Raw genomic sequence first — 72,089 nt, 5'->3', positions numbered from 1 at the left:
CTGATGTGCATATGTGTTCATACATACTTGCAGAAGCCATCTTGAAATGGCCAAAACTCAATTTTAAGTTGGACGCCAGCCAATAGGTTGATGGGCACTAAAATGCTTTTTTATTTTTTTAAAAGGAAATAGGATGGGGCAGAAAATAGGGCCGTCTGGAGGCATGGGTATTGACAATAAAAAGCATGATGTGGAAGGATGAGAGAAACAAACGAATGAGCTGGGAGGAGGGATAGGGGAAGGGCCATGGAGAGAGTGAAGAGGGGATATAAAGGGAAAATCAACACTCTGGGAGAGAGCAAGAAAACACAGGCACTTGCGTGGAACACTTAAAGTAAAAGAAAAATGTATGTCCCTTAATGCAAGCATCCTCAGCACTGGAACTATGCAAGTCAGCCAATTAGAACACTGTGGGCCAGATGTAAGACGCCCAAAATAGCACTTCGCAAATTGCGAGTCTTTTGCGACTCGTAATTTGCAAGGTTCTATTTTGGATGTACAACAGTGTGTAACACACTGTTAGCGATTCCCAACCCTCCTGGTCGCTCCTCCTGCCGCACGGTCCCCGTGTGCCAGGGCCTCCCTCTGCCTGCCGCCTTCCTGCCAGGTCCTCCCGCTGCCTACCTGCCTGGTCCCCCTGCTGCCTGCCTCCAGCCCCAGGCCAGCCTCGCACATTCCCGCGCGCTTGGCCCCCCTGCTGCCGGCTGCCTGACCCCGACCCTGCCATAGCACGGTCCCCGGGGGCCAGGCCACCCTACTGCCGGCCCGACCCCTGCCCCTGCCCCCTGCCCGCCGCCTGCTAGGGTCAGCCCTCAGGCCTCCCCCCTCGCCGCTCCGCCGCTTTCCCGCCATTTTTGCTTCCCGCCGATCCTACCCCCACCCCTCCTCCCCCCGCCGCTCACTTCCCCCCCTCCCCGCCGCTGCCCCCCTGCGGCCCGCCCCCTCTTCCCTCTGCTCGCCTCTGATTCGCCTCCCCGCTCCCGCCTCCCAGCTGCCCCTCCCTCACACTCGCACACATAAGGCAGGGACCACACAGCAGTGAGCTGTGACCCTCCTGGTCGCTCCTCCTGCCGCACGGTCCCCGTGTGCCAGGGCCTCCCTCTGCCTGCCGCCTTCCTGCCAGGTCCTCCCGCTGCCTACCTGCCTGGTCCCCCTGCTGCCTGCCTCCAGCCACAGGCCAGCCTCGCATGTTCCCGCGTGCTTGGCCCCCCTGCAGCCGGCTGCCTGACCCCCGACCCTGCCATAGCACGGTCCCCGGGGGCCAGGTCACCCTACTGCCGGTCCGACCCCTGCCCCTACCCCCTGCCCGCCGCCTGCTAGGGTCAGCCCTCAGGCCTCCCCCCACGCCGCTCCGCCGCTTTCCCGCCGTTTTTGCTTCCCGCCGATCCTACCCCCACCCCTCCTCCCCCCGCCGCTCACTTCCCCCCCTCCCCGCCGCTGCCCCCCTGCGGCCCACCCCCTCTTCTCGCCCCTGATTCGCCTCCCCGCTCCCGCCTCCCAGCTGCCCCTCCCTCGCTCCACCCCCCCCCCCACTACGCCATTTATGGCGGAGTCCATGCGTACGCGCAGCGTGCACGCGCAGCGGGCGTGCCCTAAGCCCGCCGAAGGCGCGCCAAAGGTAAGCCCGTCTGCGCCTGTCCGCGCCTGGACCGCGCCCAGTGCCAGGACTCCTGGTTCCCGCAGACCCCAGCCCGCCCACCGGATGTACGACGCCGCCACCCTCAACGCCCTCAACGCCGGCCGAGTCCCGGGCTGCTACCGAGCCACCCCGAGACGCACCCACGGACCCTTCTGCTGCAACTCCTGCAAGTTCACCTGCATCCGGACCTGCACTACTCCAGCACCAACCAAAGACCAAGACGAGCAACAGCAGCAGCCACCTGAAATGCATCCTACTCAACACCCGCTCCGTCCACAGGCACGCCATCGAGATCTGGAACCTACTCGACACCACAGCCCCAGACGTCGCCTTCTTCACGGAAACCTGGATGAACGCCTCCTCAGCGCCCGACATCGCCATCGCCATCCCAGACAGCTACAAGATCATCCGAAGGGACCGCATCAACCACACCGGAGGAGGCATCGCCATCGTCCACAGGAACACCATCCGCATCACGACCAACACCGACGACACCCTCGCAACCGCCGAGCACCTGTACTTTCAGGTCCACATCAACCCCAAGACCACCCTCAGAGGCACCCTCATCTACAGACCCCCGGGACAACGCACACAATTCAGCGAAGACATCGCCGACTTCATCAGCCCGCACGCCCTCTGCTCCGCTGACTACATCCTCCTAGGGGACTTCAACTTCCACCTGGAGAACAACAACGACCGCAACACCACCACCCTGCTGGACAACCTCGCAAACCTGGGACTCAAGCAGCTGGTGACCACCCCCACCCACTATGCCGGACACACACTCAACCCCGTTTTCTCATACAGCAAGGACATCGCCTTCAGCCACGCCACCGGACTCCACTGGACGGACCACAGCTGCGTCCACTTCAGCTTCGGAAGGACCACGATCCACCACCACCAGCAACAGGTTGCACGCAGGAGCTGGAACAAGATCACAGCCGACCAGCTCGCGACCTCCCTGAGCATGAACCCTCCCACCAGCACAACGAACCCTAGCCAGGCGGCTACCAACCTCACGAAGTGGATCAGCGACTGCGCAGACGAGCTCGCCCCCCTAAGGACCCCGCCTAGCAGACCCGGTAGCAAGAAAGCCCCATGGTTCACCGACGAACTCAAGAGCTCCAAGAAGAACTGCCGAGCCCTCGAGAGAACCTGGCGCAGAGACCCAACACCGGACAACATGACCGCCCTCAAGCTCGCCACCCGAAAACACCACCAACTCATCCACGCCACCAAGAAAACTGCATTCAAGGAACGACTGGACAACAACGCACACAACAGCAAGGAACTCTTCAACATCGTCAAAGAGCTCTCCAACCCCAACGCCGGAAACAACGACATCACCCCTTCGCAAGACCTCTGCAACTCCCTCGCCTCCTACTTCCACAACAAGATCGCGGACATACACAACAGCTTCAGCACTCAACCGACGAACGCCACGACCGAACCACCGCCCCCCACCACCACCCTCCGCGCCTGGACTCCGATCAGCACCGAAGACACCGTCCGCACGATGAACTCCATCCACTCCGGATCTCCGACCGACCCCTGCCCTCACCACGTCTTCAACAAGGCCGACGCTGTCATCGCACCCCACCTGCGGGACATCATCAACACCTCCTTCGACACCGCTACCTTCCCGGAGAGCTGGAAGCACGCCAAACTCAGCGCCCTACTCAAGAAGCCATCGGCCGACCCCACCGACCTCAAGAACTACCGCCCCATCTCGCTGCTCCCGTTTCCTGCAAAAGTCATCGAGAAGACCGTCAACAAGCAGCTGGCCGCCTTCCTCGAGACGAACGGATCCCTCGACCCCTCGCAGTCTGGCTTCTGGGCCAACCACAGCACCGAGACTGCCCTGATCGCAGCCACCGATGACATCCGAGCACTACTCGACAACGGAGAAACAGCGGCCCTCATCCTCCTCGACCTCTCCGCGGCCTTCGACACTGTCTGCCACCGTACCCTAGTACAACGTCTCAGAAACGTCGGAGTCCAGGAGAAGGCACTGGAGTGGATCATCTCCTTCCTCGCCGGAAGGACACAGAGAGTCCGCCTCCCTCCGTTCAGATCTGAAGCCACCGAAGTCATCTGCGGCGTTCCTCAAGGCTCCTCGCTCAGTCCAACCCTCTTCAACGCCTACATGAGCCCCCTCGCAGACATCGCACGCCAGCACAACCTCAACATCATCTCCTACGCCGATGACACCCAGCTGATCCTCTCCCTCACCAACGACCCCGCCACCGCCAGAGCCATCCTTCACGAAGGGATGAAAGAGGTAGCCGAATGGATGAAGAACAGCCAGCTGAAACTGAACTCGGACAAGACGGAAGTCCTCATCCTGGGATCCTCACCCACCGCTTGGGACAACTCCTGGTGGCCCCCCGCCCTAGGCAGCGCACCCAAACCAACAGACCACGCACGCAACCTGGGCTTCATCCTGGACTCCTCCCTCTCCATGACCAGACAAGTCAACGCCGTCTCCTCGTCGTGCTTCAACATCCTGCGCATGCTACGTAAGATCTTCCGGTGGATCCCCACCGAGACCAGGAAGACGGTCACCCAGGCCCTCGTCACCAGCCGTCTGGACTACGGCAACTCCCTCTACGCCGGAACCACCGCCAAACTCCAGAAGAGACTCCAGCGGATCCAGAACGCCTCAGCACGACTCATCCTGGACATCCCCCGTCGCAGCCACATCTCCGGACACCTGAGAGACCTGCACTGGCTCCCGGTCAACAAGAGAATCACCTTCCGTCTCCTCACCCACGCACACAAAGCCCTACACAACCAAGGCCCAGGATACCTCAACAGCCGCCTCAACTTCTACGCTCCCAAACGCCAGCTTCGATCGACCAGCCATGCCCTCGCCGCCGTCCCCCGCATCCGAAGAGCCACCACAGGGGGACGGTCCTTCTCCTACCTCGCCGCCAAGACATGGAACTCCCTCCCCACCCACCTCCACCTGACCCAGGAGCACCTCGCCTTCAGGAAGCAACTCAAGACCTGGCTGTTCGAGCAGTAGCGGACGCCCCTCCCCAGCGCCTTGAGACCCTCTGGGTGAGTAGTGCGCTATATAAATGCGATGATTGATTGATTGATTGATTGAATGGGGTCGCTAATTGAGAGGCTCATAAATATTAATGAGCCTCTCGCAATTTGCGACCCCATTGGGAATGGCAGGCCCTCCCAGGTACGGTGGCATGCTGGGCTCAGCAGACCACCATGTCTGGGACTGCTTTTAAATAGAGCAGTTTTTTTTAAAAGCAGCACATTTTCCATAAAGGAAAATGGGATGCATTAAAAACAAAAAAAGAAACATTTTTGTTTCATTTTTTAAGGCCAGGCAGTGGTCTCATCTGCGTTTGCAAAGGGGAAGGGGTACCCTGGGGAGAGAGTAAGAAAACACAGGCACACGCGTGTAATGCTTAAAGTAAAAGAAACATGTATGTCCCTTAATTTTTTTTTTTTGTGAAATATATTTTTATTGCAGGAATCAGCAAACTGTTACATATATGACCAGCATCAGAAATTCACTGAAATCAATTGTCTGTATCCCGCCCACCCCCCGCAGCGCGTTTTCATATATAATCGTTCAGCCCACAGTCCAAAAGTCGGGCGACAAAATCCAGTGGGGGCTCAGCAGGAGAGCAAAGCTGGTCCGGATGATCCACTGTCCGTCATCTGCTTTTCTAAACAAGCCCCAAAACCCAAAAGAAAATCCCACCCACAAAACTCTAAATTACAAAGAAATCCCTCCCTAACCCAACCCCCGCCATCAGTGTATGGTAGCAGCCGCAGTAGGATTCATGAGAGGACCCCAGATGGGCGTATCAGGAACAGAAAACGCAATCGCCTATCGGGACTCGGGGCGCGCTGCAATCTCGCTATCAGAGTCGCTGGGGGCGCAATAGTCCCTGAGGGCCTGCACTAGTGTCTCCCATTCTAGCGCTGCCTCCTGTGCTTTTTCGTTACGCTGTCTCCCAGCTAGTTGGTATCTCAGCGTGCTTTCTCCCGCCGCCCACTTCAAGAGTTCGCTGTGCCACCTGCCCCCAGTCGGACCAGCTCGTGCCTTCCAGTTCCTGGTCACCTCTCGTTTGGCCAAGAGAAGCCCTAAATCAATAAATTTACTGGAAATTTTGTTTTTGGGGGTATGTGGAAACCAATGCAAAAGTCCCACCGCCGCATCGACCGATAGGGGTCTCCCCGTCACCTCCGTCAGGGTCTTCCCCACTTCCACCCAGTAGGAGGACAAACCCGGACAGGCCCACAACATATGGAGAAGGTCCGCCTCCGGCGCCGGGCATCTGGGGCAGGTTGCCGAGCCCGTGGCGAAGTACTGTTGGATTTTCGCCGGGGTCAGGTATGCCCGATGGAGTATGTAATAGTGGACCAACTGAAAACGGGCGTGGCGCGTCCCCTTCCAAGCTCGCCGCACGAGTTGAGACCAGGTCGCTTCCGGGATCTCCCTGCCTATGTCTGCCTCCCAACGGGCCCTCAGGGTCGTAAGGGGGGTCAGCCCTTCATTGATCAATCTACTGTAGAGGCAGGTGACCGCCTTCACCGTGCCCGCCGACATCATGACGTATTGGCACACCGGAGACGTAGGAGGTTCCTCCTGTCCGCCTTTCCAGTGCGCCTGGATCGCTCGGACCAGGGCCGAGTGCAACAGGAAGTCCCCACGGGGAATCTCGAAGCGGTCAATGAGCTCCTGAAAGGGCAAGAGTACCCCAGCCTCATAAAGATCCCCCACCAACTGCAGCCCCGCGTCCTCCCAGTACGCCAATCGTGACCAATCACCTCCATGGGGCAAGGCCGTCAACATCCCTAATGGTATTTCAGGCGCATATGGTATTCGCAATTGGCCCCGGGCGTGAGCCCGGTTCCAACACAGGCGAATGGTCTTCTCCTCCAGCGTCAGGTCTTGCAAGGTCAAACGTTGGCGTAGAGCTATGAAGGATAGGACATGCTTGGCCATCCGTATACCTCTCCTGTCCTCCGGGCCTCGGAATTCCCTGGCAATCTCCTGGGTGAGGGTCTGGAGCTGCGCCGCCAGATAGTATTTCTCAAAATCCGGCACCGCGAGCCCACCCTCGGCTTTCGGCCTCATCAGGGTTTTAAGGGCCACTCTGCGGCGGCCCGAGCCCCAGAGGAATCCGACTATCATCGACCGTAGGAGCCTAAATGTGGCTGGCGGGACCCAAACTGGTAGCGCCCGGAAATAGTACAGCAGCCGGGGAAGAGCCACCATTTTGAGGAGAGCGACCCGCCCCGCCAACGAAAGCGGTAGCGTAGCCCAGAAATCCATATTACCCCGTAGCGCTCGACTGCATCTGGTAATGTTTCCGTCCAGGAGGTCAGATGGATCATGATAGACATACACTCCCAGGTACCTGAAGCAGTCAGGTTCCCACCTAAGCTCTCTATTGAGGACTGGACTAGGGGTGCCTCTGCGAACCGGGAAAAGGCACGTCTTAGCCCAATTCACTCGTAGACCCGAGACCTCCCCAAACGCCGTGAGCGCCGTCTCAGCTCCATGTAGGGCCTCGACTGGGTCCTCAAGGAAGAGCAACAGGTCGTCGGCATATAACGAAATGTGGTGCGGGCCCGAAGATGTCCAGAAGCCATTGTAATGCGCCCCCGATCGGAGTAGCAGTGCGAGAGGCTCCACCGCCAGCGCGAAGAGAAGTGGGGATAACGAGCAGCCCTGTCTCGTGCCTCTTTCTACCGGGTACTGCGAGGAAATTAACGGACCCGCCCGAACCCTGGCCGATACGGAGGTATATAAGACCGCGGTCCACCTGATGAAACCCTCGCCGAGGCCGAACCGCCGCAACACAGTGTGTAGGTAGTCCCATTCCAGGCTATCAAACGCCTTCTCTAAGTCCACCGATAGGACCACCGGGCACGGAGCACCCACAAGCGGTTCACCCAGCAAGCGGAACAACCTACGGATGTTCATTGTCGTGTTGCGCTTGGGGATGAACCCAGCCTGGTCCTCATGTATCAGGGAGCTCATGTGGCCCAGCAGTCTCGAGGCCAAGATGCTGCTCAGAATCTTATAATCGACCGTCAGCATCGACAAGGGTCGGTAGGACGCCGGATCTGTCGAGTCCCGCCCTGGCAACATGTATGTCCCTTAATGCAAGCATCTTCAGCATTGGAACTATGCAAGTCATCCAATTAGAAAACTGTGGGGCAGATGTACGATGCTCAAAATAGCGCCTCGAAAATTGCGAGTCTTTTGCAACTCGCAATTTGCAAGGCGCTATTTTGGATGTACAACAGTTTGTAGCGCACTGTTAGCAATTCCCAAAGAGGTCGCAAATTGAGAGGCTCATGAATATTAAGGAGCCTCTCGTAATTTGCGACCCCATTGGGAATGGCAGTCCCTCCTCTTGGAGGACCCCTTCCCTTTGCGACCCCAATGCCACCCTCTTGAAGAGGGTGGTAACTTGCGAGTGTTTTGCGACTGCAATTGCGGTCGCAAAACATTTGTACATGGGGTTGCGTTCGCTATTAGGAACAGAACGCCCCTTCTTAATAGCGACTCGCAATTCCAAAATAGCGAATCGCAAATATTGAAACTCGCTATTTTGGTATGGTACATACCCTTTTTGTTTTTTGCATGCGCAAACGGGTTCGCAAACCCGTTTGCGCATGCAAAAACCGTAGTACATCTGGCCCTGTGAGATCAAAATGCTATGGGCAGGACAAACAGACAAATAGGGGGGTAAGCCACTGAATCAAGAGGAGACAAGTGAGATAGACAAAAATAAACATCAAATCATGAGCAAGGGCTGACCGAAGACTCTCTCAATGTCTACTGGACACAATGGATCTGGCCAACAAACATCTTAAGTGTCTGTAGCTGAGATCTAAAACAAACTGGAATAAAAGGATCAGAGTCAGACAGTTCCACAAACAGGCACATAGAAGTGCCTCACCATTGGCATGGGGCATTAGCAGAACCATGTCCTTCTTCTAGGGAGTCCTCTTGCCGGTGCATCTATCATTATAGTAAGGAACATTGTCCCTGAGGTCACCCTCATCTTGCCATAATGTGTTTTGAGGCCAGCAATAATTCTTTGTCACTCAGGTCTTTTAATTTGACATTAACATCTTCCTAATTTTCGGCGGTGCTTCTTAGTGGCAGTGAACAGGAGTGGTTACTTACTCAAGCTTGCATTTGTTTTGCTCTCCTTTACCACAGATTCAACGTTCTCTCGATCCTTTGCAGGCTGCATTATGGCAGCAGCATATGCAACATGTTTTAGGCACATTCTGTCAGCCTGCTTCAGAGACAAAGACCGAATCATCACCGGGTACGAGGGGAGTCCACCTGTGCAATCTTCACTTTATTACATTTACCTTTAGTACAAATCAAAATGAATTATTCATCAGGCGTGAAAACAAACAATCACATTAACCATGCAAACAAATTACTTATGCCTCCAGGCAACAGTGAGTGTATTAATGCAGCAGAGCATATTCTGTTTGTTTCTGCAAAAAATACTAAATAAACAGCCACCTGTCTGACATGTAATATAAAATAGATAGTTTTGCCATTCTATTAAACATGAAAGTACAACAATATATTTTTGTGAGTGCTTATACTATATCTCCTTTTATGCACACAATTGTTTAAAAATTACCACAAATGATTCACATCAATGCAATTTCACTGGAAAATCTGCAAACAAAAGCTTTTTCTGCAACATTCTGCACTTTATTAAGCAAACGTACAAGGGGCCAGGGTCATGATTTGTAAAAACATAGAGAGCCAGGAAAAACATTTGAAGATCAGATGTCAAGAGAAGCTAACGTGTTCTTGAGATCCCAATTCTTACGAAGCAAGGAATTTGAATATGTGAAGGAATCTAAGAGGCAAATACCAATTTGGAGGTACAGAGCAAGCAACAGCCAAATAGACTTTAAACCTCATTATGACCGGCGGTGGAAATAGGCCGCTTTTCCCTATCCCCAGAGTTACTGATATTGGGTTTAGGGAAATTCTGACACATTATGAGTTTGACCCTGAGGGTACACTAAGAAAGGATTAATTCCCAGTCAAATTTGCATAATAAGTCTTCATTTTGGGCTGAACTTTCACGCATAGCTTTTGGAATTATGAGCAAAGACTTTATCGTTCCAATGGGGCCGGTAACTGCCATTATTGGCCATATCATAATTAAAAGGTCTCTCTTAATGATGGCTTTAAAGGAAGTTGCAATGCACTGGCAGCCAAGACTGGTCCCCTTTAATGAAAAAGTTTCCGGCCTGTGAAGCAGGCGTCCCTGCTGTTTCTCCTTCTGATGGTTCTCATGTGATTTATGATTTTTTACAACAATTTAAGTGGATCCTAATCTTTAGGGACACATAAAATGAAGATTTGTGATCCTTAGGGTCACTCCATGGATGTGCCCTTAGAGAAAAATCTCACATTGTTCTCCCTAGTCTTAATCCTAAAGGGGTAACACCCTTCACTGCACACAGTCTAAGGGGGCTGGTCGAAGCTCATTTATTTTTTATTTAGGTTTCGCCTGCACAGCGCTTGCCAAATCGATTGTATTTAATATATCTTATAAAGAGCTTACATCCACCTTCACTTTTTATTGGTGCGTGTGTTTATCACTTTACTTTTCCCCAATTCTATTGGATGTAGGTGTTCTATTTCCCGTTGTTCCGTGGGTGTTTCTCTCTTATCAGACTCGCGTGCCCCACATACTCGTTCTCATCCACCCACTTTGATGGGAACTTCTTTTACTTGTTAAGGCTACTGTTAGACCTGGCACCTTGGCATGTGTCTCCCTTCCATTTTTGCTGTTGCCTCCTGTGTTTTTGATGGTGTTAGATGCTTTGGGCACTGTTCCACTGCTGTCAGGTGCCACAGTGCAAGTTCTCCCTACTGTAAATTGATGTTTGAATAGGTGATTCCATAATTGACTGATTTGGTTTACTTGTCAGACCCCAGTATAGTGCACTGAGTGTGCCCAGGGTTTGTAAATCCAAATGCTGCTGGTGGGCTTGCAGCACTGGTTGTGCCACCCACAGAAGCAGCCTTGTAAATCGTGTCTAAGGTCTGTCATTGCAGAGCCTGTGTTCAGTCTGGTACTGTTGTGCTGACTGGGCAAGTTCACCCACTTGCCAGTCCCTAAACCTTCCCTTTTCTTCATGTCAGACACCCCTATGGTAGGCCCAAGGGCAGGGTGCTTTGTAAGTATACGGTAGGACAAGCCCTGATGTGTTTGACATGTCCTAATAGTGAATTACAGCCATTTAGTGTTTTTCACTATTGCAAGGCTACCTGTTCTCCATAGGCCAGAATGGGCAGTTAGATTATTACATTTTATAATCCTAACTGACTCGGGGAACACTGTAGAAATTCGAGTTTAGTATGCTTGAACCCAGAATGATAAAATACATCTTTTAGTGAAGTTGGTTTTAACAATCTGTGTTTGAAAATACCACTTTTAGAAAGTAGGTATTTTCTTGTCTAGCTATCCAAAGCCCGCCTCTGCTAAGTTGTGTAATCCTTGTCTGGAATTTGAGTGATAGGGCTGGGGGATTCCAGGAGATCGGATGAGTCAGCCCAGTGGTGAATAAAGAGATCTGCATCTAGATGGGAGGGAGGAGTTGCACCTGGGACCTGAATAGGGCTGTGCCTGCCTTCCACAATGCTGGCTCCACCTCCTGTGGTGCGGCTGATGTCTCTGCCCTGCACTGTGAAAGAAGAGAGGGAATGATGTCAACAAAGTGCTCCAGGGCTGTGCTTTCCCTCCACAATGCTGGCTCCATCTCCTGTGGGGTGTCTGATGTTTCTGCCCTGCACTGTGAAAGGAAAGAAAGAGTCTTGTAAACGGAGTGCTCCAGAACTGGTTTGGACTAGGCAAAGGCCCCTCTGCCCTCAGAGGACAAAGTATTTGGGGTATAAATATTGGGACCCTAATCCCTAGAAATCAGATCACTTTTGGACTACAAGAAGAAACCTCTGCTGAGGAGAAGAACCTGAAGAAACTGAGGAGAGACTATTCCTAAGCTGAAGTGCTGCTTAGGGGATTGGCCTGCAGTGGTTGCCTGACTGCCAGAGAGAGGAGAAAGAACGTTGTGTGCTTTACTTTCAACTTGTGACGGATCTAGAAGGGCTTGGAAAAGAGCTTGCCTCCTGCTGAAGTCTCAGGGACAACAGACTTCACCCCCCAGCTTCCCAGAGTTCTTTGGAAGTGCCTTCTGCTGTTTTGGGCCTTCTGAGGGACTGTGTGTCGCAAGGAGCTGGAAGCGCGACTCAATGAGGAAGAAGCGTGTCGCCGTCGCTGCTGCTGCCGTTGCAACTACGTAGGAGGGTGTCGCCGCTGTAGCTGTCGTATTGCACCGCATCGAGAGAAGCGTCTCGCAAAGCAGAAGAAACGTGTCGCCGTCGCTGCTGCTGCCGTCGCAACTTCAAGGGAGGGTGTCACTGCTGTAGCTGTCGTATTGCTCCGCATCGAGAGAAGTGTCTCGCAATGAGGAAGAAGTGTGTCACCGTCGCTGCTGCTGCCGTTGCACCTCCGTAGGAGGGTGTCGCCGCTGTAGCTGTCGTATTGCACCGCATCGAGAGAAGCGTCTCGCAACGAAGAGGAAGTGTGTCGCCGACGCTGCTGCTGCCGTCGCAACTTCAAGCGAGGGTGTCGCTGCTGTAGCTGTCGTATTGCACTGCATCGAGAGAAGTGTCTCGCAATGAGGAAGAAGCATGTCGCCGTCGCTGTTGCTGCCGTCGCATCTTGAATGTCGGCGCTATAGCTGTCGTATTGCACCGCATAGAGGAAAGCGCCTTGCATCCTCGGAGAAGCGCGCCGCCGTCATAGCTTCTGCCGTTACATCGTGGATGTCGGCGCTGTAGTTGTCACATTGTGAGGAAACTTCTCACAAAGGTCGGAGAAGAGTGTCGCCGCTGAAGCTGTTGCTGTCGCATCGCTGAACAAGGGTGTCGCCGCTGCAGTTGATACATCGAACCGTGACTTCTCGCATCATCGGAGAAGCGTGCTGCATCTGGAAGATCTTCGCATCTTTATTTCTTTGCACCGGAACTTTGCCGCATTTCCATTGTTGCAACATTACTTGTTGTGGAAGCGCAATGCATCGTAAGGTACATTGACCCAAAGTGTCGCATCTTAAGAACTGAACTGAACTAAGCTAAAACTACCATCTTAAGTATAGTATTGTATATTTTTGTCGTTTACAAGCTTGTGTTAAATCTATATAAAGAATAATTATTTTTGATATAAACCTTGTGTGGTGTCCATTTGTAGTGTTGTCACTGGGTACTATATGTGGTCGCAGATGCTTTACACACTGCTTCTGCGATAAGCCTGTCTGCTCGTGCCAAGCTACCAAGGGGGTGGGCAGGGGTTATTTTAGGAGTGTTCCTCCTTACCCTGACTAGAGGCAAGGGTCCCTATTTGTCACAAGTACCTACCTGTGCCAACTACCGACCCCCAAATCTAACAGCTGCACAGCGTTTATTTGATTTGACGACTGCATGCATTTAAAGCGTGCTTTCTGCCATTTTTTTCTGCTTTCGCCGATGTCTTTCATTTATACCTTTTGTGTTAGCATGCTTTTTAAGTGTGCTTGTGAGCCGATGCCGAGACTCTAACTCGGCTCCCCAGCTCCAAGGTCAGCAGTTCAGGCCCTTACACCACATCCTATGTCCTGCCCCTTCTTTTCTATTTTAATTTTTTTCTGTAAACTTACCATCGTTTTTTAAATAAAATGTGCAAATGTAGTAAAATCTGCAATGTTTTTGAATGCAGACTAAAAATGAGCAAATGTAGAATTTTTCATTTCATTTCCGATTAAACAAAGGTGCATCTGTAGGCTGTCTTTTCTCCTCCCAGCTTTTTATGGCTGCTGCTTCGTCCACTTGCCCTCCTACCCCTATTGCTGTTCCTTCCCTGCCTGCCTGCTGTCAATTGTAATTTACATACTGCTTCTGCCTGTGCAGTATTTGACAGCGGTACAATCTTTGCAAGATCTTTTCACTATGCATGCGGGACATTCAACATTAAGAACATTCACCAGGCAAATTGACAATTCAGCAGCTCGCAAAAAGATACCTACTTGAGTAGCCAGTAAAGCGAATAGCTTCGTAATTTTGTCTCTGTGTCCTCCCTCTCTCCGCTCCTTTCTCCTTTGTCTCCATTTCACTTTCACTCTCGTTTGTCTCCTCCCCTCTCAATTGCGTGCTTCAGTCTGTGAGTCATATATACTTTATTAGGTTATTTCTGCCATAACAGAACAGCAATTGTATGCTTCTCTTTTCTTCTTCCCAAATATATTTGGCTTTCTCTTTCCTTATGACTCCCTCTCGTTCTCTCTTCCCCTTTCTCTGTTTTTTCTCCTCTCTTCTCTCTCCCACTTCCTTACTCTTTTTCCCCTCCTCATCCCTCCCCTCTCTCTTGCACTCACTCCTTCTCCGTATGCACACGATCTATATAATAGTAATGGCAGCCTCACTAGCTCCTTGACTCCTCTGAGACATAATGTGGCTTAAAGGTTTACTCAAAAATAATACCAACAAATCAAAAACACAATACGTGGTTGCGCAGTGGTCTACTAAATTTGTGATGTACACCAATCACTGTGAGTGAACTTGCAAATACACATTCAATTCCTACAGCATTAATTTATAAAAACAATGTTAGAAAATCCCTAACTGCTGCCACCAAAAGGTTAGATTTCCCAGGATCCGTGGTTGTCTCAGGTAGGTACTGTAGGCCAAACATGGACCCGCGAGCCCCAACGTTAGAGAAAGACAGCTCGCCTCTAGAGATAGCTCCCGCTCCACCCCCTTGGTAGCTTGGCTCAAGCAGCAAGGCTTATCTTCAAGGCCAATGTGTTAAGTATTTGCAATTATGCTCACAGCAATCCAATGATGACACCACAAATAGACTCCACATGAGTTTCATAAAAAACTAGTATATGCTTATAAAAAGATATACGATGCCACCACAGAATACTAAACCAACATATGCGTTGGGGTAATACTCCCCCTGGCCTATTATTATTGGGCTAAACTAAACAATCCTACGTAATCCTAATGTTGGTCGTAATATGCAGTTCGTTGTGCAAGAATCAGATACTTCACAATGTAAGAATATTGCAGATCGTAATACAGCTTTCTGGCAATTTGCAATTTGTACGGTCCCCTTTCAAGTACTCTGTGAGGAAAAAGCAATGCAATGTGTAATACAGTTATCAGGCAGTTCGTTATGTGAAACTAATGCAATGCGGAACACATATATCCGGCAGTTCGGTATGCAACACTAATACAATGTGTAATACGACAATCCAGCAGATTGTGATGCAGGACTAAGACAAGGGGTAGCACATCTATCAGGCAGTTCGTTATGCAAACCTAGTGCAATGCCTAACACACCTATCAGGCAGTTTGTTAGGCAAACTAATGCATTGGGCAATACGACAAAACAGGCAGTCCGTTGTGCAGGAATAAAGCAATGCACTACACAATCATCAGATACTCCGGTATGCAGAAGTAATGTAATACGTAAGTTACTATAGCACCATTCACGGTGCCTCCGGTGGTCTCTCCGCCACTCGTGCTGGCTTGCAGTTAGTCTCTGGCCACAGTTGCCCCCACACGGGTAAGATAGAACACAATAAATGCAGCTTTGCACTCAGGCCCCGGTGCTGCCACTCCCTTGGCACATGGGCCTCGATCAGAGCCGAAGCGGAGGCTCGTGCTGCAGGACAGAGAGAGAGGCCGAGAGCGTCTCCCTCAAAGCCCGAGCCCCACCCCAGGAGTCGACACACGTTACCTGGGGGGCGCGAACCCACTTTTCTCTCTTCGGCCAGCGACTTGGGCCTTCAATGCAATTTCTCTGAATTTCCGGGCAATGGGAAGATCCCAGGCTGCACACTACACCAGCACTCAGAGTCAGTGAGACTCACAGGAACTCCAAGTGCACGATAACCAGACAACTCTTCACGAGGGTCTGAGGCTGTGCACGGCACACGCAAGCAGCGTCGCTGAGACACACTTGATCTTCTGGTGCCCACAATCACAGGGCACAACGTGCTCAAGTCTCAGCCGGTAGAAGGTACATGCACACAATGTCGCGGAGACACACTTTATCTTCCGGTGCCCCGGATCACAGGGCACCTCCAGCGAGGGTCTCAGGCTGCAAACAGCTCACGCACACAGCATAGCTGAGACACATTTGCTCTTCTGATGTACACGATCAAGGGCCAATCCACACAAAAGTCTCAGGCTGCCCCCAAGCACACACACACTGCGTCGCTGAGACTTACTTGGCTCCCCGGTACACACGTTCACAGGACGATCCTCTCGAAGTACTCAGGCTAGACAGAGCACACGTACACCACGTCCCTGAGTCTCCTTTGGAACTCCAGGTGCCCAAGATCACAGGGCACGACTTGCGAAGGTCAGAGGCTAGACAGAGCACACGCATCCACAGCGTATCTGAGAGTCTTCTCTGGAAACTTTTGTGTTCCTGTGTTTCCAAACAGGGAGCCAGCTCACCTCAGGCACTTGGGGATAGTTACTTCAGGACACAGCACACAGCAAAGTCCTTCAAGCAGGAGGATACAGCACACAGCAAAGTCCCTACAGCCTTTCCTTAGTTGAAACAGAAAACTGCAGGCCAGCCCCAGATCACACAGCAAGAGCAGTCCTATTTAACAGTCTCTTCAGTTGCTTCTTTCTTGGCAAAGGTTCCTCTTGATCCACGAAGTAGCTCCAGTCTTGTTCACACTTGATCAAGCCATTCTCCAAAGTTCAGGGGTTTCAGCTCGCATAGTTATACCCTTCAATGGCTTTGAAGTCTTTGTGTTACAGGGGGCACGGACCCCTGCTCAACCTAGTTCTGGGTGTCTCTCTACCAGTGACAACTTCTTTCTCTGATTAGTGGGGGTCCGGATTCTCAATTACTCAGCAGGAGATGGGACAATTGTTTTATAGTACCAGCCCAGGCCTCTTCACCTCTAGGCCTACTCCTCCCCCTACACACTCCAGGTGCAGGTCAGCCTGTGCTGTCTCACCTCCTCCCCTGGGTCAAGACATTCCCCAGATCCTATCGCTTTCAAATCCAGCCAGTCAATCCACAACCAGGCAGAGACACACAGAAATGTTTAAAGCACAAAAACCCAGCCTTTCTGAAAGAGTGGCTTCTAAACACATAATGCAAAAACCATCTTTATAAAAAGATGGGTTATTGCAGGGTGAGTTCAGGCATACTAAACTTCACCTTTCCATCTTAAGCCTTTTGGATAATAGGCTGGTAAACACAAACGAAATGGAGATTTTTTCACTGCCAGCACTTGGTACACACCTTGGTACATGTCCCACCTTTCACATACACAGCACCCTGTTCAGGGGGTACCCTAGACATACCATAGGGGTGCCTTATGTGTATGGAAAGAGAAGGGCAGGGTCTCGTATGTGTGTGCACTTACCAGAGCAACATGGCAGTTCAGGAAACTGAGCGCAGGCCCTGCAATGGCAGGCCTGAGTTCCCTTCTCAAGGCTCCTTGAGTGGGTAGCACAATAAGTGCTGCAAGCCCACTAGTAGCATTTTCATTACTAGCCCTGGCACACATAGTGCACTCTACAAGGGACTTTACTAGTAAAGCAAACATACCAATAATGGACAGCTAATCTCCATTGCATTCTACACAGGGAGCACTTGCACTTTGACATTGTTCAGCAGTGGCAAAGTGTCCAAAGCATCTAAGTTGGCAACACATGTCAGAAAAAAGGTCTAGGGGAAAAGCAAAAGGTTTAGGGAACTTTAGCCAAAAAAGGCCAAGTCCCACAGTTTGCATTCCATTACACCATTTCTTACCAAGTCTTTTCTGATAATAATATGCAATAATAGAAATGTCACGAACACAGAAAGCACACAAACGTTGAAGAAAATTCAGCTCTGCGAGCTGCTTCTGCTGCCTGTCCATGCCAGGGATTGGGTTAATCAAACATGCAAACTGATGGATGCACACGTATCCGTGCACTACGGCCAGATGTATCAAAGGGTTTTGCCCATTTTGTGTCTATGGGAAAATGTGTTCATTCATATGGCCCCTAGGCTCCTTAAGGATTTGTTTATTTTACAGGATACCTTCCATGTGAACTTGCAATTTTATTTCGTCTGAGTGGATTTAGGGGTTAAGGGAGAACATTGTTCTAGCGAGGCTTATATACAATACATAAATGCAGTTTGGGAAGCACATGTGGATAGTATATCAAGTATTTATACTGTCCTCAAAAGATGATTTATACCAGTCATGGGGAGAGACACAGCATGCTTTAAATAACAAAGTTGGCCTTTAAGCCCTGCTATTATTCTTTGATCACTGTTACTACTTTGGTCAATTTTCTGGCAACCAAGTTTACACAAAAGATGGTGGTGTGTGGACTTAGTTACTGTAATAAGTTTGCTAGGGAGTCCTGCCTAGGTGGGCTCTGAGCCCACACACAAATTTTTAACAAAAGACACAATATAGTTTAAAAGTAAAAAAAAGAGCTATGACGCAGACTGCGTGATTGTGTTATTCTGCTTTTTCTAACTTTAAGCTATGCTTCAATGTGTAAGCCTGCGCTGCTGTGTAACATGCCTAAAAACATTGACAAAACCGATAGATTCAGCAGAGGCGAAACCTATTAGCTTTGCCAATGCTTGTATTAGTTTGTAGAGTGCCTCATGAAAAATTAAGAGGAATGCAGCACATCAGAGATTAATTAAAACATTTCCCCATCACATTGTGTGTGCTTTTGGAGGTGCTTACCAGATTTCTTTTTTAAAGTGGAATTCACAGATTCTGGTTGATGCAGTAACCTTAGCATCCTTATGTTTAAACAAAACATAATGTTCAGAAACATGGATAGTGTAATCCTTGATAAGCATTAGGGGGTGTGTAGGGCCTAACAAACATCACAGGCACAACTGCAAAAATGAATCATGACACTTAAATGGTGTTTGCAGGATGGAAGAAGATAACCCAACCTCCATTCGCTTCCTACCCTTCCATTCTTTCAGCTAGTCTGGAGGGAATATACCTAGAGTCCTTCTAAAGAAGTCCCCACCTGGGCCACATCCGCTGCTGCACATAAATGCAGGCTCCTGCTATCTCACACTTCCCTCTTAAGAGGGAAAACTTGATACAAGCCTCATCGGCTGGACCTTTCAGTTTGTGAGATTAGTGATATTAATTGGCTCTGTGGCTTCAGTCAAACACCCACATTTGAGCATCTCACTGGTCATTGTCTGGTCTTGGAACTGCGTAGACCCATTGTGCTGAAGTGAATCCAGGGTATAGAGTCGGCATAATGCCTACTTCCTTTTACCACATTTCTGACACTGCGGAAGGTCAACTTGCTTATCCTGTTGCTAATGACATTGCCCTTCATGGAACACAAAAAGATGATCAACGGAATTTTGAACATTGTCAAACATTCTTTCCCAGCCACAGATCTGAGTTTAATCCATCGCTGGCCAAGCCATTCCAGTTTGGACCCAGCCATATGTAAATCAGCCTTGACCCTGTTCCCCCTAGGAACAGTCTAGCCCGAACTGCCAGGCCAGGTCCACCCTGGACTGGAAAACAAGCATCGTGGGACCGATTTCGGAACATCACGCCTCATCAGGCAGGCTAGCTTGAAACCACTGGCATAGCAAGCACAGACCCACATCTGGGCATATCCTTCCTACTTAGGGTGAAAATGCAACACAAAAAGATGATGGATGGAATGTTGAACATTGTCAAACATTCAACACCAGTCAGAGATCTGGGTTTAATCTGACATTATTTGGCTCTCCACACTATTCCAGTTTGGACTCAGCCATATGCAAATCAGCCATGACCCTGTTCCCAAATGGAACAATTCAGCCTGAACTGTCACGCCAAATCCTCCTCCATGGACCAGAAAACAATCCTCCTGGGACCTGGATTCAAGCTAGTCTCGCTAGTGATGTATGTTATCCCGAAACCGGTCCACGATGCTTGTTTCTGGTCCAGGGAAGACCTGGATTGGCAGTTCGGTTGGACAGTTCCCATGAGGAATAGGATGAAGACTGATTTGCATATGGCTGGGTCTGAACTGGGGTGGCAAAGTGAGCTAAAGAACGATGATGGATTCAACCCAGATCTGGGAGTGTCTGAAAAGTTTCAGTGCTCCGTCCAACATCTCCTTGTGTTTGCTTTGTTTTCCCTAAGTTGGCAGGGTATGCCCACATGTGGGTCCCTTGCTCACTTTGCCACTGAATTCAAGATAGCCTGGCTGATGAGGGATGTTACCCTGAAACCGGTCCCAGGATGCTGGTTTCCGGTCCAGGGAACACTTGGCTTGGAAGTTCGGGCTGCACTGTTCCCATGAGGAATAGGGTCAAGCCTGATTTGTATATGGCTGGGTCTGAACTGGAGTGGCGAAGTGAGCTAAAAAAAAGATAATGGATTCAACCCAGATCTGTGACTGGGGGGAGTGTCTGATAAGTTTCAGTGCTCTGTCCAGCATCTCCTTGTGTTTGCATTGCCCTTCATGAAAGCTTCGAGTCAGCCAAAGGAGCCCTGGGAGCAGTGCTTAATTTGTAAAAAAAAAAAATATATAAGTGCCAGTGCTCTCTTTGGGTCACTGCAGCTTGCACCAGCCAATGCCTCTGCCAGGGCTGCCAATGACAATACCAATACAAGTACCAACCATCACATTCCTACAAGTGTAAAAATTCAGACTATTCCAGGTCCCCAAAGCTATAATAATGGCTTGGGTAGCAGATATTAGTAATTTTTAATGCATATTAATGTAATAAAGAGCTGTTGTTGTGCACTTTAAACTGCGCCACCATGTGGCAGACTTTCAAAAGTGCTGGTGTTGACAGTTAAGTGCCAAGCAGGGCACCGGAAAAGACTGGCTCAAATTAAGCACTGGGCTGCCCCCGCCTTTCTGGTGGCCCCAACTCGGTCTCAAGCCTATAAATGTTTGTGAGAACCAGGAGTCTAAGGGACCCCTCACCACATTCTGTGGAGAAGAGGCGGGTGCGGTAGCGGAGGGCCGTAATTTTGTGTCAGGCATCTGTTTCTGTTGGTGAAGTTTGTCTAGGAGATACAGCAATGGCAATTGTCTGTTCTTAGGTGTCTGAAGAGCACATTGGTTTTATTAGCTCCACCAATTAAAGCCAAAAACGATGCATAGTCACTCAGCACTGGCCAGTCAAAGCGGCTGAAGGGCCTCGCCACTCATTCTGCATTCCTTTTACGTGATCACTAAATTGGTCACAAGAGGCTACATTCTGTATTCCAGGACACTAATAAACAAGATGCACTTTTTATGATCAACACACAAATGTTCCTCGGTTTATTAACCTTTGTAGGAGCACCGCGAGGTGGCTGAATCATTCAGCCTCCGGATGTGCAGTAACCCGAGTGAGATGAAATTAAATCGTGGACTAGTATGGGCGCGCGACGATCGAGAACATGGCGGCCGTAGCGGGGACAGGAGCTGGGAGGTTTATTGGAGCATAAAATGCGAGTGAAAGAGTATAACTCGGGATTGAGAAGGCTGCCAAGGACATGGGCCGGGGTCGCATATCTGAGATGGAGGCAAGCTGTGACCTGACTTCTTAGCATACAAATAACTTGCGCTCTGGCAGAGAGCAACATCATAACGTAGATGTGTTTTAGACAACGTTTAAATCCTCTCCAGGGTTTAGGTAGAAATTCACAAACAGTGCACCTTTAGTATTCTTATTATGTTACCAATAAAATATACTTGGCCATTGATAATATTTCCCCTAAAAATGTTCACTACATTTACATTTCTCTTACCATCTCGAGCTTTTTAAGATTCACCGTGCATCTTGGAAAAATGGTAATATATATTGTGGTTGTGCTTTTGATTTCTTTTCATATGCAAACACACACATAATATATAGAATCTACTTCTGAATGTGCCTGATGAAAAGCAAAACAACAACTAACCTGCCTGGGGCATAACGCAAAAAGCGTTTGCAAATTTGCTTGGGTCTGAGTCATTTGCAACTATGGAAACCTAAAAAACTTCAGGGCCTGCTGTGCAAGCGAGTGCTTGCACTGCACCTTCTATTGCAAAAACGCAAAGCAAATTGTGGGGCATATTTACAACGAAGTGGCGGAGCGTGGTGTTAGCCTCCTTGCCTTAATGCCACACTCTGCCACTCCTGAAACAAAGGGCTACACCATATTTACAACAATATGGTGCAGCCCTATGTTTCCCCCTGCGCTGGCACTAAGAGCCAACGCAGGCACCCTTGCACCATAGTGCAAGGGTGCCTGTGTTAAGGGGAAGATTGTTCATGTCAAGAAAGGTGTCCCTTCCTGCACATAAATAAGGAAGGTGTTCCTTCCTGCACATAAATAATCTTTAGCCTTTTCGATGCGTCGGACGGCCCATGGCCGCTCAAACTGCGCACGCATAATTTTTTTCCGCACGGAGTCGGAATGTCCGCCGTGGCGAAGCGGCTACATGGTGTTTTGGCACTTCTATGTGTGCTGCGTAATGCCTCCTATTTACGCTGCCCTTGTAAATAGGGGACAGCGTCTAAATCAATGGTTATTGCGGTGAAACGCCCACCGCAACACCTATTGCCCTCCCCTTTCACTCTAACTACAGTGTGAAAGTGTGCCTTACTTACAAAGCATCGTTAAGCCACATTTAGTGGTTTAACGCTGCCTTGTAAATAAGGCGTAGCAGAGATTGTCTAAAGTGACATTCCTTTGGTGGTAGGGGCTTGTAAATATGCCCCTGTGTCTTCTAAACAACCTTGTAAATCACTAAGTGAAATGTATGAAAAATTAAAACTTAGTTAACATTGTATAATACTTCAAAAAGGGTGCAAAGGTGCAAACTTTTCACCAGGCCAACCCAAGTGAAAAAAGTGCAAATTATAATAAGGTGTCCCACAATGGATCCGGATTCTCCAAAATAGCGTACCCTACCTAGCGGTAAGAAGATGGCGCTTACAGGCTTCAGAGGAGAGCCAGAGAAAAGATATATAGGCAAGGGGTCACCGTACAGCAGTGGAATGATGAATAAATATACATAAGAAATAGTATAGAAAGGAAGGTCTTACTAGACACTTGAGGAGCTTCATCCTCTCCCGCTGCATGATGCCCAGAGAGGTCACACACAGTCACCACATGTGCGGGAAGTCACTTCACTGTATTTACTTGCTGCGGATCAGTAGTGGTTCCTCCACTAGGGTGAAGTAGCATTGCTCCCACTGCTGTGAGCAGAGCAAGTATGAAAAATAAAACAGCAATAAAATGATTTTTTAATGATTTCTTTTTTTAATGCGTCCAGCTCGAGCCGGGTGTCAGGGCAGGGTGGGCCATTGCTGCTGATTGGCAGCTGCAGGAAGGAGTGTTGGGTACTCCAGTTTAAAGTTTGCATGTCACTTTGGCTGGCTGTATTGTGAAGGCCAGTTTGACATGCACACTTTAAACCTCTCCACCTGAACTGTGGTAGACACCCGGGTGGAGAGCAGGCACCGGCCTACAGTGTCTTTAGGGGCACTGTGTCAGCCCTCTCCAACCAATACTCGCGCTTCTATCATCCAGGTTAGTATCATTAGAGCATGAAAGCAGTGCCTAGATTGGTTAGAGGAGTTGATTCTGGGCCCTGGTGCTGCGTTGGAGCATGAACAGTGGCACTTGAGAGGAAAACAAGGCAGGAAAAAAGTATGCTTTTTCTTTTGAATTAAAACTGCTTTTTTACCCACTTACACAAAGCGTGAAAAACTCACACTGCCTTGGCTTCAACCTCAACTCCAGAACCCTCAATCATGGCCTATAATAAACAGTGTTTCAAATGGATCAAGATTGAGAGCTTTGCTAGTTTCTTAAAGCGCCTGTAAGTGGGTCAAAATATTTGCCTCACCACTTTCAAATGGCAGCAGCCAACACTGCTGGCTATTATATAAAAAAAATAAAAATTATAAAAGGGGAATGCTTCTGAACATTGAAAGACAGAACTACTTCCCTTACACACCAAGTGCACCACAGAGAAGAAGAAACACAGGGGTGTATCTTCAGGAGGGGTGTATGGGGTGAAACACCCCTTAAGGACATTCACAGTCGGGTTAGACGAAGACGACTAGTTCGCTCTGTAATTGCAGTTCTGTTTGTTGAGTTACTACTTGCTGTTCAAAGATGTTGTCACCCTACCACTGATGATCCTATCAGATAGGGCTTAGCTATCCCGGAAGTCGGGCCCTAGCTGCAGCTGCCTTCGAGATTCTCAGGTGATGAGGAGATGAGAAGAGCCATCTGATGACGCCCCCCGGAGCAGGGGCTGAATGACTCATTATTTTGTTGTTACGGGCTCCCCAGGAGAGACTAAGGAGAGGCTTTCCTCTCCTCTGCTCTGCTCTGCTGATACCATAACTGCCTAAAAGTTGTTTTAGGAACGGGGCTTTATAAAATGACAAAATGGACTTTGGGAAGCCCATCCCTCTTTAACACTTGGTGTGTGTGGTATCTTCCGCCCGGGGGGAAGCTATGCCACACTATCACCTTGGCCCCTGCAATCACCTTGGAACTCTCCGCTAGTGACATCACATAGAATGTCACAGCTGTGAAGGTTCTCCAGCAAGAAAGGAACCATGCAGAATGTCACGCCCCCTCCTTTCTTTTTATCCAGTCCAGGGGAACCCGCCCTTAAGTGGAGCAAATGGAAGAAGGTCTTCCAGAACTATGCTGTTGTGTGTGGACCAAACTTAGGCCTAGAAAGGAAGGTAGCTTTGTTGATGCACTACATGGGAGCGGAAGGACAGGAAGTATTGGAACACCTTCCAGAATTGAGTGCTAATGAGGCGAGGGGGTTAAATGAATTCGAAATAAGTCTAAAAAAGTGAGACTTACATTACCTTCCCAAAACGAGCACCATTATGGAGCGATACCATTTTGGGGAAAGAGGGCAAAAAGAGGGGGAAACAATAGAAGAATTTGTCTCAGAGTTAGGCAAGCTGGCGGCTACATGCAAGTTTGGGGGAGCGTGTGAGGAGAGGATCAGGGACCAGTTTGTTTTGACATGCAGAATTGAGCAGGTGCGAGAAGAGTTGTGGTTAAAAGATGCCCGTCTCTAGGGGAGGTACTCATTGTGGCTAAACAAGTAGAGCACATGATGCAATGTGTAAGTGAAATTAAGCAAGACAGCAAAAGCAAGGTTAAAGTGAGCGAGGTGACAGCGGAAAGTGAATGTGTGTTGGCGGTAAAGGATCAGAAAAAAGAGCAGAGGGAGACTAAAGGGGGTTGGAGTTTCAAAGGCAACTGCTACAGGTGTGGTAAGCAAGGGCACATGGCAAGCGACAAAGATTGTCCTGCTTGAAATCTACATGTAGCAAGTGTGGTAAGATAGGACATTTCAGGCAATGCTGCAGGAGTAGTCAAATTTACAGGAGGCAAGGTAGAGACAACAACACACAGGTGTGTGATGAAATCATCTTGCAAGTACAAGGCGAACAGGTTAGCAATCCCAAAGGCACAATAAGGGTGGAAGAAACAGGAGTAGAGGCAATGTTTGACTCATGTTTCAAGATAACGATAATAAACGCAAAAGAATTTGAGAAGGTGGCCGAAAGGGAAGTTGACATTAAAGAAAATGGATGTAAGGCCGGGAGGTTATTGGGGACAACCAATTAACATGAAATAATACTTTTGGGGCACTGTAGGCTACAAGGACAGACTGACGGTCGCAAAGATTTATGTATCCAAAGAGGAGGACAACATACCGGGGTGGCAAGCCCAAAAAGAATTAGGCATATTTCTCGAACCTAACAAAACTCTGCAGATATTAGTGCAAGAAGTAGGCGAGATGTTAGGGAAGATAGAAGAAGACTTTAAGGAAGTGTTCAGCGGGGAACTAGGATGCCTACAAAATTATTCCCACAGGATAACATTGAAGGAGTATGCAGTGCCAGTGGTAGCAAGAGTCAGAAACTTTCCCATAGCTATGCAGGAGGCCGTGTGGGAAGAATTGGAGAAGCTGTGCAACCTAGGGGTCACCGAACCAGTGGAGGCAACAGAGTGGCTGGCGCCGATCGTCGCAGCAAGAAAAAAAGATGGATCAGTCCGACTATGCATCGATCTCAGGGCTTTGAACAAAGAGGTCATAGTTGACAAGTTCCCGCTCCCAAATATCTTGCAAATGATGAGCATGTTGGAGGGAGCAAAAGTATTTCCTATGCTGGACTTGACCTCTGCCTACTTTCAGGTCAAGCTTCATGAAGACTCGCAAGAACTAACGGCGTTTGTCACACCGATGGGAGCAAACGAATGCCGTTCGGTCTATTCTCGGCCGCCGCGGTATTTCATAGAATTATGAGCAGTATCCTTAGAGGTATTCCAGGTGTCTTGTGCTATCAAGACGACGTGCTGATCTTTGGCGTAGACAACAGACAACATGAAATCAGATTGAGACAAATATTGGAAAGATTCAGAGAGCAAGGTCTCACGGTGAAGAGAGAGAAGTGCAGAATTGGCTGTGAAGAGATAGACTTCTTGGGGCACAAGGTGACAGCAGAGGGAATTCGCCCCAAGGCTGAACTCCAAAAAACCATAACCAGCTTGGTTCCACCCAAGAACAAAGAAGAGATCAAATCATTAATGGGAATGCTGGAGTTCTACAGCAAGTTTGTGCAGAATTTTGCTGGCAGAACTTATGCTATACGCCTCTTGCTCAAGAAAGGCGTGACGTTCAATTGGAGCGAAGAGTGCCAGAAAGAATTTGAAGACGTAAAAAAAAGCACTAGCTGAAGCTCCAAGCCTCAAATCATTCATAGCGAGGAGGATGACGGTATTGACCATGGGCGCGAGTTCAAAGAGACTGGGAGCAGTTCTCATGCAGGTGGGAGAGAGTGGAGAAGAAACAATAGCTTTCGCGTCAAGATCCCTTCAAAAGGCTGAGGTCAACTACTCGGTGATAGAGAAGGAGGCCCTAGCAGTACACTGGGCAATGAACAAATTCCGAGACTTTGTCTGGGGAACAAAGTTCAATCTGAGAACAGACCACAAGCCGCTGGTCGAAGTGTTCAACAAGAAAGGGCTCGAAGCGATCTCGAGTAGGATCAGGCGCTGGGTCGTAAACCTTCAGGAGTACACCTTCAACGTCGAATACGTGCCGAGAATGAGAAATCTTGCAGCCGACTGTCTCTCACGCCTCGTAGGAGAAATGAAGGAGGAAGTGGATGTAGGCGAGGAGGATGATAAAGACAACAACGGGATACAAGTGGAGAAGGTGTGCGTAATCACCATGGGGGCCATTGGAGAGGAAAGCTGGAAAGAGGCCCTGAAAGCTGAGGAGCTTTTGAAGGAGGTGTGTGGAAGGGTCAAAGAAACTTGGAAAGACCGAGACAAACATAGTGAGATGCTACCTCCATTTTGGATGGTCAGGAACGAATTGTCAATCACAGATGAATGTCTGTTCCGGTGCACAAGATTGATTCCGCCCGAAACATTGAGGGAATACCTAGTCGATTTGGCCCATGAAGGACACTTGGGGATCACCAAGACCAAACAGAGGATGCAGGCAGACTATTGGTGGCCTAACATGGATAATGAAATCGAGCGGAAAATAAGAGACTGCATTCCGTGTTCAACCAGTGACAAGGTGTTGAAGCAGCACATGCCTCCCATGCCGTGTAGGCCATCCCTGGTGGGTCCTTGGGTAGAGGTGGCACTGGACATTGTAGGCCCTCTGTCATGTGAGCTTCGCACCCCTTACATTTTGGTGCTCATGGATCTCTATTCAAGGTGGCCAGAGGTGAAGATGGTGTCCGAGATCACCACCAAAGTGGTCGTTGAGTTTCTGCAAGAACTATTCCTCAGGGAAGGTTTACCTAACAGCCTGTTGACAGACAATGGAGTACAACTCTGCTCAAAGGAAATGAAAGACTTCCTCGAGAAAAATGGGATCAAACACAAGCGCTGCGCACTGTACCACCCTGAGACCAATGGGATGGTGGAGCGGTTCAACAAAACCCTCACGGAGAGCATCCAGTTGGCAAGGGCTAGTGGGTTAAATTGGAAGGAAGAGATAGGGAAAGGCCTGGAGGCCTACCAGCTGACCCCCCAACAGACAACAGGCGTCACACCTTTTGAACTACTCCGGGCGAGAAGACCCAACACGAAGTTAGCACCGGGGTGGATGGAGTGGCACAAAGGGTGGACGGGACACTCTAGTGAGACACAAAGGCAGGACAGGGAACGAAAAGCTATGTTGGACTGGAAGGACAGGTTTGACAGACTACACTCCGTCAAAGAGGCAGGGTTTAAAGTGGGAGAAGTGGTTAAAATCAAAGCGCCGAAGGCAGGGCAAACTGGTCTGAATTCACTAGGCCCACCAACATTTGTTAATTTGTTTAAAAATGCTGTTAAAACACAGGAGGAGAAGATTTGGAACTTGGGAAGAGTTGTAAGCTATCATACCCCTCCAGTGGACAAGGATAATGGTGCTAGAAGAGAGGACAATTCCCAGACGAGGGGCGACCTGCCCGAGAAGGAGCGTTCTAGGGAATCTTACTCTTTCCGCAGGGCTAGCCAAAGGGTGGTTAGTCGCCCGAAATACCTGATGCAATATGTTACCAAGTGGTGTACAGCAATGTTCATCTGTTTCTCATACTTGTTGTATTCTTGCATTGTGTAGAGGAGGGTGATGTGTGGTATCTTCCGCCCCTGGGGGAAGCTAAGGCCACACCATTGTACCTTCGCTCCTGCAATCACATTGGAACTCTCCACTAGTGACATCACTTAGAATGTCACAGCTGTGAAGGTTCTATGGTGAGCGCCCAGGCGAGGCAAACGGCTTGAGCGAGCGTGATATTCAGCTGTGGCTGGGGTCGCCTATTCCTACTACTTGTGAAAATAAACCTTATCCTTATACAACCCAAATATGCTTCCTTCTACGTTATTCTAATTTCGACAGTGTGACCTTGGACAAGTATCCCAACTCAGTGAATGTCACGTTCACAATTGCAAAAAAAGTGTAAACGGGGCGTGGCCGAGACAGCGATGTGAGCGGACGTGTCTCGCCTGAGCTCCGTCGCCCCGCTGCTTTAATTGGCCTGTTTCTGCGTAGTTTCGGGGGAACATCCACTCCTGGGGTCCCCCCGTGCGCCAACGACCCTGCTGGTGTCTTTCCTGGACGGCGAGCGGCGGCTGTGGGGCATTCAGATGTTGCAGCACCGGCCTCCGGGACCCCCGCAGTCGGCCGCTGGCCGCCATCTTGCTGTGGACCCTCTGCTGAAACGCCTGGACTGGCTCCCGGGGAGAGGCCCGACACTGCGTCCCGGGTGGGGCTCCGGAGCACCCCTGCTCCCACCCGTGGACTCCCTGCACCAGCGGAACCAGCCTGTCGCCGGCGGAGTCGCGCCGGAGCTGTTGGAGCCGGGCTGCCACGAGCGGAGCACACAGCGGCGGCCTGGACGCCGAGCCTACGCGAGCCCCCGGCTTCGGCGGGAAAAACAGGCCCAGACCCGAGGACTTGCCGGCGGCCCATGCCCACGAACCCTTGCTCCATCGCCCGTCGCTGGACCCACCCGGTGAGCTGCAGCGCGCTGACCTCCTCCCCCCCCCCCCCTGCTGCCTTCCCGGGGGGTCCGGCGGTTGCGGGGCTTGGCGGTTGGTCTTCCCGCCATCTTCCCCCCTCGGCGGAGGGCTGATCCCGCTCACGGACGATCCTTGCCGGAGTGCCCCCGGCTGCCCTGGACTCACTGGCAGCGTGCAAGCGGGCCCTGAGCCTTGGTGAGCCCCACCTCCTCTGAACAAGTCTTCTGGCCGCCTCCCTGCTAAGGCCCGGCCCTGCCAAGCCTGGTGGGCCGCAGACCGGGCGAACCTGCCGCGACCACACGGGGACCCCGGGAGCCTTTGCCTTCTGCTTTTCCCGGCGCTGGGCTTCCCGCTGCTAGGGAGCTGGGACGCCTGGGGGGCCCTCCTGGACACTCTTCGACTGCTGTGATGGGGCTGGCTGGACGCTGCACTGGGAATAGGCCCTGACCCTGGTGGGACAAGGGGACTGCGCCTAGCCAAGAATCTTCGGAGGCCCCCCGCCTGTGGGCCCCAGGCCCGATCTGCCGTGGGACACCTGTAGCCATCACCCACCTAACGTCTCCCCTGCCTCATCGCTACCTTGCCTCCCCGGTTGCTGCTCCCGCTCCAGCGGCCCCACCACATTCTGGACTCCTTCAACTTGAGTGCGCCCCACGCCTTGTCAGAGGACGGACCCGGCTACGGACAGCGAGGGCAGCGGCACGCATTGCCATCTCCTGCATCGTGGCCTTGAGCCCTAGATCGTGGAACCCGGGCAGCTACACCACAGGGCACCAGTGCGTCCTCCCTCGAAGCACCCCCCACCTCGGCCCGGCGACTGTGCGTGGAAGCCAAACCTGCCCCCCACTGCCCTGTGACGCCTCGAGTGGATCATGACTCGCGGCAAGGGGACCAAGCCGGACCCCCCGCCCACGACGACCAGAGGGGCATCAGTAGCTTCTATGTGGGGCAAGGCGGGCTCCCCACCATCTTCCGGTGGCCCCTCATCGGCATCAGGGGGGAAGCCCCCGCCGCCAGCCGACTCTCCACCGGTGACGCAGGCCTTCATGACCTCCTTCATGGCTGATCTGAAGACGGAGATTGGATCCCTCAGAACGGAGGTCCACACCTGCGTCAAAGAAATGCGCAGGGAAGTCACTGACCTCGGCGATCGAGTCGACGGCCTGGAGAAAACGGTCGACTCCCGCACCGAAGACCTGGAGCAGATCTGGCGGAGAGTGGCGACCCTTGAGGAACAACACATCCAGCTTCAGATCAAGCAGGAGGACTTGGAAAACAGGGGACGACGCAACAACCTCCGCATACGGGGTGTGCCACTTGGAGAAGAGGGGACTAATACCATGGCCTACGTGGCCCTGCTCTTGCAAGCGGTGTGGGGCGAGGAGGACGCCCCCCCGCCGCGCCTCGACCGTGCACACCGGGTCTTTGGAGCGGGAGGAAGAGCGGGCCTCTTGCCCGACATCGTCACTAGACTCCACTACTTTACTGAGAAGGAGGCCATTTTGAAGGTAGCTAGGGACAATCCAGACCTGTGGTACGAAGGCCACAGGATCCAGATCTACCAGGACTTGGCCCCCACAACACTCCACAGAAGAAAGGTCTTCCGCCCGATCACCGAGAGGCTCCGGACCCTCAACGTCTCCTACCAGTGGGGCCACCCTTTTGCTCTCATCTTCAAGTGGGAGGGCAAGCGTAGGGCTCTCCGGTCCTACCGAGAAGCGGCACACCTGCTAGGCATGCCGGAGTCCCCGGACCACAGCCCGACTCGCCCCCCCCGCTCGGAGAAGGGCCCCCCGCGCCCAGATTGGTCCACTGTGCGCCCCCGCCGAAGGTCCCCTCCGGTGGACGCGCTCTCTGCTTCCCAGACCAAACAGGACATCATCGCACACATCCGCTCCCTTGAGGGCGACCGCGAGGAGCAGGCCTCCCAACTCCTCGCTTCTGGCTCGGAGGGTGGGGATCGCCCCTCAACGCCGGACGGCCGCTGATCGCTGCTGTTGTATCTCATGCTACCCTGGGCGCGCGCTTGCCAACTGGGCGCTTGGCCTTGCCCTCATCCATCACGGTGGCCTGATCCCACTGCTCTAGAAATGGACAACACCCTTCGCCTCTTCCAGGCCGAGCACCGCATCGCCGAGCCCCAGCGCCCTGTGGGCGCCTGACCGGGCTGAATGGACCCCACGGCCCGGCGCACCCCCCGAACTACCTCGAGGCAGCGGGGTAGACGGGCTCTGAGACGACTTGTTTGCACACTACTTTTCCAGATCTCCGCTCCCTCCCTTTGTCCCGTAGGAAGTGACATTCCTGAGTTCGTCCAAACCCTCGGGTAGAGGATGTCCGGTACCTGGGACACTGTACACTGGGCCCGTTGGCCTGTTTTGGTTCTGTTTCCCCTCTGCGCCTTTTCTTCTTTCTTTCTCTCCTCTCTTCCTACTTCCCCCTTACACATCCCTCTCTTCCTGTTCCTTCCCCGCGCTTGCGGAGGGGTGGCATGGTGGGTCCTGCGGGGGTTGCCGCGCTGGCGACGAGTTGACGCTTCTGCTGTCCCGCTTGCGGGGAGGTCTGCTAGGCCGGGACTTGCGCGACTCCAACCCCCCTTAGCGCTATGACAGCAAACATCCCTACACCCTTGAAGGTCCTTTCCCTCAACGTCAAGGGGCTCAACTCTCCCAACAAGCGAAGGCAGATATGGCGCTACCTCCTGCACCACTCCCCCGACATTGTTCTCCTCCAGGAGACACACCTCCTCAGAGGGGACATCAAACGCATGGCGCACCCTAGATACCCCACACAGTTCTGGGCATCCTCTGACACCAAGACAGCGGGGGTGGCAATCCTCTGTAGGGCTGGCATTAGGCGGGGACCCGTGAAACCCTTTAAAAGCACTGACGGGCGCTTCCTCCGAACCACGGTACAGATAGGCTGTGCACAGTTCACTCTAGGATGTGTGTATGCACCCAACCAGTCGCAGGACAAATACCTCCAGACACTATTGCGGGAACACTTCCCAACGGGCGACGCTAATACAATCCTGGGCGGGGACTTCAATCTTGTCTGGGACCCCGAGCTGGACCGCGCGGGCGCCCCCTTTAACGGCACGGGAGCGATGTCTTCTACCCTCAGGACGCAGCTTACAGACCTGGGTCTCGTGGACGTGTGGCGCTATCATAACCCGGGGTCCCGAGATTACTCCTTCTACTCACATTCCCACCGGACGTACTCCCGTATCGACTATCTGTTTACCTCCCTTGAACTGGCCCGAGACTCCTTAGCTGCTGCTATATCCGACATCTCCCTGTCGGACCACGCCCACGTGGAGCTGTTACTGCAGGACCCCCAGGCTCGTGCCACTCGCGAACGCAGGTGGGTGCTCCCGCCGAGAGTCCTTCGAGACCCAGATGACGTCGCCAGCATCCGTGACGCCATAGACTCGTATTTCACCGTTAATGACACCCCTGACCTGCCCTTTCACACGGTGTGGGATGCCTTCAAGGTCACCATTCGGGGCCACATCACCTCCTTGGCGGTGGCGCGGAGGAAGGAGGTGTTCAAGTTGGAAACTGACCTGGCCAGTGAGATCAAGCTGGCGGAGGCCCGAGATCGGGACGCCCCCACTCGGACGACAAAGAGAGCCCTTGCCAATCTCAGGGGGCAACTCCGCGCCCTGCGCACTAACAAGGCGGAATTCTCCCTGCTGGCGCTCAAGCAACGGTATTATGAGGGAGGGGACAAAGTAGGTCGCCTACTAGCAGGCAGACTGCGGGCGCGCGCCGCTAGTGCCCACATCGCTAATGTCAAGCGGCAGGATGGCACCCGTGCCACCTCTGAGAGGGCCAAACAGGCTGCATTTGTTGATTATTACTCCTCTCTATACGCCGAGGAGCCCACCTCTGCGGAGGCACGGGAGGCCGTGCTCGCGAACTTTGAGGGATCCCCGCTGTCCCCGGCATGTGCAGCCACGTTGGAGGACCCCTGCGGGAGGAGGAAGTGACAGAGGCTATCGGGGACCTCCCCGTGGGGAAAACCCCGGGGCCGGATGGCCTGCCGTTGGCCTTCTATCGCCTGTTCCTGACCCAGCTCCGCCCGCATCTGCTGCGCCTCTACAGCTCCTTTTCTGACGCCACCGGCCCGTCCCCCGATATGGGCATGGCGGAAATAGCCTTGATCCCCAAACCTGGGAAGGACCCCGACCTGTGTGCTTCCTACCGCCCCATCGCCCTCCTTAACACCGATCTTAAGATTTACACTAAGATCCTGGCCAAACGGCTGGATCCGCATATGCCGGGTCTGGTGAACCTGGACCAAGTGGGTTTTATACGGGACCGCCAGGGGGCCGATAATGTTCGCAGGCTGGCGCACTTGGTGGGAAAGGTACACCATTGGAAAATCCCGGCCTGCCTCCTCTCGCTAGACGCGGAAAAGGCCTTCGACCGAGTCGACTGGACCTTCCTGAGGGCGGTCCTTGAGAAACTAGGTCTTGGCCCTACCATGATCTCCAGGTGCATGGCCCCTTACATTGGACCACAGGCTAAAATCCGGGTCAACGGCCAACTGACACCGCCGCTCTCGATCCACAGGGGTACGAGGCAGGGATGCCCGCTCTCGCCGCTCCTGTTCGCCCTGGCGGTTGAGCCGCTGGCGGAGCTGATTAGGCGTGCCCCTGACATCCATGGCATCCCCCACGGGGGGCGTGCTAACAAAGTAGCGCTGTTCGCGGACGACCTGATCCTTACTCTCACGAACCCTCGAGTCTCCCTCCCAGCGGTGCACGACGCCCTCACACTGTTCGAGCGGGCATCCGGCCTTAAAATTAACCACACCAAATCTTGGGCGCTTAACCTCACCATCCCCGAGGAGGAGGTCTCCCTCCTGAAGGGGGTCACGCCCTACCGTTGGGCGGATGACCACATCAAATACCTGGGTCTGGACCTCACTCCCCACCTCGACTCGTGGTCCTCGAGGAACTGGGCTGCTTGCCGAAAGGAAGTCCTGACGGACCTGCGGAAATGGAAACCCCTGATGATTTCCTGGCTGGGGCGGCTCAACGCGGTCAAGATGTCGGTCCTCCCCCGCATTCTATATGTCTTCCAGTGCCTCCCCACCCCGATACCGATTCACTGCATCAAGAACCTCCAACGCGACCTCACGTCTTTCATATGGGGAGGCAAACGGCCCCGGTTCTCACAGAAAGTCCTCATGGAGCCGAGAGACAGGGGCGGCCTCGCCTGCCCGAATCTTCTCCACTACTATTGGGCGGCGCATCTCCGGTTCGTGATAGAATGGGGTGCACGCGAAAGCGACAAGCACTGGTTCCACATGGACCGAGTGGTTACGGGGCGCACCATATGGGACCTGCCTTGGTTACCGCGGGTGGCGCGCTCCAGAAGTGCATACATGGCGGTCCCCACGAGGACGGTTCTTGAAGTATGGGACAGAGTGGCAGTGTCCAAAGGTCTGACCACGTTCCCCTCTCCGCACACCCCCATTGCAGGCAACCCGCACTTTCCCCCTGCTGCTCAGACCCGGGCGTTCGAGAGCTGGACCCAAGGAGACTGCAGGGTTGCAGGAGATCTTTTTCTTGGTGGGTCGCCTAAATCGTGGCTGGACTGCAGAGAAGAGTTCAACCTCCCTTCAACTGCCAGCTTACAGTACGCGCAGCTGCGCCACTGGACCTCGGGAGACGACATGTATCAGGCTGCTTCCAGGGCGCACACTCCATTTGAGAAGTTGGCACGCTCCCTCGGGGGACTGAAACGACTCATCTCCCAAATTTACAACATCTTGCAGCATCCCTCCACACCGCCTGCGCATCCCTACCAGAGGCAGTGGCAGACGGCAACTGGCACTGAAATCACGCCATCTCAGTGGTCTAGGCTCTGGAACGACATCCCCAAATCCTACCGCAGCATCCCGCAGAGGGAAAACGCGTACAAGATGTTAACACAATGGTACTACACCCCCCTGCGACTCAGCAAAATGTTCCCTGCCTCCTCACCGCTGTGCTGGAGGTGTGGCACTGCGACTGGCGACTTCGTACACATCTGGTGGTCGTGCCCTGCCCTGGCTGTCTTTTGGAAGGAGGTCCTCAGTCACATTAAGGAGGTGTTGGGTTTTCCCCTCCCTGAGGAGGTTTGCACACTACTGCTGGGCATACGACCCCCCACACTTAAAGCACTCACGCGCAGCGACTGGATCCTCACCCTCCACATGCTAGGCGCTGCCAAACAACTCATTGCTCTATACTGGAAGCGGGCTGAGGCACCGCCGATAGCTTCCTGGTTCGTGCGCCTCTGGCAGGTCCTGACCATGGAGCTGCTCACGGCACGGATACAATCAAGGGGGGTGCGATTCAAGGCAGTGTGGGAACCTCTCGTGCGTCACCTGTGCTCCATCAGCTATGCCCGCCACATGCCTCCCAGGCTCCGCGCTTTGCAATTGTTTGAGGACGCCCTCATCCCTGCCGACCCAAGCAGACTAGGCTCATGGTCACTTCCCCCAGTGCTGGTTTGCGTCTTATGCCTCTTGTAGGCGACCGCAGGTACACCTCCCTGGCCCCTCTCCATCTCACCCCTGCTCTCCCTCTTCCGACTTTTTCTTTTTTCTTGCCTTGCCACTCTGGCTTCCGCCCCCCTTTGGGGCAGTTTGGTCCCTGTTGGGCCTTTGAAAATGTGACACCACTGCTCTCTTTCTCATACGCGCCTCCCCCGTACTATGACACATTGCCAGCACATGGCCACCTCTTGCTTTCTACTCCCTTAAGCCACGCGGCCGGCCCCCCCGGGGGTTGTAGGCAGGGCGCTGTGTTAAGGAATCCACCTCATCTGGTTACCTACTCCTATTACTGATTTTTCTCTGCGCGGCCGGCCCCGATGAGGGGTTGTAGGCTTATCGCTGTGTTCACAATAAAAACAGATTTGAACAAAAAAAAAGTGTAAACAAGTCGCCTGATAGCCCTCCTTGACTCAGAGGCTAAACATTATGCATCCCTGCCCAACCAACTGGTCTGAGAAAAACAACATAATTTCTCAGAACCAGACTGACTTCAAAAATGGAGTAGGCACAATAACAAATATATTAGCAACTGCCATTATTTGATATCAGAACAAGCAATTTAAACACAAACAACATCTTGCCTTTATAGACTTTAAAGCTGCATTTGATCACACCAACCGCCAGCTACTAGCTCAAATTGAAAAGGTGGGGCCCACTAGACACACTATACTGAGCCTTCCGCTTGCTATGCACGGACACCTGGTTGCAAATTAAATTAGAAGAAGGCACAAGTCTGTCTAGAAAGATACCTACATAATAAGGCCTGTTGGACTTGGCCCTTCCTGCTGGGGCATCTCTAAACTTTTTGCCTTTTTCCTCCTATATTTCCTCTGACCTGTTTTTGTTGGTTTAATGACTCTGGGCACTTTACCACTGTCGACCAGTGCTAAAGTGCATATGCTCTCCCTGTTGTAAATTGTTACATTGATTGGTTTCCATGTTTGGCTTAGTTGGTTTACTGTCAGTCTCTAGTCAAGTGCACCAGGTGTGCCAGGGCTTGTAAATACAAATGCTGCTAGTGAGCTTGCAGCACTGGTTGTGCCACCCACAGAAGCGGCCTAGCAAAATGTGTCTAAGGTCTGCCATTGCAGAACCTGCCTGCAATCTGGTACTGTCATGCTGACTGCACAAGTGCACCTACTTGCCAGTCCCTAAACCTTCCCTTAACTTCATATTAGTCACCCCTATGGTAGGCCCAAGGGCAGGGTGCATTGTAAGCATAAGGTAGGACAAGCCCTGATGTGTGTGGCATGTCCTAATAGTGAATTACAGCCAAATTCGTTTTTCACTATTGTAAGGCTACCTGTTCTCATAGGCCAGAATGGGCTGCTGGAATTATTACACTCTATAATCCCAGCAGGCTCAGGGAACATGGTAGAAAGTCAAGTTTAGTGTGCCTGAACTCAGAATAATAAAATACTTCTTTTAGTAAAGTTTATTTTAATAACCTTTTAGAAAGTTAGCATTTGCTTGCCTAACCATTTCAGCCTGCCTCTGCCAGGATGTGTATCTGCTGTCTGGGTTCTGTGAGTGACAGGGCTAGGGATGACAGGTGGTGAATAGGGGGATTACACCAGGATGGGTGAGGAAGTGCCCCTTGACTCTGAATAGGGCTGTGCTCTGCCACCACAATGCTGGCTCCGCCCCCTGGGGAGCGACTGATGACTCTGCCCGACACCTGGGCCAGGAAGAGGGAAGACTTGTCAACAAGGTGCTCCTGACTGTACTTAGCCTCACAAGGCTGGCTCCACCTCCTGCGGAGTGTCTGCTGCCCTGCCCCACACACTGAAAGCAGAAACCTGTTTTGGCAAAACAAAGTGCTTCAGAGCTGAAGTGAACTATGCAAAGGCCTCCCTGGCCTGAAAGACAAAAGAAACTTGGTATATACCAAATCAGATCCTGTTTGCGCTAAGAAGAAACTCTGCCCGAAGAGAAGGACCTGGGAAAGCTACAAGGAGGACTACTGTCTCTAATCCTGAGACTTTTACTTTATTTTCCAATTTGTGCATTCTACTTCAAAAGATCTCCAAGGGCTTGCTTGTGAACTTGCCCCCTGAACTGCGCCCCAGGAACAGTGGGCGCTACCCCCCCGGAAGAGGAACTGCTGCTGAGGATTGTCGTCCCTGCATCGCTGCCCCCGGAAAGCTGAGTGCGCCTTGTCACCATCGTGCCCTCTGAAGAGCCTGCGCTAACCCCTGTCCTGCCAAGCACCGTGAACTCCTGCCCACCAAGCCGCAGCTTGCAAAGGTCAGCGCTGTCTGACCCAAGCACCCTGACTGTCTCCCTGAGCCGTAGCTCACAACGCAAAGCAGAGGATCCGTCCGGTCCGATCACCGCAATCTGCTGCCCCCGCGCCGTGGAAAGTAAAGAAAGGACAGACTTGAACCGTGGGCTTGCCTCCCGTAAAAAGCCCTGCTGTAAGCACCCCAAATCCGCTGCACCCCTCTCCAGGACCCCAGGACTCAGCCCTTGTGAGCCTGTGTCCCCCGGAGCACCGCCAACCTGATGAGAAGCGACCCGTGGCCTCCGCGTCACCCCACCCGCCAGGACAGCACCGCAACGCCAGACAACAGCCTAGAGCCGTCCGCACCGAACCCGCCATAAAGGAAGAAGGTATTGTGCGCTGGGCCCCTGTTTAAAACCTACGCCTGCTCATCAGAGGCTGGTACGCCTCATAGTGCGCTTTGAATCTGGTTACCAACGTACACCTGCTCATCGGAGGCTGGTACGCCTCATAGTGTGCTTGGAACTTGGCGCAGCGTACTATTGCTTCCCGGAGGCTGGTACGCCTCATAGTGTGCTTTGAACTGGTGTGCAACGTTCTGCTGCTTCCCGGAGCCGGGTAAGCGTCGTACTGCTGAGCTCACAGTGTCCACACCGAACACCGGCTCACGCTAGATGCGTGAGGTTTAGTAGGGCACCTCCTTCGAAGCCGTACGGAGCGTACGAGAGCGCTACGAAGCGCGCTAACACCAGTGAACGGCCTACAACCGCATAACCTTGCCTTTTAAGAACTGAATTTGCTTAACAAGAACTGTGGCACCCCTTTTGAAAGTATTGGGACAATTCAACAAGTAACTGGAACTCTGATTACACGTTAAAGACTGTATTGCTAAAGCCTGCTTGAGAATTTATATATAAAAGGTATATTTTCATACAAACTACAGTCTTGTGTCATTGTGTAGTGGGTTAGTGATTGATTGTGTGTGATATTGCACCTGTTTAGCCACATGTACTCTAGAGATTAGCCTTGACTGCTTGCGCCACCCTACCTAGAAGGTAAGCAGGGGTTAGTTCTGGAGAGTAATCCTTTGCCCTGACTTAGAGGAGAGGGCCCCTGCTTGTCGCAAGTACATACCTGCGCCAACCAGAGACCCCCAATTCTAACAAGGCCTATAACATGTAAACGGGTAGTGAACATATTTTTGTCTGCTAGAACGAAAATCGTTTTTGTAGTTCTGTTTTTTGCCCTTCTAAAGGTATCATTTGATGCCCATACTTCTATGAGACCTAATTGCTTGATGGAAGCATGCAAGTACTTATGATATTCTGATGACTGATTATGTTGAAGAGTTAACCATAAGGCTTGATTTAGTTGATTTAGAGATAAGCTAATTTTATGCCACTTTTTTATTGCTGCCGCTCTTCTGGGTAGGTCTTGTTTAATGAGGCCAAATTCTAAGCAGATTTGTGCATTAGTGTAATTCTGTGGTAAACTGAATGCTCATCTAAACGTGTTTAACCGGTCCCAGGATGCTTGTTTCCGGCTCAGGAAAGACCGTTTTGTGGCAGTTCGGGTTAGACTGTTCCTATGTGGAACAGGGTGAAGATTGATTTGCTCATAGAGAGAACGAAGGTGCACCAGAAAGAAGTCAGTAAGCTGCAAATAAGTTCCAAAAATATATATATCCTTTATTGTGGCAATAGTTTAAAATTGGACATCATCTAACACATTTCGTTCCGAATGGAACTTCGTCAGGGCTCAAATATCTTAATCCCGGTCCAATTGGTTGGTGTACGTGCGTCAATATATTCTCCAGGGCTCAATCAAAATAAATAGAAGCAAAGTTCGCAAGCACCAAAGACTGTTCAACTATGCAGTTCAAGTGTCCCACAATCTTCCAAAAAGTCGATTGCCCAAAGTGTTAGTCTGAATCCTCCATATCCACATGCAGGTTTAGTCGCAGCGAGTAATCACCTTCTATATTCTCGAAATCCAAGGCCAGTGTAGCGGCGATAATCCACAGCAATAATACCTCATCCGGATTTTCAAGATTGATTTGCATATGGCTGGGTCTGAACTGGGGTGGCGAAGTGAGCTAAAGAACGAGAATATGGCGTGTTATTTTGCATACCATTACTTCCCAGCTATTAACTACAAAGTTTTTACTTAGCAATTAGCATTACTACGCAAGTTTTTAGTTGGCATACCTTTACATTGCAAGTGTAAATATATGCAAACTAAAAACTTTCCTAGTAATGAAAACAGACATTTACCCCAACACTACACTAAATACTAAATACAAATACACTACCCTACACATATCAAACTCTAAAACCCTACCCAAACCCCCAAACACTGCACTATACCAACACAAAATACTACCCTAAACCCTGAATCACTACCCCCTGCACTACCCTCCTCTTTCCCCAGCCCGCTCCCTACACTCAATCACTGCCCTGAACGACCCCCCAACACAACCCTAAAACACTACCCTACACTACACAACACCATTACACTACCCTAAACCCTAAAATACTACCCCCTGCACAACCCTCCCCCAACCTCCAGTCTTGTCCCTACACCCAAATACTACCTTGCACGACACCCCAACACTATCCTAAACCCAAAAACACTACCCTACGCCACACTAACACCACAACACTACCCTAAAACACTACCCCCAGCACAGCCCTACACCTACCCCCAGTCCATTCCCTACACTGAAACACTACCCTTCACGACCCCCGACACTACCCTCAACCCAAATACACGACTCAACACAAACACAACTACACTACCCTAAAATCTAAAACACTACCCCCAGCACGACCCTGCCCCTATCCTTAGTCCTGTCCCTACTCCCAAACACTACCCTTCATGCCCCCGACACTACCCTAAACCCAAATACACCACTCTACACTACACAATCACAACTACACTACCCTAAAACCTAAACACTACACCCAGCACGACCCTGCCCATAACCCAGTTCAGTCCCTACACTGAAACACTACCCTTCATGACCCCCAACACTACCCTGAACCCAAATACACCACTCTACATTACACAAACACAACTGCACTACCCTAAAACACTAGGCCCAGTACGACCCTGCCCCTACCCCCAGTCCAGTCCCTACACTGAAACACTACCCTTCACAACCCAGCCACTACCCTAACCCCAAATACACTACCCTACACTACACAAACACAACTACACTACCCTAAAACCTAAAACACTACACCCAGCACGACCCTGCCCCTACCCCCAGTCCGTCCCTCCTCCCGAACACTACCCTTCACGATGCCAGACACTACCCTAAACCGAATACACTACTCTACACTACACTACACAAACACAACTACACTACCTTAAAGCCTAAAAACTACCCGTGCACGTCCCTCCCCCCTAGGACAACGCCCCCAACTTACCTCTCCTCACCTCCCCCTCGTAGATGAGGAACCCTATTCGACTCCATTGCGCCCATGGCCCCCTCTCTCCATAACGACAGGGGCTGCTCTCCCTATCCCTGAGCCCGGGAGTCAGATGTTGCGTCGGAGCTGGCCGAACAGGAGGAGGTATGGGGGGGGGGGGGGGGGGGTGATTAGATGTAGATATGAGAAGACACGTTGCATGAAGACAGTGCCCTTACCTTCACCTCAATGCTCCCTATGTCTCTCAATATTCCAGCATGTCCCATCCAGCATAGTCAGCAATCAAGACTGATGAGGCCTGTCTTCTGCCATGAAGGGGTCTGCAAGCGGGCAGTTCTCATTTTAGGCCCTGAGCCCGGGAGTCGGATGTTGCGTCGGAGCGGCAGAACAGGCCTTTAATCGAGGGTGGGTGGTGGGTTCCTTGGTGCACTCATCCGGGGCAGCCTTTACAGCATCGCTTCCTGTGCGCTATTGTTTATCCATTACAACACATGCGTAGTCACAACGCATGCGATGTAACAACTTGCGTAGTAAGGCTACGCATTGTTACATCGCATGCGTTGTAACGCTTGCGAAGTAATGGTATGCGGAGTAAAGCCTCCATAGTAATGGGTGATTACCAAAGAACGATGATGGATTCAACCCAGATCTGTGACTCGGGGTGAGTGTCTGAAAAGTTTCAGTGCTCCATCCATGTTCTCCTTGTGTTTGCTTTGTTCGCCCTAAGTTGGCAGGGTATGCCCAGGCGTGGGTCCCTTGCTCACTTTTCCACTAGATTCAAGCTAGCCTGGCTGATTAGGGGTGTTACCCCAAAAACCATCCCAGGAAACTTGTTTCCGGTCCAGGGAAGACTTTGCTTGGTAGGCCGGGCTGTGCTGTTCCCATGTGGAACAGTGGAACAAGGTAAAGACTGATTTGAATATAGCTGTGTCTGAACTGGGGTGGCGAAGTGAGCTAAAGAACGATGCTGGATTCCACCCAGATCTGTGACTGGTGGTGAGTGTCTGAAAAGTTTCAGCTCTCCGTCCATCATCTCCTTGTGTTTGCTTTAATTTGTATCTTATCCAGTATTTCCGTATCCCGACCTTTCATTGCTAAGCTTGCATAAATGATTGTTGGCATTAGTTTCAAGCGATTACAGGTCAGAGCGTCTTGAATGATGGGCCGTTTAGCTTCTTTGCCGGGGTGGTAAAGACATTAATTAGAGCTGTCTCCTTCTGCTTAATATATTGTTTTTGAATTGAATGAAGCTTCCTCTTGAGTCTAGGTATAGGCCCAGGTATTTGTAATGTGCTACGGACTCAGGTAAGTTCCATTTAATTGGAATCTTGGTGCACGGCTCAGAGAGGTGTTCAGTGACATTGTTTTAGTTTTTGCAACATTTTCCTCCAGGTGATTGTTTTTTGCATAAAAAGCAAGCATATTTAGGGATTTTTGCAAGTCCACTTTAGTTTGACTGAATAAAATAATACCACCAGCATGTAAGTGGGTGAGGCAGAGATGGCCCAGGCATGGGGGAAGAGAATTTGCCTGGTCCAGCACTGGTGTAAGAACTGACATAAAAAGGCAAAAAATGTGTGGTGCTCAAAGCGCACCCCTGTTATAGGCCTTGTTAGAATTGGGGGTCTCTGGTTGGCAATAAAGCAGTATACTAACCTTCTGCTGCCCTGTACATGCTTATTCCTTTCCCAGCACGCCTAAAGCACAGAATCCTCTCTCTACATATGGTAAACATTCCAGCATTGGATAAAATGCCAAATTGGAAATGCATTGGTTTGACAATATGCAGGCATTGGAATGATAAGAAAGAGACTCTTATACATCTGATCTGTATCCGCCCAGGACTACAAAGGCTTAGACAACAATACTTAAAAACGTATTTTAAACACAGGCATATACGTACATGCAGGGAAGCCATAAAAGCTTGTTTCAATCCGGGGAGCCATAATTATACTGTAAACCTGTAAAGTTTTTGGATATATCTTGTTGTGATTACCTCAAAGTACTTCTTACTCACTGATGGTAAAGCATGCAGCAGACTATGCAAAAAGGTCAGTGATGATGTTCATTATCCGACGACCAACTCGCGTGCAAAGACAAAAAAACGTGTAAAGGTGGCACGCCCATGGTCTCTCCAAGCTTCACCAATCCTATCCTATCTATAATCTTAACAAACTCATAAAGGGGTTATTTCTCGTTTATACAAAATATTCACATTTCATTTATTCTCCCAACCCTTATCATGTGCTTTTCGTCTCAAATGGCAAACACGCCTTTCACGTACATATGATGATGAAGACTCGCTTGCTCTTCTGGAAACTTTAACCAGAAGAGTCAGAGAAGCGCAACAGAAATTTTGCTTGTTCAAGATTTTTCATGATTGGCATTGATCTCCATCTAAACTTCATAAAGCTGGACTTCTTCCTCATACTGATTGTTGGAGATGTGCTTCTTCTGGTTGTGACATAGTACACATTCTCTGTTCTTGCCTTATCATCCAGTCCTTTTGGTCCTACATAGGTTAGGTTTTACAGCATACTCTACCTTTGGATTTACCGTTAACATCAGCCATCCTTCTTCTGCATGATTTTCTTTTTTTTAAAACAATTTTTATTGATACAAAAATAAAACATTGGGCATTTCAGAAAGGTTCAGTGCATACAATTAGTATGACAAAAGTAAAGATCAGAGTCAAAATAGATACAGCAAAGCATTTCAAAGAGGGAACAACAGCACAATCATGGCAGCGATATTACACCCCCACCCCGCTCGTAGGATCCCCATCCCCTCCCCCGTCATTCAGAATCAGTATCACTATCCAACTGAGGCGGTTCGCAAATGCACCCTCTATATTCATTCCATGCTCCCCAAATCTTGGTCCATTTCCGCTGACATTTCCGGTTCAGATACACCGCCTTTTCTGCAACCATCGCTGAGTCCAGATCAGCACAGCACTCCCTGAGTGTCGGCACCAAGGGGGACCCCCAGGCTTTAGCCACATTACATTTAGCATATGTAATGCAGAGCGTGGCCCAGTCTTGTAGGGGGTGACTCAGATCATTAGGCTCCCAAATGTTCAACAGACAGCAACGCGGTTCAGGGATCAACGAGACCCCAACAACCTGTGATATAGTCCGCAGAACCTTGGACCAAAAACAGGCGATCAAGGGGCAGTCCCAAATAGTATGCAAGAAGGTCCCTTCTTCCCCGCAACGTCTCAAACAATACTGATGCGCCCTATCCTGTGTAGTGTGACCCTAGTATAATAGACACGATGTAAGACTTTCAGTTGTATCAGTCTGAGTCGCGACGACACAGCCACCTCCCGAGGAGAGGAGAGTGCGGCTTGCCAGTCTGACTCATCAAATTCGCCTACCTCTGCAGTCCAGGCAGCTCTAAGTTTCACAGTCGGTTAAGGTAAATTGTTGACCAGCTTACGGTAAACCAGCGAGGTCGCCTTTTTAAGCATGTGTTCCGTAAGCAATCTGTCCTCCAAGGGGGTGGATTCAGGTAGCTCTTCATCTAGTGGAATCACCGACCTGCTGCAAATAACGGAAACGTTCTGTGTGTACCAGATTAAATTGATCCATTAGCTGATCAAAGGAGAGGACAGCACCCCGCCTCCAGAGGTCTCTGACCGTCAAGATGCCTATCAGATCCCAGGCCTCAAATCCCTTACTATTTCAAAGCCGCCCTAGGCGTCGTGACGACCAAAGCGGCGTCATCTGCGTGATCTTGTCTATACATTTAAGGCGAGCAGAGGCCAAATACCACAATCGTACTGTATGTCTTCTGCATGATTTAAGAGCTCTGCCACACCTTTCCAAACCACAATGTTGTCTTTTATAGATCGCTCTAACTAACCCTGGGCGTAGTACTACGATACGCTTGCGGAGCGTGTGTTGTTTGTCCTACTATGCACTACGCGAATTGCACGTAGAACAGTGCATTTTTTGCTTGCTCGCTGTCCTCAACATCAAGTTGGCGACCGCGAGCGTGGAAAATAAACCTCCGGCGAGATTCTCAATGCCGGGAGGTCAGGTTTTTCATTGCGAGTGGTCGCGTATGCTCGCGACCGCTCGCGATGGGAAACTACCAGTCCGCTTTGATAACACTGCAGCCCGAGTACAAATGAACTCGAGCGGCAGAAAACGACCACTTGCACTGTGTAAGATGCTGTTAGCAATGATTGCACAGTGTGGACAAGCATCCGGCACTGTGCAATCAGTGCGAACAGCATTTTTCCTACCGCACTACGCAGTTCGCGTAGCTATGCGTAGCGTGAAGTGCACTTCGTGTAGCTATGCGTAGCGCTACTGTGCAAACTACACCCAGGGTTAGCTATAACCACAACTAAAATATGCATTCTACGGCAATGAAAATCTCTGATTCCACACTCTCCGGAATCTTGGCTGGTGGCTATGATCCAAACTGCCTCTTATGAAAGAATTATCTACAATTTGCATGATCAGACACAATTATTTAATCAAATATGGCCTCCCTTTTTACAATTGAATAATCCTTCTGTGATAGAAAATTCAGGTCGCTCCATAGTGGATTCCTCTGTATCATAACTTGTTCTCTCTTCTTATTTTACTCTTGCTTCTGCTTTTCTGCTTTTCTTCTCTTCTTCACTTTTCTCACCTTTACTATCATAGACTTGTATACCAACACTGAGAACATGAATTAAATCCACTCTCATCTCATTTCGTTCACTTTCTTCCTATAAATCTTTGGTAAATTTCCTTATATAATTTTCTATATTATACGTTCTATTCTTTTATATTTTATTACATTGCCACTTTGCCTTTATTATTCTTCACTTTCTTTCTACCCACATTTTCTGTTTTTCTCCCACTTACTCGATTGCAATTTTATGCTTCACCTTGTAGCACGTTCTTGATCTTTTTGGCTTTAAATTTACTCTCTATTTCACCCTCAGTTACTAGAGTTTTTCTATCAAATAGCTTATTGATTTATTCACAACTGAATTCCTTTATCCTTCTAACATCTTATTATAGTATTACTTGTATTTCAATAAGAGACGGTCTTCATTCTTATGAACTCAAATATTGAATTCTTTATGCCTTAATTCCAATGTAATTTATGTTACTATATTGCAAATTTCTGTATTTTATTGCTTTTATTGTATTATATTTAATAAATGCTAATAAACAATTTCAACACAAAAAAAACGTGAAAGGGTGTGAGGAATAGAGCATGATTGACGGTTGGCTATCATAAACACCAGTTGGCCGTTTTATAGCCAGGTATCTATTTTTCCATACGCTGATAGTAAACACGTAAAATTCCAAAATTATGTTTTTATCCTCTATTAATAGTCTGTGTGCTCAGTTGGAAAATCGCCAAAGGACTGAAGGAAAGAACACTATTGATGGTTCACTGCTTTACATTATAAATCATTGTTTTATTGTCATTTATAAATGTCCCTTCACTTTCAATTTCCCCCTCGTTTCTATCCGCTGGAGCAGAAATGCTTCTTTTTTGTACATTTACCCGCACCATTGAATGTATAGTGATAGGATGCACAAAAGTTATCAAAGAAATGATTGCACGATGTGAACAATGTATCCTTTTAGATTCATTTTAGAAGATGTTAGTGAATGTAATCAGTTTATACCATCTGTAAACATTGTTATGGTTTTAATGAACTAAAACAATAACATTTGACTTGACTTGAGTGAGTGGAGTCTCCTGGAGGCGGGGATGGCCTTCCCCTTTGAAGGTGCATCATGTTCCAGTTTTCTATCATGGTTTTGTCATCATTTACCATGTTGACAATAAATACATTTAATAGATCATGAGTCTGTATGAAACATCACATAGAATAACACATATAGCATATTCCGACTGTGTGTATATGGATATGGCTTGTTACCATGGTAGTCCTGTCTCTTCCTGTCGGAGTCTGTTTCTGTAGTAGTCAGTAAGAGGAACCTCTCTTGCTGTGTGTAGTAGCACAAGAGTCAAAGACTGCAGATGGGTGTTTCTGTGTTATATGAAAAGCCACTCTCTGGTGGCGATGTATCTTTTTAGTAGCAGCCACTGGCACACTCTTGCAGTCAGTGTATGCTTTGATGCTGAGTGATAGGCAATTCTCTTGCTGTAAGTGTATTTTTCTATGCTCAGTGACAGCTGCCTCGCTTGCTGTCAATGTATGTTTCTATGGTCAGTGACAGGCACCTCTATTGCTGTCAGTATGTTTCTATGGACAGTGACAGGTACTATCTTGCTGTAAGTGTATGCTTATGTAGTCAGTAATGTACACTTACAGCAAGGTTGGTGCCTATTAGTGACCATAGAAATTAGTAGCCTTCCTGGAGCAATGGTTGTGGATTACGGTGGCAGCAGGTCTGCTTACATCCTTCCTTGCTCTAGAACGATCACACAGAGTTCCATCTCGCCTGCCGGCACAGGGGCGGACTCCCAGCCAGTAGTGGCGCGCCTCTTATAATATAAGAATCGTGACATCTTAATACAGCAGGCCCGTGCTAATGGACCATATGCCCTAGACAGTAGTAAAGTATCTATTTTTCATGAACTTTACTGCTGAAGTGCAAGCCCAACGCGTTTCCTTCTTGGAAGCCAAGAAAGCACTGCGAGTAGAGGCAATCAGGTACTCTTTAATGTTCCCAGCAAAATTGCAAATCACCCTGGATGGAGCTACACACTTTTACGACTCACTAGTGGATTTGTGGGCTTGGTTGGAGACCTACAGGAAGCGTAGATCTATGGCACAGGAAAGGCAAACCGGCTCTAAACCACCCAAACCACAACGAATGCGGCTTCGACGCTCATCCAGAAGGACCCATTTCCAGAAACCCTCCGCATCGCAGACTGCACAAGAGAGAAAGACGGCCCTGCAGGCTGTGGCGGAGGTTCTGACACAACATACGGAGATGGGTAGCTCCTGAAAAACCTCATACACAGTGCAGAAGAATCTGAATCAGGGACCTCAGCCAGAAGCGAAGTGGCTATGCCAGATGTGACTCCACAAAAAGCTGATAACATAATTTAATCTGGCTATGGCGATCCTGTAAAAGGAGCACGCGAGTAAAAAACAAATAGGGTGCAAGAGTTACTGATGGTAGGAAGGAACTGTATCCCTGCCAGAAGATATAGAGGCCTATATAGCCAAAGTACGCAGTGACCAACACCTTGCACACCCCCAACAAGATTAGACATGTTCACTTGCTCCAATAATCTGGGACTGACCATTACCTTCCACAAAATACCTGGGGTACAGTATATCTGATCACAAACCACTGTCACTGCGTATTCGCCCCATACCGGAGCCCTTATTAACCTCCACATGGAGACTAGATCCAGGACTCCTGGAAGAAATTCGGTTTCGCACATCGTTAAAGACGGTTCTTACAGAATACTTCCAGTTCAATCATGACACAACAACTTCCAGGGCGACGGAGTGGGAGGCCTTCAAGCTGGTGGTAAGAGGACAATGCATTGGCCACAAGGTTGGAATGAGAAAGAACATTTGGGGGGAACTTACCAACCTATAAACCCAGCTACACGAGGGGAAAGCTCGCTGACTTAAGAAGATGACGTTCAGGAGAAACTGAGGGACTTAAAACACAAATATGACAAAGCACTAAAAAGATTGAAATGCTTTGACATGCAAGAGTACTAGGTTTGGGTGCGTACGGAGGGAGGTAGAGCGGGTAGACTGCTTGCTTGGTTAATACGTCCTGAACACCGGAGTGCCCCCATCTCCCAGATACAATTAACAGAGGAGGAGATTACACACAACCCTAAAGAAATAAATGGCTCATTCCGGTCTTAATATGTCAAATTGTACTGTGAACCACGAACGCAAAGGTGAGAGACCATAACAAATTATTTATCACCCCTACCCCTAGTGGTCCTACCACCTGACCAACGCGAGTGTCTGGGGGGACTGCTAACTGCGATGGAAATTATGGCAGCGTTTAAAGAGATGACCAGAGGGAAAAAACACGGTCTGATGGTTTGTCGGTGGAATTCTACGCCATCTATGCTCAAACCCTGGCACCAAAATTAGAGGAGATGTACACAGAGGCCTGGGATAATGGGGAGCTGCCTTCTTCAACCAAAGATGTGTTGGTCGCACTGCTCCCCAAGACTAAAAAAACTCACCCACAGGTTTCGGACTTTTGTCTACTCTCGATGCTCAATGTTGACTTTAAAGTCCTGAGCAAAGTACTAGCCACACGTCTCTAATCATATATGACCAGTTTAATTCATAAAGATCAAAGTGGGTTTGTGTCGACCAGCTCTACCTCTGGGAACTTGCGGAGGTTGTTCCATGTGCTACACCCCCCTGACAGGGAGAAGTACCTGGACGCACTCCTACTATACATAGATCTAGAGAAGGCATTTGATTCAGTAAGATGGGACTCCCTAGAAGGCACAGATGGAGCGACTGGGGCTAGGAGAAGGATTGATTAAGTGGGGGAAAATATTATACAGGAATCCAACCGCACGAGTTAGGACACATAGGGTGATATCGGAACCATTTAATATATATATTGAGGCACTAGGCAAAGGTGCAAATTGTCCCCCCTGTTATTTGCTATTGCGATAAAGCAACTAGCTTCAGCTTTTCTGCAACAGGAACGCCTTATCAGTATTCAGATGGGGCATAGTACCCATGTAATTTCTCTTTATGCCGATGATCTGTTGTTGTACTTGAAAGATGGGGATATGGGAGCACAGCGGTCTCTAGCCGTGTTGGATGAATATGTGGAACTAGCAGGGCTTAAGATTAATACCTCTAAGACCTGTGCCTTTCAATTAACGGAAAATCACATACAACTGTGAATCTTCAAATGGGCCTAACATGGTCCCCTCGCTCTTTTAAATATCCAGATTTTCCATAAGCTAGAAGATTTACGAGAAGGCAACCTGAACCTGATTATTAGGTCACTAAAAACGTCTATACAGTCCTGGCGTTCCCTCACGCATAGCACTCTCGAGAATGATCATGGTGCCCAGATTGTTGTATCACTTTGTGAATCTCCCAGTGGTGATATCCTCACGCTGGTTCTCAGACCTAAACCAAATACTCTGTGAACTCATCTGGGATGGAGGGCTGAATAAAGTTGCCCTGGAGACAGTGCAACAGGCAGCTGAAGACGGAGGATTCGGCACCCCTGATTTTGAACTATATTATTTTGCAGCCCAGCCACAATGGCTAGCTCAGTGGTTAGACGGCCAGAATGTGGAGCTACTGGATGAGGGGAATGGAAGAAACAGTCAGGGATGGTTGGTGGCCAAACTACTACACCAGAAAGTGATCCATCCACGTCCCAATACACTCTTGAAAACATCACTATATTGCTGGAAGAGATGTTTCCAGCCTACAGGGCAAGGCCACCCGTATACACCTGAAATACCGCTCAAAGGAGTCCCGTACAGGAATGCATTAGCCCATATTCAAGACTTCAACTAGCAGAGTGGACTGCGGCTGAGATTACAACTGTGGGAGACTGCTTCCAACTGGGAGTATTGATACATATAGACAACCTAATATCCCGACACGATTTACCACATGGGCAATTTTTGACCTACCACTCACTGATACCAATGTTCTGGGACCTGTGGCAAGGTGGCTCCACTGAACCAGACACACATAGAGTACTCCAGGTGCTGCTGACCCTGGGGACATCCAGACACCTGATAAAATGGATATACAGAGCACTTCTTGAATTAGGTAAAAAATCCACTCGATCGTACCAGAAGAAAAAGGGAGGAGATTATCGGGAAAACACCAACAGATAAAGAATGGACACCAGTACTGATGGGTTTGAAACGAGTGTCAAGCAACTCCAACTTCAAAACTATTCAATTTAACTACATACACACCTGACCACCCATAGGTTGAACGTAATGCAAGCGTATAGTGACTAGTCCTGCGCTGGATAAGGATTAAGAGATGCAGGTTTTGTACATATGACTTGGGACTGCATACACTTAAGAGAATTTTGGGAGAAAGTCCTGACTGCGATTGCGAAAACATTACCCGCTCACTCCCAAACACATCTGAGATTTTTCTTATTAAGCGTATTTCCTACACCAAAAGCACTGAAAAATTTGGAACCCATTTGCAGATCTAGCGCTGGTAATAGCGAGAAGACAGATTGGTCAACAATGGACGGCACAGCAAAATGGCCGCATAGACGCCCGGCTCCGCCGCTCGCCCTCGCCTCCCGCACCATCCTGGCGTCAATCCTGCATCCCAATCGTGGCCCCGTATAGATGAAGACATGCGGTGCCCGGCCATGTGACTCTGGCACGAAAACCACCCCGGACGACCGAGAACCGTTGTCGGAAAGTTTCCGGCCCTTACAGTGGGCGAGCCGGGACCTCGAGTGGCGCCGCAGCCGACACAGAAGTGATCAACATCGGCCCTGGTCTGCCATGCTGGTCCGGTGACCCGGACCGGGCTTGAGGTCGCACACGGCCGTAGGCGAGTGGGCAGGACTCGGCGCTGGAACCCCCGAGCCTCGCTGCATTTGCCTTTGCTGGTGCCTGTGACTGCGTATATAACAGGCAGCGAGTGGGAACACACGGCCAGGACTGGACCTTTTTTCGGGGGCTGCCAGAGAGCGACTACACTCCATTTGAGGCTGATTCCGGTGGGAGATTCCAGGTACGGCTGGTAAGCGGTAAGCGGCGCTGTGTGTGTATGTGGCTCGAGTGTACCTCGTTATGACCCACCCGCACGCCGCAAGTGGCAATTAACTTCCCGGCATCCTGTTGAGTCTGCTCTTTATCCTGCTCGGAGGGTCGTTGTGTGCTGTGTATATCGGCGGAGGGGTGATGGAACCTACGGTGAGGGATATCCTTCTGGCTCTCACAGACCTGCACTCAGCCCTGAAACGTCGGTGGTTGGTCGTGGATGACTTACAGACGACCACAGGATCTTCAACGACGGGCGGGCACAAGGAGGACCGGGTGCCCGACCTTTCCCAGTTTGCTGACGTTGAGGACTCCCTGGGGTGTGTAGTACTGGATTGTGAGATCAGTGAGTAATGCGGCCGAGGCTGTGTGTCTGCTGCTCTTTCTATCCTCCAGCCTGTTACTCCATCTCCTGCTCTACAGCACCTTGTTTTCTCGATGGCGAGTGAACCATGGAGATGCGTTCTTGCATCAATGCTGCTGTTTCCACTTACGGCCTGGGTGGCCTCTACAGGGATTGCTGGTCCACTGAGTTTGCCTGCTCATGGAATGCGGAGCTTGTCGACTTCTGCTCGGACTGGCCAGGGCTGAACTTAGACTGTTTATGGCGCTTTGTGGATGATCCCGGTGACGAAGTGTAACATGGCTTGTGTTTGTGACTTAGGGGGATTGGGATGAACGTAAATTGCTGCTCACTCTCCATCTTGGTGGGCTTACACGTTTTTCGGGTTTGTGGGGGGGGGGTGCGTTCGGGGCTGGAGCTAGGGCTCTCCTCCGCTTTTCCTTTTTTTGGGGTTCTTGCTGGGGCGACAGGCATGCCTATGGGGGGGGGGGGGGGTGGGCCGTGGCCTTCTGCTGGCATGCAGGGTGGGGGTTGGGGGATGGGACGTGTTTTTTGTTACTTCTTTGTTTCTATGGCCCTACTTTTTCCTTTATTCTTTCTCTTTTCTTTCTTTGCATCTCTTCTCCTTCTTTCTTATATACTTCTTTACTAGATGAGGGACAGGGGTTTAGTTTCCTTAGGAGGATTTCTGTATGTGTACTTTAAAATTTGTTGCCGCCTCTTGCTCTCATGAGTAGGACGCTGTGGTTTAGTACAAGCGATTATAGCTTTATATCCTGTTATTATTTTCCCAATGGTGCGCCTCTATTGAAGACTACTATCCTGTTTTGTGACTTGCTCAGTATACGATGTCGCAATATTGCATGCTATCAAATCCTTCAACCCTATCATAAATTGGAATCCTCTCATATCCTGGAACATTGTGGACACATTTATTCATTAATCCTGATTTATTGGGACATGCCGGTCCGAAGATTACTGTGTTGTCGCCCCTCGCTGTGCGAGATTTTGAATCCTTATGTGTTATTGTCTGATGGTTCTTCGGCCTGTGCTTGCTTTTACCTGTGATGTACCATTGAGGTTTTCCAAATAAAAATTATACAAAAAAAAAAGAACAATGGACGGCACGTACCACCCACTCAATAACGACATGGGAGAAAAACATAAATATCTGGTCTAAAGCAGAACTGAGGGCCCTCCAGAAAGATAATGCACAGGGAATACATAAACGCCCCATTACAGAGTTATGGGCAGAGATGCTGAGGGACTGGGAGACCAGAAACATGGCTGATTCAGAGAGATGGGGCAATGTCACAGAGGAACTGGGAGACAATAGCCCCAACAAGGGAGTCCTAGACCCTGGGCCGGCTTTAGCACTGGTGGCCCCCTGTGCGACAATGTCTGTTGGTGACCACCTCTGCTACGCAGTCCCTCACTAGCACCATTTAACAGTGTCTCTCAAGTCTCCATAACCACTGTCTCTCGGATTCATTTAGTTTTATAGCACCACTCATACCAGTGTAAAGTGTCAGAGCACTTTACAGCACACACACATTGCACAGAGACAATCATGTGTGTGTAAATCAGTTTACAGGAAATGTTACATCAGACATGACTTCAAGGTGTAGAGTAGGAGTGACATATCATCGATACTGATAGGCAATATAGTTTAAGGGTCCATTTGTTTAAAAAACACAAATTCAGAATTTAAAACGTAACACCATTGTTAGGGATGCTCTTTAATGATAAGAATAGTTTTCTACCCAAATGAATCCTTTTGGCAAGATTAGAATAATGAAAGACTGGGAAAAAAAATCATATAGCTCTAACATACACCTTGCAGTTTGCAGCAGCTCCAGGGTGATAGTTATTAGCTCAATGTTCTATATTAGAATTTTGACTAATAAACGACAAGTAACAAAATGAGCTCTCTTTTTTTTTTTTTTTTTTTTTTTTATTTTTTTTTAATCCTCATATTGCGAAAATTTTATGTGTATGGAAAGTTTGATTTCTACCTCTGAAGCTTTTTTTGTACCGTCACTGCCCAATGGTCTCTCTTGTCATGGGAGTTTTCCCTTTTTTTTTTTTGTTTTTGTTTGTTCAGAGGAGATTCTTTACCATTTACATATAAGCATATCTGTAGTCGAGAGGGGAGGAGCTAGCCACCTTGGCTACTCTATGAGTATCATACTCATATTCCAGATTGTGCTTTCGCTTTAATCATAGGACAGTGTGTTCTACCCTTTCCTCAGAAGTTAAGTGTTTTTCCATGATTTCCCAATAATTAAACCTCTTACTAAATTTACCCCTTCTGTCTAGTTTGTTTATTTTAATAGCTGAGTTCATCCATTCTCCATGTGTTGGGGGTGATGGCCCAATCCACTTAATGCATATCTCCCTTCTAGCTATCACCATTAACACAAAAAGTAGCTTTGCTTCCATTACTGTTAATTTTACTTGCTCTGATGGGTTACCAATCCCAAATAGAATAAGAGTTGTACTTACTTTTAGGTGTTTTCGAAATATCAAACTTAGCGTCTTACCAACTTCTTCCCAGAATATTCTCAGGGATGGGCAGCTCCAGAACATGTGAACATCATCTGCCCTTTCTTCCCCACATTTAGGACATTTTTTAATTCATGCGTTTTTAAATTTTGAAAGTTTTTTCGGTGTCCAATAGGCTCTATGCAGGGTATAAAGATGATTTCTTCTCAATGCCACGGATTTTAATGTTGACCAACATTTCTCTATTGAATCTTCCCATAGATTTACTAGGTCTTCCATATCCAGATCTTTCCCCCAGATTTGATCTACTATGTGAGTGTTTTCATCGTCTTCCATTATAAAAGTCCAGTACCATTTTGCTACCTCCTTGTTTATGGGTAGGATTTTTGTCATTTCTTTTTCCAAGGTTTTAGTATCTTTATCATGTGTTGGTATTGTCTTTGCCCAGCTGTTTAGTTGATAAAACTTAAATTTTGATATTGCTCCATTGGAGGTTTTATGCATTTCTTCCCATGAAATCATTGTTGACCCATTTAGGAGTTGACCCCAGTAGTTAATGTTGTTTTGTTTTAGTGGGATGGCCATGACATCTTTCAGACAGTCCGGAGTTCCGGGAGAGTTCCATATCGGTGCCATTGCACTATAATAAGGAATTTGTAGGATCGTTCTAATTTGTATCCAAAGTTTTACTGCCTCCTTTAGAACCTTTCGTTTGATTTTCTTAAAGTATTTTTGGTGACCAAATTTGAAGAGAAAATGGTCCTCATCTTCTGTCATCGCTTGCAAATATTCGGGGTAATAGTAATGTATTCCTAGGAGAGCCCGTATATTTTTAAATTGAAAAGCTCTATAGTATTCTGTCAGATCCGGACTTGCAATCCCTCCTTTCTCTTTTTTCCTCCTGAGCTTTCTCCACGATATTATGGTTCCCTTGGAGGCCCATATAAAACTTGCAAGCTCTCCCTGTAGCTTTTTCAATTCGTTTTTTTTAAATTCCAGTGGAATAGTGTTGAACAGAAAGGTATATTTTGGGAGTATAGTCATTTTTATAATGTTAGATCTCCCTATAAAGCTTAACGGTATGCTAGTCCACACTTTAAGTAATTTTCTTACCTCTCGGGCTACTCTATTTAGATTGTTTTGTGGTATTTTATCCATTTTCTGATTTACCAAGATGCCCAAGTATCTTATCTCTTTTTTTATATTGGGACAATTAAAATTGGTATTCCATGTCATTATTTCTGTCTTTGAATGGTTTACTGAATATCCTGAGACTTGACCAAATTTGCTAATAATTTTTTCTATATCTGGTTTAGATTTAACATATTCATCCGTGAATAGCATCAGATCATCTGCGTAGAGTGCTAGCTTTTTCTCCCATCCCTTATATTTAAAGGGAGTTATTTCCTTACAGCTCCTGAGTTTGTTTGCTAGGGGTTCTATGTACAAGTTAAAAAGCAGGGGAGAGAGAGGGCACCCTTGTCTCGTCCCTCTGCCAATTTTGATATTGCTTGTAAGGCTGCCATTGACCAAAATTCTTGATCTAGGATTTTTTTTTTTTTTTTTTTAATTTTTGAAAACCTTTATTGCGCATGTAATAGAAAAACAAATACGGGCCTACAACCATCCGGCCGGCCACAATACTTTGAGCACAGGTGCTAGCAATACGGTCCCCCAACGGCATCAGATGATACAGCAACAATTAATAACAGTTACACTGGAAAAAGCATGTCGCCAGGGAGAAGGAGCAGTAAAGGTTAAATTTTAAAGTTTTTCCGATTAAATAGAAATCAATGAAGGATAGGTGCAAAGGAGATCCGAGTCCGTACAGTAATTCCCCACATGAGTAGGCAGCTGGAACAATAGCAGCAATTGCGTGAAGCACCCCATCAGAGTGGCAGTACAGTAGAAGAACAACTTGGACAACAGGAACCATGCTCGTACCACTCCCAGCGCCACCCACTCCCATCCATCCCCTATCACAGACCCAGAAAAGAAAACAGTACAAGAAAGCGCAGAAAAGTGAGAAAAAAGGCCCATAGAAACTAAATAAGGAAAATGAAATCTACCCCCCCAACCTACACCAATGCGGAGGCTACGGCCTACCCCCCCCGACAATGTGCCTGTCGCCCATTAAAGAACCCGAAATGTAGTTCAAGTAAAGGAAGAGAAGAAAGGAAAAGAGAAGAAAAATAATAAAAATATAACTCTGAAATATAGAGAGTGAGAATAGGCCATCCTAATCTGCAACTCTCAAAAACTACAAGTGAAGCGGGAGGAGGAGCCAATCCAAACGTTCCCAGCCCCTCAGTCAAAAACACTATCTCCACACAATTTGCGACGACTGAGAAACAAATATTAATACGAAAGCAGTTGGGGAAAGACATTATATCGTGTATGACTTAAACAAGTGTGCAACATTTCCAATCCCGGTCCAACCAGCCAAGCAACCGACAGCATAAGAAGAACCTAGCCCTGACCCGACCCCGGACAGACCCCAAAATGAGGCGCATGAAGAAGGCCCGCCCCCACCAAGACAAAGAACCAAAAGACAATCACCCCGCCAGGAAGGGATAGAAAAGGGAAAACACAATATTACAGTCGCAACTCGAAATAGAAAAAAGAGCAGTGCACATAATAGCAATTGCAAACATGAAATGGGGGTCATTGCATGTAGAACGCGACCATTATATCAACCAGTGTACCAGTCCGGGTCTCAGCCAGCCAGTCAATCAGAACCAGTGAGAGAAACAGCATCAACCTTGTCCTGAACGTCGAAACCCCAGCAGGCTTGGCCACCGCTGTGAGCGCACTTCAGGCAGAACAAAGGAGGAAAATGGCCGCCCTCGGCATGGAAGAAACGGAAGAAGAAGAAGGGAGTGTCCCCAATCGGCAGCCAGAGAAGCGTCCAAGGTGACGGGCTCTACTTTTTCCGCAGGATGGCTCACACTCCGATTGTGAAGGAAAGACGATGGCAGCATTCTCGTAGGCAAAGTCTCAATAGTCAGAGTGGAGGGATACTTTGTAGCTGCAGCCTCGTCAGTAGGGAAACACTCGACACTGTAGCCAGGGACATGGCCGTCCTCCGTGTGCACATGTTGCAACACTGTATCCATCTCGGGAGCAGTGAGAGGCAGCAAAGGGTCAGCCAGCCGTGATTGCCCCATGTCATGGGCAGCGCTGTCGATCTTCCGTGCCAGCTCTCGAGCATTCCTTCGCCATGTCGCCCGTAGATCTGCAAGTGCCACCAGGATGTCTCTATAAGTCAGGACACTCCGCGGTACTGGCCGGTCAGCTCTGCTCAACGACGCCCTCAGTGTAGCCTCAAGCCCCAGGACAGGCAGGGCAGCAAGTACTGGAGACAGGGGATCAGCCACTCTGTCGTTCCGATAGGCAGGCGCCATTACCACCCCTTCAGGCAGCCTACAATGGAGGGAGGGGGGGGCCGACTCCGTTACCTAATGAAGCAGGAGTTAGAACCACCCAAGGTAGCGCGGCTCACAGTCCGGGGGCTGCGCGAGTGAAAGCCCCCTCGCTGGCTGTTGGTGCAAGCGTCTCACGGCGGAGAAAGCGCTATAAGATGGAGTCCGCTCAGATGGCCCGTCTCGGAACAAAGAAAAGCGTCGCCTGCATAGTCCCAGCCCCACAATTAGACACTCCGTCGTTAAATGGGGTCTCATCCCAGTAGAGAAAGCAAATCCGCTCGTCTCAGCAATCGGTCGCGCTCCGCTCAGGATCGGCCCTGCCACAGCCCTGCCACAGCTCGTTCCACCTCCCAGGTCCAGCAGCGTCAGGCGGGGAACATCGGAGCAGATCCCAGGGGCAGCGTCGGAGGTCGGCTAACTCCACGAGTCCTCCATTGAATCAGCCGAGAGAGACCTCAGGAGAACGCAGTCATCTCCAGCGCGTTCGTGGCTCCGTTTAAACTAGATACGATCGAGGATAATTATCAGGATTTTAAGGTGAAAAACAGACGGGTCGCGGAGCCGGGACTCACACGTCCGTCCCGTCCGCCATCTTGGCTCCTCCCCGATCTAGGATTTTTATATATTTCTCCTACTGCGTGTTGGAAGGAATCCCCTAGATTATTTTTGATCATTATACCATTTAAGAAAGCCCAATTCACTCTATCGAATGCCTTAGCGGCATCGATAGTTAGTATTGTGAGAGGAATGTTTTTTGACGTAGCTATGTCTATAGTACTTATGAGTTCATGTGTCAGTTCATATAATTGCCTTCCTTTCGTGAAGCCCTTTTGATCTGAGTGTATAAGTTGGGGTATAAACTTTCCCAGTCTTGTTGACATTATTTTAGTAAAATTTTTATAATCTGCATTGAGCAGAGATATCGGCCGGTATGATTCGCATTTTTTAGGGTCCTTTCCTGGCTTTAAGATAATTGTTATTATTGCATCATTCCAGGTATCCGGCATCTTTTCCTTTTGTTTAAATATCAAGTTTACTAATTCTGTTATGTGTGGGACTAATGTGTCAATTAAGGACAGGTACAGTTCGTTTGGCAGTGCATCTGGGCCTGCGGCTTTCCCTTTTTTCAATGTTTTTATTATATTTTTAACCTCGGTATGTGTAGTTTCCCTATTTAGCTCATTTTTCTCTTCCTCAGATAGTTTTAACACTGGCATGTCTCTTAAGTATTCTTCTATCTGTTCCTCGGATGGGTTTACATCTTCCATATATAACTCCGAGAAGAAAGTCGCAAATTCATTTCTGATTTCCTCCTCCTCTGAGGTCGGGCTTGTTTGGTCTTGTTTTATTAAGGTTTTTATTTTGTTTCTTACTAAGTCAGTCTTTAATTTCCACGCAAGCCATTTTCCACATCCTTCCCCATATTCATGATTCGCCAGCTTGCTTGCTTCCCACTTAGTTTTTACTCTTTCTTCCAGAATATCACTTAAGGAGTTCTTCTGCCTTTGCCTATCTTTTTGCAGACTTTCTTTCCTGTCCGGGTCTTTTTCAATTAGTATTTGGGTATCTAGAATGTTTATAACTTTTTCTAAGTCTGTTATTTCTTGTTTAGCTTTCTTTGATTTGTATGTTCCAAGGCTAAGTAGCTTTCCCCTTAATACAGCCTTATACGTGTCCCATACCGTTTGTTTAGATGTTCCCGTTTTATTATTTTCAAAAAAGGCTTCTGTCTCTTCTTTAAGTGCTTGTATAATTTCTTGATCTAAAAACATGGCTCTTTCCACCGTGAATCTTTTATGTATTTGGGTTGCCTTAATTTGTAATGTTAACTGTACGGCGGAGTGATCTGATAGATGGGCTGGACTGTGGATTAAACGTATTATATTTCCCAGTAGGCTTCTGTCGACTAAGAAAAAATCGATTCTAGAGCTATGTCCTAGTCTTTTATTGTATAGTGTGAAGGGTTGGCTCTTATCTCCTTTTTCTTTCCATACATCTATTAGTTCTAAGTCTCTCTTGTATATACCAATCCACTCCCTCATTTTTGGTAGATTAGGTAAGTTGAGATTTCTTCCTGGGGGAGACCTGTCAGTTTTAGGGTCTAAGATGAGATTAAAGTCTCCTCCTAAAATTACTGGAGTGTTGGCTGTTAGCAAATGAGTATACAATTTCTGTAAGGGCTCAGGGTCATCCAGGTTAGGGCCATAGTAGCCTGCTATTGTGTAAGCAGAGTTCCCTATTTTTATTTTTGCCAATGCCCATCTTCCTTTACTATCCACTTCTGAAAGTTCCATACTTGCATTTAAGGATTTTTTAAATATAATTATTACACCTTTAATATTACACCCTTGGTTTGTGCAAATATGAACATCCACCCATCCTAGGTTTTTCATTATCTGATCCCATTCCTCTTTCAATAGGTGTGTCTCCTGCAGAATAATAATTTCGCTTTCAGATGCTTTAAGGTATTCTAGAATTTTGTTCCTTCTACTTTTGGTTCTCATGCCATTAACGTTCCAGCATAAAATTTTTATGTTTCTACTTATGTCTCCCATTATTTTTTATTGTCTTTTTTTTTTGGCAGGTTTCAACAACATTGGTAGTGAGTTGTTGGTGTTTTGTTCTTTTCCAATTTTCTTTCAATATCGAGGATTTATTTCTTTGTTTTTTTTCCCCCATTTTGCTCCCCACCCATTTTTTGTCTTGTGGTTTTTTTTTACTTTTCTGTTTTAGTGTTTTGTTCTTACCCTCCCTGGGGAAGCCTCCTTCTTTCTTTCTTGGGGTTTCCAGCATAACCCCTTTACGCTCCTCAGTTTTGGACCTGGAGTGTATGTTTTATTTTCTTAGCGCCTTCACTTTTTTTTTTTTTTCCACGTATTTTTATGACTGGTTCCATTTTAGATTGTGGAGTTTTCCATTTGAACGGTGTCTTTCATTAGGCTGAGCAGGTTTTTTACTTCTTCGGGATCTCTAATGTTCCTCATTTTGTTGCGCCACATGATTCGTAAAGAGGGTGGAAACTTCATTTGTACTGTGGCTCCTAGTGATTGTAATTCTGGCATAAATTTCCCCAACTCCCATTGTCTATCCTGAGATGCTTTGGACATGTCCGATCTGATTCTGAAGGACCATGAATCTTTGCTAAAATTTCTTTTTTCAGGGCTTCACCCAGGATCTTCTCTTTTAATGTGTATGTCTTGAAGTTTATAAGTATTTTTCTGGGGTTTTTCCTGTCTTTGGCCTTTCCGAACGGGTCTCTGTGGACTCTCTGTATGTCTTCTCCAAGTGTCTCAGCATCGCTCCATGGGAAATGTTCCACTACAAGCTCTACAATAAATTTCTTAATGTCATTGCCTTCTTTATTTTCAGGAACATTTAAAATTCTTATATTATTTTTCCTTGCCTGATTTTCAAGGGATTCCATTTTTTCACTTATAGATTTCCCCTCTTGTCTCAGCGTGTATATCTCCTTTCTGTTATTTTCCACCCTACTGTTCAATCTACTCACTTCCCCTTCTATAGCTGTGACTCTCTCTCCTAGAGCATTTAGTTTATAGTCCAACTTTTCACAAACCTCTTGAATCTTATCTTGTTTTGCTTCAGATATGGCGAACTTATCTCTCATCTCGATCCATATTTTCTCAAGAAACTCGTCTGTCTGACTTCTGGGACTTTTGAAACCCTCCTTCCCGGTTTCTTGTTTTTTCTGCGTCTCAACATTTTCTTTCTCTTTGCTTGGTTCTCTCTCTTCGTTATTACTGTTCTGAGCTTTTCCTGTGATTTCTGTTTCTCCTGTTATGACTGTTGTGACTGTTGTGTCGGTTGTTGTGACTACTTCGGCCATATCTTGAGGACTGAGATGAGGTCTAAATTTAACAGCTATTTTGTTTGTTGATTCTGAAGGGATGCTTGGATTTTTACTCCGTGGACTTTGAAGATGCTTTTTTTGCGAGGGTTGATCTTTTTCCTGCGGTAAGGCTAGCTCAGGTTTTTCGGCTACTAATGCTGGTCGATTTGTATCGTCCTTTGCCTGATTTGTCTGCTGCCTCTGAACCTTAAAGAAAGTTCTTAGTGAAGGTGTGATCTTTATTTTCTGTGTTGTAACAGCCTTGTCTCCGGATAAATTTACTTTCTCTTTATATTTTTTTATGGGCTCTAGAGGTGTTTTTGCCTTCCTTCTCTTAACTTCTCTAGGAGTAATATTTTTGGGATATTGCTCTTGTTTGAGAAAGTTCCTATTTCTGAGACTATAGTTGGAGACCACAGTTACTGAGCTTTTTTTCACTGTATCTTTCTGGCTAGTTGTTTTTTTTAATTCTGTACACCTTTGTTGGGTGTCTGTGTCCTTATCTGTGCCCTTATCTTTGTCTTCCCTGCTTGTTTTAATGTCTCCCTCCTCCTCTGGTACTTTCTCATTCATGTGGTGTCCAATTTTGGTGTTCTCCTCTTTCTTTAGGCACTTTTTATTAAATTTTACTTTTACAGTATCTCTGGAGCGTCCCTCTCTTTTGCCTTGGTCTCCTCTGATTGTCAAGACCTCCCGGGACACACTCTCACGGGTCTCAGAGCAACATGGGAACAAACAACCCTGCTCACCTCCGCAGTTACCGCTGCCACTGCCGCTGATGCCCCGGAACAGGAAGCCAAGCCTTCCGAACACCTTCCTGTGGACCGCTCTCGCCTTTCCAGCCTCCGCCCAAACTCCGGGGAAGCTCGCGCTGCAGTCCGGCGTTTTTCCTGTCTTTCTCGATGGCTCGTCGGACTTCCCTCTCACTGAAAGGTCTCCACAGGACAGGTAGCCTACCATTCCTTAGACGATGTTTTTTTTCCACTTTCGTTCGATCAATCAAAGGATTAACGGGAAGCTTTTCTTTTCCGCATTAACCCGTTAAGATCCGCTCATGCTCGTGTCGATGTTAAGTCTGCTCCTCCTTCATACTCCGTGATAACATTTTAAATGGCCTTGTTGTCTCCTGTAGGTTTTATTTTCCGTTTTGAATTCACTGGTGTGTTAGCGCTAATTCCGTCATGCCATTCGTTGCGCTCTCCAGGTCTCTTGGTCGAGGAGCTCTCCGACCGAGCGTCCTACTCGGCCGCCATCTTCCCCGATATTGACTGATTGTTACATCAAAATGAGCTCTCTTACAAAAGCTGTAACCCACTGACCTATTTACATTATATGCATTTCATTACCCGCATGCTACACATTCCTAGCAGCAGGCATGTTAACCATCTGCACTACCTTAGGATGAGTCAAAACTTCCACTAGACAAACCTCTGGTCTCTTTCCAGAAAGACGATTAATCACCCAAGTTATTTTGACATTTTAATTGATGTCTGAAAATTGCTGGAGGTCAGGAACGCGGCAGCAGGTGCTTTTAAAATGATAATATACATTTTCAAAAATGACTCTCCCACCTCAAGTTAATGTCCGGTGCGGTCGCACCAATCGCACGGCCCTAGAGCCGGCCCTGCATAGACCAGCTCAGACCCCCACCTAACACACAACTGAATATACAAACAGAGGCAATATTGTTACTTAAATACCCCCCACCGAGCTAAGGGACATGCAGGAGACCCCTCTACTTATAGTAGAAACATACATTAAGAGACACTCCAATACAAAGTTTACTATGTATTATTATATGTTGATAGAGTGGAGAGAAGCAATAGTATATCTCTGACTGTATATGGAAGCAACTCCCTTGAGTACACTTACGCTGGGGTACCGAATCTCGAAGTGAAATGTGTATTGCTAATCATTAATAAGAATATACATCAAAGTGTAATCTCTGGTTTAATAGAGGACCTGAAGAAAGAGGCATGTAGACATATGCCGAAACCCACTTCTCCTAATTCCCTGTTGAACCAACACCTCCACTGGTCCACTCCAAGAAAACAACAATTTCACAGTATAGAGCACTCAGGGGACACAGAGATCCATTCAAAAGCAAGAACTCAGTCCCATGTCAATGGCTCCCCTGATCACATAGATCAGCGGACTACTTTCATGCAAGACCAGCAGATTAAACGCCTGAAAAATGTTGACAAACAAGACACAGAATCCATCCTAAACAAATGTACGACAAATGCTGCTGATAACTTTAATCAAGAAAATTCCATTCAAGTAATTATCTCCCAACCTAATACTGCAAAAGGAGCTAATAACCTGTCTCACTCCATCCCACCATTGAAGATGACAACTGTACCTCCGACCGAAGAACAACATTTGTCCAGGAAAAACAAGAGATTAAATAAATTAAACAACGCTAGGAAAAAGAATGGAGTGCTTCTACGCTGGCTCAGACCTGATGACAATGACTAGAAATCTAACATAGTCTCAGAACCCAGCAGAAACTCAGATGGAGGAGGAATTTTAGATATTCGCCTTGCAGTACAAATAAACGCTGTGCAAAATATCGGCCAATGTAACCCAGAAGCTGTCCAAGGTACTGTGATCAGCCCAAAGGAGAAAACTGGGAATTGCATGGAAATAAAAGAACCCAATGCATATTATGGAGAAACCCAAAAGATCCTGGATAAACCCTCAAACCCGCCATGTGATCGATCTCCTTTTCGGCATGGTGTGAGAATGCCCACGGGTCGGGATGCCCCCAATGAATCTACAAGCCGAAGCGATCTAAGATACTCAAGTGAAACAGCGAAAGAGGGCCAAAATATAAGGAAAGCCACAGAGGAGATAACCAGTCAAGTTAATCTTATAGATGGCTCGGATATGAAACAAAACAAGAAAGACTCCAAACGCCTTGGTAATATTGAACCAGAGGCAGGACTTCCAACAAGGGAACATAAATGAGAAATCTGTTACTTATGAGGTCAACCCGCACTGTCTTAAAGTAATTAAACCAGAATGTCTGAACCACCCTCTTAAGACCAAGATGCCCAAAGATTACTCAGAAACAAAATCTTCCCACCGAAAGAAAACAGTCTCAGCTGATGCTGGAAAAACTCAATCATCACAAGAAGGTAAAAAAAAAACTGTACCCAGAGTATCTATCCCAAGGGAAATGGGATATCCTCAATAGAGGAAACATTCTAAATCTATTTTCGCACCTTCCAGGACTAGAAAATATAAAAACAACAGACATTGAATCTGTCGCTTTTATTTCCCCTGAACAGGGCCAAATTAAAGAGACCACGGTAGTAACCTTCCACAGTAAAGACATAGCTGCAGCCCTATTATTGAATGAAGAAACGCTGGGTGACTGGGGCATTAACACCAGTCTTGTGACTAAAACTAAATATCCCGTTGTCTTAAAGGATAGAGTCCCAAATGCCTTAAAGGACTAAAACACCTCAACCAGCCAGCTGCCTACTTCAGTCTTGCGTGGCCCACTAGCGGCCTCTCAAGCAACGCCGTGGAAAAGCAACCCGCTTCAAATAACAACATCCAGAACAGGAGGCCCCCGCCAATGTGCACTAAAACAACAGAATTCTCAAGAGTGGTCCTGGCTCTCCCAGATCTTAGGGTGAAGCACATAACATCTCAAATGGACATAAAACTAGTGAAGAAATCGCCCTACACCTCACTATTTGTTCCTGGAATATTCGAGGGCTAACAAACGTAACAACCTCCTTTCTAAGAAATTTTGATATTAATGCCCTGCAAGAAACCTGGTCCTTGCAAAGTATCACCTGGGAGGACTACACTGTTTATGAATCTTGTGCAAATGCATCTCAAGTAGGTGGTCATGCGTCAGGAGGCGTATTAATTGCTCTTAAGAACAATCTGGCCCTAAAAATCTCCATGATTTATGAAGGGCAAGGTGACTACATTTTCATTAATATTGAGTCACAAGGGTTGAAAAAAAATAACACTAAACAACATACTATTATCCTTGGCTGTATCTATTTACATCCCGCTAAAACCAAGCGAGAGATAACTTTGAACAAAGTTTTTCCCATCATGAGAGATCTTTTTGAACACTTACCAAATGATATGTGGCTAATAATGGGAAACTTTAATGCCAACTTAATGGAGAAAAGCCTGGATCCCTCCCTTCTAACTTCACTGGATAACCAAATGTGGGCAATACCAGATATAAAATGCCAGTACCAACGGAAGGATAATCTAGGGACAAAGGTGACCACAAGTTTAAACCAACTAGGGCTCTGCATCCTAAACGGTAAATTGGAGTCAGACTTGCCGCTGCTTATACCCATGTATCTCCCTTTAGAATGGCTACCTTGGACTACATATGGATCTCGGTCGTCCACTTCCAATTCGTCCAGGAATTTGAGGTAACCCCCTCATTGGAAAGTGATCATGCCATCTTAACATGCAAAGTTCTATCAAATCAGTGTTTTCGGCCAAACATATACCTGATTGGGAAATATTCAACATTGGAGTCAATTATAAAATTACACTGGACACTGGACCAACAAGAGGCAATTGAAGAAAAGGTGGTCAACTTTTTGGAAAACTTGAATCAAGAGCCTCGTAGCCAGCTGACGCCATCATGGTGGGAACAGGTAGTGGAGGACCTTATAAAAAATCTATCTGTAAAGAGTGTTAAAAACTCAAACAATTATCCTTCATCTATACCCCACCTCAGCGACCTCAAGCACACCATGCTGAGTATTACATATAAATTAAATACCTTATTGCGTAAAAGCACACATACCAGCTTGGATTACAAATCCTTACGAAAGAAGATTTCGACCACCCGCAAAAAGTATAGGAAATTAAGGTTCGAAGATAAAAGGATGAAAGAAGAACAGCGCTGGATACTTGCCCATGAAATCATAAAATGAAACAATCAAAAGAGATTTTGGAGCTGGGTAAACAAGGTTACTAGACCAGGCCAACTATCCACCATAATGAATGCCCCCCCACTGAATGGGAGGCCCACATTGAAACTCTCTACGTTGAAGTTGACAAATATAATTGGTGTAACTACCATAGCTCCATCCCTTTCAATCCCCTCCCTGGAATGTCACCAAATACTAAGATTACTCCATGTCAAGTTGCCCTCATTATAAAACGAATGCGTCCAGGAGGGGCCCCCCGCCCAAATGGGTTACCAACAAAGATATACAAAGCCTCGACTTATAAGTGGGCAGCGCTTTTGGCACCCCTATTCGAGATGTGTAGAATGGGTGGTCCCATTCCTGATTCGTGGTGAGGTTCTCTCCTCATCCCTATCCACAAAAAAGGTCAGTGATCTAATCCTGATAACTACCGGATGATTGCACTCCTCAATGTTGATGGAAAGGCCTACGCAAGCGTCTTATTACAAGAACTGACCAGTTGGGCGGAAGACCATAAATTAATACCTTTCACGCAAACTGGCTTTCAAAAGGACTGCGACATTGAGGACAATCTGATTTGCTTAGCCCACATGATCAAGGTTACACTTGCAACAAAAGGAAAATCTCTGTTCCTGTGATTTATCGATTTCCAAAAGGCATTTAACAACATTGCCCGTCCCAGGCTTTGGGAGAAATTGCTCAAACATGGCATTCCGACGACTCTATTGAACGCCCTCATCGCTCTGTACTCAGATACTTGGGTCAAAATAAAAGTCTCCGCTGGTTGGTCTACAACCAACAAAATCATGACCAACAAAGGCCTAAAGCAGGGATGTATTTTGGCCCTTTTACTTTCTAATTTGCACCTCGCAGATTTACCGGAGTGGCTGGCCCGCTCTCATGCTTTCCCACCAAGAATCACATCCGTTAAAATCCAGTCAATGCAATAAGCAGATGAAACGATTCTACTTGATCAAACACAGGTGGGCCTTCAACGACTTTTTGATTCCTTGGCAACATACTGTGAAACCAATGTGCTGAAGATTAATGTCTCCAAAACCAAGGTGATGATAGCGAAACAGCGCCCCTGGTACATTGCTGGGAGATCTATTGAGGTAGTTACCACTTATAAATATCTTGGAGTCTGGATAGACCACAGAGGGAGCATGGGTCCACAAATAGTGGCAATGTAAAGTGTGGTCCGTAGCCTTGAGGGGGCCTTCCTACGAACTAAGAAAGCTCTCCATTCCCCTGACTTCACCCCGCTAATTAGTGATAGACGCCAAATTACTATCTACAATAGCCTTTGGCGCCACTACTTTTAAAGATAAAATGTTCACTTGGCTGGACAGAATGCAATCAGACTCTTTTCGTAGAGTGTTTCACCTACCCAATTCGACCTCTCATGCCCAAATCCGCATAGAGTTCCGCTTCTTCTCCCAACATTGGACCATGAAGGCAAGATTCATTGCCTATTGTGCAAAAACAATAATGGCCCAAGCCACCACACTAAAGAGTTATATCTGGTCACTGTTAAATAACTCCAGCACTTCTTGGAATACATTTTTAACATTCTGCTTGGACGCTTTAGACGCCCATGATCTATGGGCGAGCTCACTACCCATAGGGGTTGCCACCAAAGCCCTGACCAAACAAGCAAAAATGCTATCAATGGAACACGATGTAATAGCCGTAAAAAAGCTATCACATGGCAGCTGGGCGACAAAATTCTATGATCTGAAAACCCTACCACACTACTTGTCATCTTCCATGAACCCATTAGTGAAACACCAGTTAATGAGACTACGTTTTGGGTTAATCCCCCTGGTGGGGTACAATTATGGAAGGAGGTACAAGTCAGACATGTCCTCCCAGTGCCGCTACTGCAACAATGGATAAGAACATTTAATACACGATCTGTGTATTTGCAGAACTTTACTCCCCCTTCGAACTTATTGGCTGCTCCCCATCTGGAGAATTCTTAATGTGCGGACCTGCCATGAAGCCTCAGAGGAGTGCATGAAGGGGGAATCAGCACAAATGGCCGTCAGCTTTGTAAAATTTATGACTAAGATGAATTCAATTTTACCGGCAGATACCACCATGAACCTTTGCTGTGTCAAATATGAACTTGTGTTTCTTTTTCTTTTAAATTGAAAGCTGAAAGAGTCTTTTTATCTCCTTTTTTGTATGAATTGCAATGATTTTAATTAATTGTGCAAATAAATCTATCTATCTATCTATCTATCTATCTATCTATCTATCTATCTATCTATCTATCTATCTATCTATCTATCTATCTATCTATCTATCTATCTATCTATCTATCTATCTATCTATCTATCTATCTATCTATCTATCTATCTATCTATCTATCTATCTATCTATCTATTATATTGATTTTGGCATTTAACAGTGTATTGAATCTTCTATTAACAGGGGTACTGGAGGTGTGGCTACACTCTTCCCCTATGATGTTTATTGGATTCAATGATTGGGTATGTTTCAAGATAATGTACATATTGTATGATATATGAACCTTCATTCTGGTTGCCTGAGATGACATTGATTTTTGTCTCTTTGATTAGTTATGCCACCAAGACCTCTACGTAACCTCTACACATCCACAAGATCCTCTTATTTTCTTTTACAGGTATAGGTTTTGACAGACTCTTTATATGTGTATACAGTGTGTGCTCAGTACGGTACAGAACCTTATCTTATGCTTGTGTTTGTTCCTGTCTTTCAGATCTCCCTCCCTGCTGTCCCCTTCCTTTCCTTCCCTGGTCTTTACTATTTTCCCCTCGCTTAATCCGGTCAACGTTCTGTGCCATCAAGGCTATTCAGACATTGGCTGGATTTAGAGGTGGGCTTACCATTCGACAAACCGATCCTGAGGACTATCAACACAACAGAATTCCCGATCCACGCATACTAGTCCTCCTGATCGGGTTGTACCGGTATGGCCACCTTGGAGGATGTGATAGAAGCACTCGGGGCATTGCAGTTAGAGGTAGCTGCATCTAGGCTAGAGACTGCTGACTTAAGGGCACGTGTGGATGTGGTTCAACGCAATCCGTTTGATGTTGGTGGTCCGGCGCCACCTCAGCCAGTGGTGGTGGAAATACCTGTGTCAGTGCCATTAGCTTCACCAGAGCGTTTTTCTGGGGATTCCGATAAGGTGCAGGTATTTCTCACACAAATAGCGCTACATTATTCATGTAAACCTAGGTCTTTCCCCACAAACCAAACGAAGGTAGCTTTCCTGATCTCTTACTTAGCGGGCACAGCTGCACAGTGGGCAGTCCCATTAGTTAACCGCGATTATCCTTTATTACATGATTGGGAGGCTTTCAGAACAGAATTCCTAAGGGTGTTTGATAGAAGGGCTGATTCATACACAGCGGACAGGGAATTGCTTGAATTAAGGCAAGGAAAGAAGGATCTAGTCACCTACTTAACTGCATTCAGGCGCTTAGTCACAGAGACCACTTGGCCTGAAAATAAACAAGCGTCAATATTCCATCAAGGCTTAAGTGATGAGCTTAAAGATGCGATCGCGCACATAGATCCACAGCCTACCACTTGCGAGGGCCTGATTAATTTGGCCTTACGCCTAGACCATCGTTTAGGTGAGCGTAAGGGGGACAATAGGAGGAAACCTGGTGTAGATCCACATGTCACCAAGGAGGAGAATCCCACTCCCTCAGCGGAGCCTATGGAGATAGGGGCTGTGAGGTTGGCCCTGACGCCTGCTGAAAGAGAGTCTCGGCGTAAACAGGGCCTCTGTTTATACTGTGGGAAAAAGGGTCACTTTGTGAGAGAATGCCCGGTGAAACCTAAAACGAATAGATTTCGGGGTAATAAAGTGGCGGCAGCAGAAACAGATAAGGTGTCGGAAAACTAATTGACTCTGGGAAACAGGAAGGGGTTTCTTGGAGTCCTAAACACGTCCCTTCTTTGAGTGGCAGAACCAGCCCGGTGACGAATCATCTCTTTATGTCCATAGTGTTAATGCTGGCAGGTAAAGCAGTCAGTACGGCTGCTATGGTGGACTCGGGGGCAACGGGCATGTTTATTGATTTGCAGGAAGCCCAACGTATGGGTATACCTTTGGTACAAAAAGTAAGTCCTGAAGACGTTTATGCTGTGGATGGGAGGAAGCTTAACATGGGTCCCATTGGTTATGAAACTGAGGAAATTGAGGTGATCTTGGGAGGTGCACATTCAGAGTTCCTAACTTTTGGGGTTATTAAGGCTCCTCAATACGGTATTATATTTGGATTACCATGGCTAGAAAAACATAATCCTAGCATTAATTGGGACACCAGAACTGTGAAGATGGGGTCAGACTACTGTCTGCAACATTGCTTTCAGGGCACCATGAAACCTGCTCGAGACTTATCGGGAGGGTCTTGTATAGCTACGGCTGCAGAGAAGAGCGTGCAATTACCGGCGGCCTACAGGTCCTTTGACCAGGTGTTCAATGAAGAGCAGGCAGAGGAGCTACCCCCGCATAGGCAGTATGACTGTCAGATTGATTTGGTCCCGGGAGCTTCTATACCATGTGGGCGGATTTATGCATTAACAGAACCCGAAAACCAACACTTGCGTGAATATCTGGACAAACTGTTGGATTTGGGCTTTATCCGTCCCTCTAAATCCCCTGCCGCCTCTCCACTGTTTTTCATTCCGAAAGCTAATGGTGAGCTGCGCGCATGTGTGGACGTTCGCGCATTGAACGCCATTACCATTAAAAATAGGTATCCCCTACCCTTGATCAGTGTTCTGTTAGAACAGGTTAAAAAGGCCAAGGTTTTCACTAAACTGGACTTGAAGGGGGCATACCATCTGGTGCGGATGCGCAGGGGGGATGAGTGGAAAACGGCATTCAAGACTAGAT

Source organism: Lissotriton vulgaris, chromosome 8 (genome assembly GCF_964263255.1).
Source record: "Lissotriton vulgaris chromosome 8, aLisVul1.2, whole genome shotgun sequence".
Classification (NCBI taxonomy): domain Eukaryota; kingdom Metazoa; phylum Chordata; class Amphibia; order Caudata; family Salamandridae; genus Lissotriton; species Lissotriton vulgaris.
The sequence above is the reverse complement of the archived record's forward strand: the minus strand, read 5'-3'. Positions refer to the sequence as shown.